The 60,948-nt window shown below is 36.2% G+C and overlaps 1 protein-coding gene across 1 annotated transcript; it reads left to right on the plus strand.

The window, feature by feature from the left end:
- Positions 1–32,929: 32,929 nt before the first annotated feature.
- Positions 32,930–52,836, plus strand: ZSWIM2 (zinc finger SWIM-type containing 2). Its single transcript, XM_004004518.5, has 9 exons — positions 32,930–33,117; positions 34,596–34,672; positions 36,033–36,073; positions 42,296–42,506; positions 44,005–44,256; positions 47,584–47,668; positions 48,326–48,438; positions 50,973–51,126; positions 51,930–52,836. Exons 1-9 carry the CDS (start codon positions 32,953–32,955, stop codon positions 52,737–52,739), a joined length of 1,908 nt encoding a protein of 635 aa, XP_004004567.1. The 5' UTR covers positions 32,930–32,952; the 3' UTR covers positions 52,740–52,836.
- The last annotated feature ends 8,112 nt before the right edge of the window (positions 52,837–60,948 follow it).

The raw sequence follows: 60,948 nt of genomic DNA on the forward strand, positions 1-60,948 counted from the left end.
TTCTTTGGACTTGAAAGATTAACTTTGTCCTAAGGACCAAGTCCTTCTTTATGTATGTAGAAATATCTGCTCCATACTTCAAAAAAAAGTCAGTGGAAAGTATAATTAAGAGTGTCTCAAAATGTGTTTTAAATAAAATATGAGGGTTTTTTTTTAATTACAATAGTCAGTACTACAGTGTAGCATCTGTAAAACTTTAAATTTAAAAATTAATATTGTAGCATTGTAGACTTCTTTAAACTGATAACTAAGTTTGAGATTCTTCTCTGAAATAAAACTCCTGATATATAACATTTGTCACCAGATTTCTAAAAGCAAAGGAAACATTTTGAAACTGTCTAACGACTACAAACCGCATATGTGTACTACCCAGAAGAGGCAAGGAGGAACATGCAGGGTGAACAGATCAGGTTAACCAATTTACCTCGAGGGATTATTTTTGAAGTTTCTCAGGATGAAGGTGGAGTAAGAAATAGTGTACCACTGACTCGGCACCAACAGACCTAAGAGCTCTGAGGATAAGCACTCCACCCACACACAGCTGCATGGCCCAGTTTAAGCATGTGATTTTGAGAGGAAAACGTTGGGAAAAAACAGTCAGAGATTGCACAATTCAGGAGACTTTTGCCAAAGTGCTCCCCAGCTTGCCTGAGACACCCTGGATCTGGCTCTCAGACATGCTGAAAGGGCTTTCCTTGATCTCTACAAAGCCAGAAGCAAGGCTGCTATAGCAGCCAGCTGATTCTCTTGGGTCAGTTAGACCCAAGTTCAACAGCCTTGTAACATCTGGGCTACAGCAGAGAAAGATCCTTCTCTTTGTTCTTGTGTCCAACATCAGCACAGCGCAAAACTAAACTAACTAAATAATATTCTGTCTGCCTTTTTATATATCCATGTGTGATTGTCCTAAATAAAACTAGGGCAGAGTTTGTTTTTTAATCAAGTTGTAGTAGTAGACTTCCCATTATAATGTGTTTTTTAAGAAACATTAAATATACTTACTCAGTGGTAAACTAGTTAAACATTGCTATAAATAAGAAAAATCAAATTCTTCAATGGTAAAACCTGATAAGATCAACAGTAAGTTAGAGGTAGAAATATAATTCTTTTTTTTTTTAGAGGTAGAAATATAATTCTTAAAAGCATTATTATTCCTGTGAAGATAAAAATAACCCTTTATTCTATGTTATATTCTCTATTTCAAAAGATACTTGGGAGACCTGGGTTTGATCCCTGGGTTGGGAAGATCCCCTGGAGAAGGGCATGGCAACCCACTCCAATATTCTTGCCTGGAGAATCCCCATGGACAGAGGAGCCTGGAAGGCTATAGTCCACGGAGTTGCAAAGAGTTGGACACAACTGAGCGACTAAGCACACACACACAAAAGATACTTAATAGCTTCAGTATATTTGATTTTTTAAAATCTGGTTGTCAAGTCCTCTCTTCTAAACAAAGAAAGTAGGTGTGAAGGAGAGAAAAGAAACCAAAAAAAAAAAAAAAAGAGAAAGAAAGAAAATGAAGAAAGAAGGTGTAAAACAATAAAAAGATTTCCCTTCTTTAATATCAGAGGGGTTACAATTCTGCTCAGTGTTATGTGGCTGCCTGGATGGGAGGGGAGTTTGGGGGAGAAATACATGTATTTGTATGTCCCTTTGCTGTTCACCAGAAACTATCACAACATTGTTAATCGGCTATACCCCAATACAAAATACAAAGTTCAGATGAAAAAAATATATCAAAGGGCTTGCAGTAAAGCTCCTGGGGATGATGGCAAGCAGTTTGATAAAGTATGGTGTGCTTTAGGACTTTTGTATTTATTTCTTCATAAGCAATACAAAAGACAATGTATGACTGTCAGAAATGTCCTAGGGTCCTAAGAGAAAAAATTCACAACCAACATAGTTTTTCTAACACAAATAGGTATCTAGATATCACATGTGGGCTTTCCCTAGTGGTCAAGGGGTTAGGCCTCAGCACTTTCCTGCTGAGGGCCCGAGTTCATTTCTTGGTCAGGGAACTAAGATCCCACAAGCCACATCGCATAGCTATCACATAAAAGATGTCCTATATGGCCGTGGTGTGGTTTATAAAACAAAAATGCACTTTAAGACACTGACTTTCCAGTACTGTTTTTACTTATTAACCCTTTTATTATGTTACATGTGAGTTCTCTCTATAACTTTGGCAGGGAACCAGCAAAACCATCTAACTGATGCCGGGATGATAGATATTTTAAGCTTCTTCAGCAGTCTACAACCTCTGTCTACTGGAATTCAAACTGTATAGAACCTCAACACTTCCTATTTAGCACAATTAACTTTTCCCTGGAAACAGTAAACTTACTGTTTTAACATTTAATTACTTTATGCTAAGGACATGTGCATTACAATAGATTCACTAAGTCCCTTAGTTGATCCACATGACATGGGCCTTTCTGATCATGGCTATAAGAAAATACAAGATATAGGGAGACAGTGTCTCTAAGGTAGCAGAAGATTTGAAGGAGTCCAATAAAGAAAGATATTCAGCATTCTGTATAATTGTTCACTAATAAATAAATTGTGACTTGTTCAATCAATGAAACTTTATGCAGCCACTGAAAATGAAGATTATAAAATGTACAAAAACCATGAAAATGCATATTCTATGTATTAATTTTTAAGAAAAAGTTATATTCTATATTATGTGCTTGTGCTTAGTGGCTTCAGTCACATCCAACTCTTTGCGACCCCATGGGCTGCAGCCCACCAGGCTCTTCTGTCCATGGGATTCTCTAGGCAAGAATACTGGAGTGGGATGCCCTCTTCAGAGGATCTTCTCCACCCAGGGACTGAACCCACATCTCCTGCATTACAGGTGAATTCTTTACCACTGAGCCACTGGGGATACATTGTATATGTGCATGTATACACATTTGGCCACAGGCTTGTATATACATTTGACCACAGTCTTGAAAATATATTGAAAAATATACCTGGAGAGAAAATGAATCAAAATGTTCACAATTTCTGTGTCAGAGTTAAAGATTATGTACTATTATTTTTGTTCTCTCTAGAAGAGTTTATAATTCATTTTTTCAAATATTTACTTATTTTTATTTTGGGCTTCTTTGGGTCTTCATAGCTGTGTGCAGGCTATCTCTAGTTGTGGTGAGCAGGGGCTACTCTTTGTTGCAATGTGCTGGCTTCTTATTGAGGTGGCTTCTCTCATTGCAGAGCACAGGCTTGAGAGCACAGGCTCAGTAGCTGCAGTGCATGGACTTAGTTGCTCCATGACACGTGTAATTTTCCTGGACCAAGGATGGAACCCCTGTCCCCTGCACTGGCAGGCAGATTCTTTACCACTGGACCATCAGGGAAGTCTGATCATTCATTTTGTTTTTAACCTTTTTGGTAAAAGAAAAAAGATGTGGAAGTCATTGTGGAAAACTTCTAAGAATTTTTTTTTTGTAAGAAGCGAATCGCTAGTCTGGGTTCGATACAGGATACAGGATGCTTGGGGCTGGTGCACTGGGATGACCCAGAGAGATGATATGGGGAGGGAGGTGGGAGGGGGGTTCAGGGTTGGGAACTCATGTACACCTTTGGTGGATTCATGTCAATGTATGGCAAAACCAATACAGTATTGTAAAGTAAAAAAAAAAAAAAGGAAAGAAATGTAAGTCAATAAAGCAGAAGAATATAATATGATTAAAAAAGAAAAGAAAAGAAAAATTCTTGATGCAAGGGAGAAGAAAAACCAAAGAACTGTCCTTAAGAACAGAAGTGTTTGGGGCTGGTGCACTGGGATAACCCAGATATGGGGAGAGTGGTGGGAGGGGGTTCAGGGTTGGGAACTCACGTACACCCGTGGTGGATTCATGTCAATGTATGGCAAAACCAATACAGTATGGTAAAGTAAAACTTAAAAAGAGAGAGAGAGAGAGAGAGAGAGAGAGAGAAAGGACTTATGAAGTCAAGAAATACAAGAGAAGAAAAAGATCTGCAATATCAAACCCCCACCAAAAAAAAAAAAAAAAAAAAAAACAAATCCAGTGTGGCTTATACAATAGGTTTCACCACATTGGTAGAGATCTCTAGAATATATCCATCATGATTCAAGTAACTTTAAAAACAGATGTATACCCCCAATTAAAATATACAAAATAAAATTCCTGAATGAAATGAGTTCTTTAGTTTCCAAAAGGCACAAATTCTTTATTCATGACAAAAGTTTAGCCACAAAATGGAAATCCCCTTTTCTTCTGAAGTAAGAGCATATAATTGGAATTTTTTAACATACAGTGTAAATGGGAACAATTTTTAAATTATTAAGAAATTCTTAATTGTATGCTTGAGAATTGTGTTATTTCCTGACATAACTCTTCAATTTAACTATTACGTTCCTATTTTTAAAAAGTAGGAGTTATTAGTCCAAAGTGGAGAAAATAAAATGGCTACTTTTTATAGAGTTTTTAATGTTTAAGGGTTTCTAAGCATTTTATGCTGAAGGCTAATCATATATCTCCAGCTCTATCTGTAATGTTATTGGCATAATATTCTCTTACACAGCTTCACCAGCTTTTAACCTCCCTGACACTTTTCCTGTATTTGTGCTCCATTTAACACAAGCAAGCACAACGCTTCCTGTGTGATGGTGATAGCATATGCCTGGCTTTGTTGTTGGCTGCTGAAGTGAAAGGGAAGACAATGCCCTTTAACCTGTGCAAAGTAGAATAAAGCTTATCAGATCCTCCCCAGATATCATTAAAGGAAATGGGCTATGAAGGTTGCCTCTGTTAGGAAACACATATTTTAGAAAGCTGTCGCTGCTAATCTTTTTTGTTTGGGCACTAGAAAATTACTCCTACAAACTTCAGTCCTTCCAGACAATGAAATTATACCAGGATAAACTGGAAAAAGTAACAAGAAAAGCATAACAGGCAATAAATTATTCTCTTGCAATCATTATGGCAAATGCTCTTTACCAAAAGAATTAAGTCACTATGACTATTAGAAATTGAGTCTGAAATCCATTGTGTTTAAAAGTGAAGAACTAAGGCAAATTTTTATAAACTTGTTTACAAAATATAATTATATAATTTTACTTGTATTTAAGTTGCAGTTGTTTTATTCCCAACTATGTTTATTTAGGCTCTTAGGATATTCTGTTAGGCAGAGTATTGATGGTTGAATATTCAAATCTCCTTGCCCTCTCCCCAGTTTCTATCTTCACATACACAAGAAAATTGTTAGTCCTAATAAACAAAGTCAACAAAGTTGTAGGATAGGAAAATCAACACATAAAAATCAGTTGTGTTTCTATATACTAACAGCAAGCAGTCTTAAAGGCAATTAAGAAAACAATCATTTTTCTAATAGCATCAAAAAAGAATAAAATATTTAGGAATAAACTGAACTAAGGAGATTAAAAAAAAAACTTGTATGCTGAAAGCTACAACACACTGCCGAAAGAAATTAGACACAAATAAACAGAAAAAGATTCCATGTTCATGGATCAGATGACATACCTTGCTAAAATTTCCCTACTACCCAAGATTATCTATAGAATCAATCCAATACCTATCAAAATCCAAATGGTATTTTTACAGAAATAGAGAAAACAATCCCTAAATTCATATGGAACCACAAAGGACCCCAAATAACCAGAATAATCTTGAGAAAGAACAAATCTGGATGCTTCCAACTTCAACATTTCAAAACATATTACAAAGCTACAGTAATCAAAATAGCATGGTACTGGTATAAAGACAGACATATAGATCAACAGGAAAGAACAGAGAGCCCAGAAATAAACCCATGCATATACATTCAACTAATCTTCAACAAAAGCGCCAAGAGTACACAACCGTTTTCAACAAATGGTGTGGGAAAATTAGATCTCCACATGTGAAAGAATAAAATTAGACCCTTATCATACATGATATACAAAAACCAACTCAAAGCAAATTAAAGACTTAAACATTATACCTAAAACTGTAAAACTCCTAGAATACATCAGGAAAAGTCTGTGACCTTGGTCTTGGCAATGATTTCTTGAATATGACACCAAAAGCACAGGCAACAAAACACAAAGTACACAAGTGGGACTACATCAGACTAAAAAGCTTCTTCACAACAAAGGAAACAACGAGCAAAATGAAAACACAGCCTATGAAATGGGAGAAAATACTTGCAAACCATCTATCTTATAAAGGGTTGGTTGCTAAGCTATGTGAGGAACTCCTGCAGCTCAATAGCAAAAAATAAAATCAGAAACCTGATTTTAAAAATGGGCAAAAGATTTAAATAGCTTTTTCTCCAAAGCAGACACACAAATGGTCAACAAGTATATGAAACAGTGTTCAATATCACTTGCTGCTGCTGCTGCTGCTGCTGCTAAGTCGCTTCATTCGTGTCCAACTCTGTGTGACCCCATAGATGGCAGCCCACCAGGCTCCCCCATCCCTGGGATTCTCCAGGCAAGAACACTGGAGTGGGTCGCCATTTCCTTCTCCAATTCATGAATGAAAAGTGAAAGAGAAGTTGCTCATCATCAGGGAAATTAAAATCAAAACCACAATGAGATATCGCCTCACATCTGACAGAATGGGTATTATCAAAAAAAAAAGAAAAGTAAAGAAACCCAGAAAATAAAAAATGTTGATGAGAATATGGGGAGATTGAAAGATTTGTGCACAGTTGGTGGAAATGTAAAATGGAAGACAGTTTGAAAGTTCTTCAAAAAATTAAAAGTAGAGTTACCATATGCTCCAGCAATCCTACTTCTGTGTACAGTATTTATCTCCAAGATTTGAAACGTGGATCTCAAAAAGGCATCCGTACCTCTGTGTTCATTATAGCATTGCTCGTAATACCTAATGCAGAAACAACCTGAATGTCCATCAGTAGATTAATAGAGAAAGAAAATGTCATATATACATACAGTAGAAAATTATTCAGCCATAAAGTGTTTCCCTAGTGGTCCAGTGGTTGAGAGTCCACCTGCCAGCACAGGGGACATGGGTTCAGTCCCTGCTCCAGGAAGATCCCACATGCTGTGGGGAGACTAAGTGTGTGCCACAGCTGCTGAGCGTGACATTGGAGCACTGCAACTCCCGAAGCCCCATGCCCTAGAGCCTGTGCTCTGCAACAAGAGAAGCCGCCACAGTGAAAAGAGCACACACCACAACTGGGAAGTACCCCCACTCTCCACAGTAGAGAAGGCCTGCATGCAGCAATGAAGACCCAGCACAGCCGAAAATAAATACACCTTCTTTTAACATGAGAAAAAATTATTCACTCATAAACAAAGAAGGCAATCCTGTCATATGCTACAGCATAGATTAACTTTGAAGACTTGATGCTAAGTGAAACAAGCCAGTCATAGAAGAATAAATAATGTACAGTTCAACTTACATGAGATATCCAAGTAGTCACACTCCTCAAAGTACAAAGTAGAATGGTGATTTCCAGAAGCTGGGGAGAGGCAGAAATGTGGAGCTGCTGTTTGATGGGTATAGTTTCAATTTTAGAAGATCAAATGGTTTTAGAGATTTTCTGTGCAATATTGTGTTTATAGTTGTTAGCATTGTTCTCGTTGTCATTGTTTAGTCAGTTGGTCGTGTCCAACTCTTTGCAACCCATAGGCTGTACCCCACCAGGCTCCTTTGTCCATGGGATTTTCCAGGCAAGAATACTGGAGTGGGTTGCCATTTCCTTCTCCAGGGGAAGAGAAGGGATTCGTGACCCAGGGATAAAACCCACATTGCCGAGTCTCCTGCATTGCCAGCGGATTCGTTACCATTGAGCCACCTGGGAAGTTTGTTTAATACATATAAGCCTTATTTTCCCCATCTAAAAAAAATGGGAACAAAAAAGTACCTCTCTAATAAAAATATGGTGACATCAGAGATGTAAAGTTCTTAGAATAATACGTGTAGTTGTAAATTCCCTTATCATCTCTGCTTCTTTCATTGTCTACACTGAATCACTCAAGTTCAACATAGCTGTTGCCAAATTCTAAAGTCATAACCACCTAGTCCTTCTCCCCAACTGATTCATCATCCTATTTGAGCACTGAACATTACAACACAATAATCTGACTAATATTGGGTCCGCTGTCCTCTATTGCTTGCATAATTTGAGGCATGCAGGGTATCCCTGTCAGGGTATCAGGCACGCAGGGAACCACATGACAGTGGAGCGTGTCCTAGGTACTGTGTCCTGAGTCTGGAAACTGCACACTCTAGCTAACTTACTGGTCACTGTCACAATCATTTTTCTGTTGCTCTTCCCAACAAATTAGTGGCACATATAGGGCCAGAGGGCTTCCCTTATAGCTCAGTCGGTAAAGAATCTGCCTGCAGCGCAGGAGACCTGGGTTCGATCCCTGGGTTGGGAAGATCCCCTGGAGAAGAAAATGGCAACCCATTCCAGTATCCTTGCCTGGAAAATCTCATGGACAGAAGAGCCTGGGGGGCTGCAGTCCATGGGGTCACAAAGAGTCCGGCATGACTGGGCAACTAATACTTGCTTACTTATAGGGCCAGATCCAAAGTGGACTGATTTTTACTTGAGGGTTTTTTTCTTTACTCCATACCTCTAAATAGATATTTTATACTGAGTAAGTAATTTCACCTCTCTGATCACTTAGTTTCTCAACTATATAATGTGATTTTTTTTTTTTTTTCTGCATCACATTGCTTGCAGAATCCTAATTTCCAGACCAGGGACTGAACCTGCACCATGGCAGTAAAAACACCAAGGCTTAACCACTGGATCACAAGGGAATTCCCATATGTAGTAATTTATATAGATCACTGTTTTTCAAATTATCTCCATGCAGCTATGGCACATGGCAGCTCACAGGCACAGCAGTCTTGCAATGAGATGGACAACGGGTCGTTCCTGGCACTTTCTCTGTAACTTTAGCCCTTTTCCTGCAACTCAAAATTGTATGCAAATCAGTTGGTAAATCAAGGCACTTAACCTAACTAGATAATCTCTAAAACGTCTTCCATTCTGAGTTCTAATTCTAAGATAGTTACAGACAAATTCAAAGTTGTTTTAGGTAATCTATGTAGCATAAATTTACTACAATTCTCCAGTCATCTAGCAGCCTTTTTATATTAAATTAACAAAGATTTGGGTAAGCATTCTCAAGAATGAGTGTTTTATATGTACTGGAAAAAAGGAAAGTGGTCATCCCTTAGATTGTTGAATGGCTAATAAATTCAAAGAATTATTCCTGCCTATTAACACTTGCAGAATTTTGTTATGAAATATTGAGAAAGACATATGGAGTTTACTATTCAATCCCAAACACAGCTTACTTTATTATTCTTAGCACTATTTCAAGAAGTAATTCATGGAATGTCTCATATACAAAAGGATAATTCATTTCTAGTATCTTTCAAGTATATTTTTGGTTCATCATTAAATATGTGCAATTCCTTCAGTCAAACACATTAACCCTCTTTGTAAAAGAGTTTGACAGAAAATAGACAAATCTAAAATTATGTTCCTTCTAAATTATTAGGATGTTTTATTAACAAAAAACATTTCTTAGTTTTATATTATCTTAGTCCAATATTTCTATGGTGCTAAGCTCTCTGAAGCTATTCCCAGTGAGTGCACCCTACATTAATGGCAGAGAGAACAATTCTTTAAGCATAAGATTTCCAGTTCAGTGTCTGCAAAACGGCAAGGATCTAGGTTTGGAATAACTCTGAGCCAAATATTTAATAGTAAGTAATAATAGTTTATATGACAGTCCCCATACAAAAATGTGGGTCTACCTACAAAAATACTTTTTATTCATTTTCTATCTTGTCTTAAAGACATTAACTTATATTCCTTCAATTTTCCGAAGCAAATGATATGTTCTATTCTTTATTTGGGGCTTCCCTGGTGACTCAGTGGTAAAGAATACGCTTGCAAAGGCATATCTCTGAGTCAGAAAGACTCCCTGGAGAAGGAAATGGCAATACACTCCAGTATTCTTGCCTGGGAAATCCCATGGACTGGCTACAGGCCATGGGGTCACAAAGAGTCAGACATGACCCAGTGACTGAGCACACGCACATTTTTTAAGATTATATAGGAAACATGTATACTATTATGTAAGAAACGAATCGCCAGTCTATGTCCGATGCAGGATACAGCATGCTTGGGGCTGGTGCACGGGGATGACCCAGAGAGATGTTATGGGGAGGGAGGTGGGAAGGGGGTTCATGTTTGGGAACGCATGTACACCCATGGTGGATTCATGTCAATGTGTGGCAAAACCAATACAGTATTGTAAAGTAAAATAAAGTAAAAATAAAAATTTTTTAAAAAAAAGATTATACATGTCTAATTTAAGATAACAAAATGTACCAGTTAAACAACTTTATATTAACAATTATGAGACTATAATGGTGGAGAGCATGGCCAGGGCATTCCTATCAAGAATCACTATATTTTCTGATTCTCTTCTCTTTCTAGAGAATAATCTGAAAATCATGCTTAAATTTGACTTTAGAAGAGAATTGCAATATTGGAATCAGTGAACAACATAGTTTTCACAATTCTGCAACCATTCCATAAAATATTGGAATGAGCCTAGTAAGATCTCATGACAAATCATAATGGTGTAGAATTGTAATTATTTAAGTGAACTGAGAGATTGGAATTCTCCAGGAAAATCTTTAGGTGCCAGACCATTTTATGTATAGCATGAAGTTACTGTAGAAAACAGTAGTGGGCATTTTCAAACTATAGTAATCAGCATTCTGAAACTGAGCCTCAAATTTACCCTAAGCTGGTTTCTAAACTAGATGATACTATCTCATCAAGGAATGTCATTGACTGCAAATAAAATCAATGTTGTTGTTACTGTTGAGTTGCTAAGTCATATCCGACTCTGCAACCCCAAGGACTGCAGCACACCAGGCTTCTCTGTCCTTCATCATCTCCCAGAGTTTGCTCAAACTCATGGCCATTGAGTCAAGGAGTTTCATCCAACTGTCTCATCCTCTGTTGTCCCCTTCTCCTCCTGTCTTCAGTCTTTCTCAGCATCAGGGTCTTTTCCAATGAGTTGGCTGTTCCCATTAAGTGGCTGAAATATTGGCGCTTCAGCTTCAGCATCAGTCCTTCCAATGAATATTCAGGACTGATTTCCTTTAGGATGGACTGGTTGGATCTCCTTGCAGTCCGAGGGACACTCAAGATTCTTCTCCAATACCACAGTCCTAAAATATCAAGTCTGTGGTTCTCAGCCTTCTTTTGGGTCCAACTCTCACATCCATATGTGACTATTGGAAAAAACATAGCTTTGACTATAAGCACCTTTGTCAGCAAAGCGACGTCTCCGCTTTTTATATGCTGTCAAAGTTTGCCATAGTTTTTCCAAGAAGCAAGTGTCCTTTAATTTCATAGCTTCAATCACTGTCTATAGTGATTTTGGACCCCAAGAAAATAAAATCTACCACTGTTTCCATTTTCTCCCCATCTATTTGCCATGAAGTGATGGGACCAGATGCCATGATCCTAGTTTTTTAAATGTTGAGTTTTAAACCAGCTTTTTCATTGTCCTCTTTTACCTTCAAGAGCTCTTTAGTTTTCTTAACTTTCTGCCATTAGAGTGGTATCATCTGCATATCTGAAGTTGTTGGTATTTTTCCCAGCAGTCTTGATTCCAGCTTGTGATTCATTCATCCAGCCCAGCATTTTGCATGATGTGCTCTGTATGTAAGTTAAATAAGTAGGGTGACAATATACAGCCTTGATGTACTCCTTTCCCAATTTTGAACTAGTTTGTTGTTCCATATCCAGTTATAATTGTTGCTTCTTGACCTACATACAGGTTTCTCAGTAGGCAGGTAAGGTGGTCAGGTATTCTCATTCCTTTAAGAATTTTCCAAAGTTTGTTGTAATCCACATAGGCGAAGGCTTTAGCATAGCCAATGAAGCAGAAGTAGATATTTTTTTCCTGTGATTCTGTTGCTCTTCTATGATCCAACAGATGTTGGTAATTTAATTTCTGGTTCCTCTCTTTTCTAAATCCAGCTTGTACATCTGGAAATTCTTGGTTCACATACTATTGAAGCCTAGTTTGAAGGATTTTGAGCATTACCTTAATAGCATGTGAAATGAGGGCAACTGTATAGTAGTTTGAACATTCTTTGGCATTACCCTTCTTTGAGATTGGAATGCAAACTGACCTTTTCCAGTCCTAATGGCTTAAATAACAAACATATTATTATCTCACATAATAAAAAATTTGAAGGTGGGCAATTTTAAGGTTTGTTGACAAACTAATGATGACAAAGTTTGGAATTTTGTCTCCGCAATTCTTTTGGCCTTTCCTTCGTGCTTGCAAGATAGTTGCCATAGTTTCAGACATCATTTTTCTAAAGCAGGATTCTGGAAGGGAGCAACCAGTGGGACTAAAGTATGATAAATTTGTATTCCTCCCTCCTTTTTAAGAGAGGGAAAAATCTTTCCTAAATGTTCTATAACAGATGTTTCCTTTATTCTCATTTGTCTAAACAATTTCATATGCCCATTCCTGGGTGCAAAGAATTGTGGGAAGGGAACTACTTGGCTAAGGTAAATATGATTGCCATGATTGGCTCAAACCACTTTTGTGTCTGCACAGGCAAATTTGAGATTCCATTAGTATTTAAAGAGGGTGAGTCTCAAGGGGAAAGAAAAGGAATAAACTACTGACCCATGCAATAGCATGGATGAAACTAAAAAGCATTATACTAAGTGAAAAAAGCCAGAATCAAAAGACTACATACTGTGTGATTCAATTTATGACATTCCAAAAAAAGCAAAACTGTTTTTGATAGAAATCAGATAAGTGGCTTCCAGAAGTGAGAAAGGAAATTTACTACCAAGAAGCACAGAGGTTTTTCAGACAATGGAAATCTTTTCTATCTCGATTGTCATGATAAATTACTATTTAAATTTGTCAATTTTCATAAAACTATATGCCTAAACACAGTTACTTTTACTTGTCAATTATACTTGAATAAACAAAAGTTAGAGGTTTCTCCTACAAAGGTAATTAGCAGTGTATATTACAGCTCCTGCTATTGCTATTTCTCCCTGAGACCCTTAGCATATTTTGAAATCTCATGTGGAGATCTAGAATTAAATCAATATTTTAAAAACCCTACCCCAAAACTAGTGTACACCTGAAAAATCATTTCAATAGAGACTACTTAAGGAAAAAAAAAAAAATCAGGTATGTCACAAACCTCCTGCAATAATCCTTAGCAGTGGTTTTGGCCAAAATCTCTTTCCCGAGGTCAGCAACAACATGTGGAGCCAAACTTAGCCAGAATATACTCCTCTGGCTGCTCTTTTTGTACACAGAAAGTTGTGTGCCTTTCGAGGATAGGTAATTAACATAAACATGTAATCAGATATACATAATAGCATAGTTCAGTGTTAAAAAAATTTAGAAAATGATCTTACAGAATTTATTTGCAAAGAAATTTCTGACATAGAAAACTTATTTTCAGCCTCTTTCTTCTTCAATTATACTGTTAATATCAAGGTAAAGGAAGTAAAATATAAAATGGTTAAATATTTTCTTACAATAATTAAGCCTCAGTACTTAATCTTGTTAAAAGAGACAGTTTAGCTTCTCACATTTGGTTCATATGGTGCCTCTAAATTAACAACCAAGTTATATGGGATAAAATTCTAGATTATTTCTACTGAGTATTACCCTTTGGTCTAATGTTTAAATAAAAACAGTATAAGAACAATCATAATTGAGCAAGACAGTCACTAAAACTAGGCAGCAGGCCTAAAAGACTTATGAATGACTTTCTCTGCAGTATGATTCCTCTTGATTTGGTTCATATGGCAGTATTTTTTATGAAGTTACTAACATACTAAATATACACAATAGCAAGTTTGAATAAAATCTGAGAAATTTTTCTATGATTATTTTAATATTTCTATGATTTAAAAAATCCAGCTATTTAAAAATCACATAGGCCAATCAAATATTTGAATATTCTTCACTTTATCAAAATGTTTTGATAATTTAGAGGAAAATTAAGAATGAGAAACTGTGGAAGCAAAATGAACTAAGTAAAATTTTTATTTCGAGTAAATTTTGTGAAACAGTTGATAGGCATTTGAATGAATATTTGTGTCATTTAAAACAATGGATGGCCTCTAATATCTGCTCTAAAATGTGAATGGTGATTTGCTACTATCTTACACCAATTATCTTAATGCGGTTAACTTGAGAGGTCACTTAGGGATCAGAAGTATTCTCTTGCATTAGCTTTAAAATGTGCAGCATCTCCCCCCAAATTTCTCAAGCTTATTAGTTGAAGATTCAAGCATAATACCCTCATAAATGAGTTAGTTCTGCTGAGTAACCAGTTAACCTCTCAAAGCAAAGCATTTCTATTAAAATAACTTGTTTGGCACATCATTAGGTCTGTACTATTATTAGTTCCAGGCAAACAGATGTCTTCCTGGATGAAATCCAAGCTAGGCATCTTACTTTTTCCAGTTCAGTAAGTTTTTAGCATGAGAAAGAGATAAAATCTTGCAATTCCATTTGATTTGAATTGTAATCTACTCCTTTACAGTAAATATTACAACAATCTGGTTCTTTACAGAAGCAAGAGAGTAAAATCCATGCTTTCTAAAAATGTAGATATACCAGCTAATGATATAAAAATTAGTTCAAGAACAAAATATTTATAATCCTTTTGAGATTATCAGTATCCATTTTAATGAAAAATATGTGCAACTATTATGTCTATAATATACATAGTAATATCAGAAATTAAAACACCCCTCAGGAGGACCACTATTTGTGAAGGACTTTAAAATGTACTGAATTCCTACACTGCAACTTTTAATATAGAAGCATAAATCCCCTTTTCTCTTTTCCCATGTAAATAAAGGCACATTTTAGCAATGTTTTCCATAGTAAAAGTAGTTTTTTTTAATTTACTCTATTTAAGTTTGTACATCTAAAACTTAAAAAAAGTGTTACAAAGTCAACTACTTTTCCCATGATACACTCTGACCTTATTTCATTTAGTAGTAGAGTCCCCCTGAACATATCATTACCCAGCTAGATGCCATATTTCCCAGTTTCAGCAAAAAGATTCATCTCCTTCAGAACTTAAAGGCACTGAATAACAAGCAAGCTTGGATTCTTGAGGTTCTCTCACTAAGTGGAGAAAATCTGCCCAGAAATAAATGCAGCAAAAAAGAAAACAAAGAGAAGAAAGAGGGAGGTCTTGATTATATTATTTAAGTTTCTGCCTCCAGCTGTGCTAAAGCTACATGCATCCCGGGCTTATGACTTTTCTGAGCCAATAATTTCCCACTTTTGTTAAAACTGATTAAAGTTGGACTTCTATAATTTGCCATTAAATAACTCTTGACTAAAATAGCTGCTAATTACAGTCATTTAAATTGACAGAAAATTTCAGGACTTTTAATCTAAAAATTGTTCTTAACTTCAAAGTCATCCCCATGTTCCCAAGAATATCATCTGGAGATTCTTATTTTACGTGATCATTCTAGCTCATTAAAAGCTAAATCCATGACATTTTTAACTCTGTGACACCAAATCTGATTAGCAGTTTTAGGCTATTACTTATCTGCCAGAATCTGAACATATAAATACTCCTTAATACATGATTCCATAAACAAATGCTTCAATTATGATATATTAGAATGTAATTTAATGACATTATCATTTGAATTATACTTTTTCCCCGCTATTTGGTGACATCACCATCCTTTATTTCAGGTAATGAAAGAGATATAAGATTTATTTACAAGAGAACTTTCAAAATGGATTATATAAGCATAAGTATATAACTAGAAACTTTTTGTTCCATTCTATATGGATTGAACAAATAGTACATAAATTCAAATAGGCATTATTGCAGATGGGCAATTCAAATTAGTTCCACTAAGACTCAGGAGTCCTGCTTGCATGTGCTTGCGATCTTAGTCGCTTCAGTCGGGTCCAACTCTTTGCAACGCTATGTCTCAGGTACCTTCAGTCACTGCCAACTCACTCAGCAGAAAATACTTCAGCACCCTAGGCCAAGCACGGGTCTAAGTATTGAGAATACTGTATTGAAGAAAATGTTCAAGGTCTTATTCCGTAAGAGGTGACTTTTCTTGGAGCTATTCAATCTCTTCATACCACCGGACGGGAGGGTTCTCTTCAGGATCCATCCAATCACAGTCATTTTTGTCTTGAATATATTTCTAAAGGTCAGGAATCCTGAAGAAAAGCTAAAGTCACAGATAGTTGACCTCACTGGACGCCTGACATCACCTAAAACTTCCATCTACATCTACTTAGAACTTTCAAACCTGGAGGCATTCATCTCATTCTGTGGCTATTAATAAGTGAAGTCGCTCAGTCGTGTCCGACTCTTTGCGACCCCATGGACTGTAGCCTCTCAGGCTCCTCCGTCCATGGGATTTTCCAGGCAAGAGTGCTGGAGTGGATTGCCATTTCCTTCTCCAGGGGATCTTCCAGACCCAGGAATCGAACCCGGGTCTCCCGCATTGCAGGCAGACGCTTTACCGTCTGAGCCACCAGGGAAGCCGGTGGCTATTAATAAGTCCAGTACAAAATTCAAGCCCTTTACTAACTTCTCCTTTCAGATTATCTCACTCCTGCACCACTCAGTGCTTCTTCAACCCTCTTTCCAGTGCTCTTCTCTTTCCCAACATTTTCCTCTGTATGTTCCAGAGTTCTTTTTCATTATTTTGTTGTTTTCTAATTGGGGCTTCCCTGGTGGCTCTGGTGGCTCAGATAGTAAAGAATCTGCCTGCAGTGCAGGAGACCTGGGTTTGATCCCTGGGTCGGGAAGATCCCCTGGAGAAGGAAATGGAAACCCACTCCAGTATTCCTGCCTGGAGAATTCCATGGACAGAGGAGCCTGGCGGGCTACAGTCCACGGGGTCACAAAGTTCTTTTTATAAAGTTCTTTTTCATCATTTTGTTGTTTTTTAATTAGTTTTTATAACAATGAATAAATATCACTCATGTAGAAGGCAGTGTTAAATGTGGACTTAATGCCTATCTTATTGTTTTTATAAAGAGCAAAATTGTTTACATAAGTACATAAGAACATGGAATGAGACAGATGGGAATGAAAATGTTGGTATTAGCAATCTAACTCAACTGTTGAACTGCTTTCAAGTTATTTGCCAAATATCACAGCGGTTTATCATCAAAAAGTATATTTCAGTGATCTATTATTAGCTCCTTCAATTGTTTTGAAAGTGAAAATTAGAAATGCCTTAATGTTCAAAAAGCTTTGTTTCTGAGTCCTTAGTGACATTCATTTTCTTACCATCAGTACAGATTTTCCTTTTATTTGATGTCGCAGTGATTTTCACACCCTGGGGTGATTAACACCAGATTGGATCTAAGATATGATTTTGTTTTCTAAAGTGAGAGAAGTATGGTTGCAAAAGGAGGTGAAAAAAGAACGCAAAGCATGATGTCTTAATTCAAGTTCTCAGGCTTATTAATATTAAGAAAGAGTGGATATGTGAGTTGAGGATAAGGACATTAAATCTCTTAAAATTATTCTAAACCCATGTACTTTGTAAATTCTTTGCGGAGTTCAAGAAGTACACATATCTCAATTGAAAGATTGCTGGTCACTGTCCCATTAAATCCCACTCTTAGGTCAGCTGGCTTTAACAGCATTGAATGCCATGTTCTCTTTCTCCCTTTCTTGGAATATCCATATTACATCAGAATGTAGTCTACAGTACATATTCAGTATCTACACTTTCTCACTTTTCACATATTCCTCAATCATACTATAAACAGTATAATTGCCTCAAAATGGCAAAACTAACTCAAAATCTTTCCTGCCAACGAAAGATTCTCTTTCCGGAGTCTCAAATTTTAATGAATGCCACTGTAAAGACTTCTAAAAGAAAATCCCCGTTGTTCTTTCTCAATTTCTCAATCTTCTGCTTCCATATGTGACCATGCTTTATTGATCAAATTTCTTACACATGTATCATCTCTATTCATGTTTATTAATTTATCCTTTCACAAGTATTTATTACACACCTATTATGTTGCAGGTACTGTTCTAATCATAATTAACAGAAGGAAAAGATAGATATGTTCTTTGTACTTCTAGATGTATATATGTGTGTCTATATATACATATCCATATATATGTGTGTATATATACCCTCCATTTTACAGTTGTATCTCTACAACAAAATAAATTAAATTTTATTCAACTTAAGTTTCTCAAAGTTTGTTTTGCCTTTAGAGGTATCAATTTCTTTATATTCCTTCCCTGCTGTATGGAATAATTTAATATCCTAAAATTTCTATAGTTTATATTGTTTGATATTGCCTTTTATTATGTAATTTGATTAATATTGTAAGTAAATTAACAGTGAAAATAAGCCTTTTACTATGAAAGACTAGCATGAAGAAGTGAAAATTCCTGTGAATTCTAAGGAAATTTTTCAAAGAAAAATGACAAGATTATAATCCAAAATTAATTAATAAGATTTATGATATTTATTAAAATCAATACATTGCCGCAGGAACTTCCTGCCCTCTGTTGCTGAAAACTCATTACAGTATTGACCATATTAAATACAAGTGCCCAAAACAGTGCACTTTAATGCTTTTTTATGTACTGAATTTGAAAAATAATTCAGCATGTCACTTTTCCCCTTAAAAATGTAGCAACAGCTGTATTAAGCAAAATGACAAAGTTATTGCATGCTAAGGAAAACAGAACTCAATATGAAATAATTTTCACAAATATAAAACTCTTTCTGTCCTTTGAAGATATGACCTAAGGCATGTCTTCACTATTTAATGTAAGATGAAGCTAACATTCAGATGAATTCAGGTCAGGTTGACATAAAGCCAAAATCAGAGATGTTATATTGAGTAGTCATGGGGAAAAAAATAAGCTGAAAATATCTAAGTGATGAATTAACCAACTTGTCCTCTTAACAAGGAAGTAAATCAGTCAGCATGACACTAAGTTATTCAATTATTGTCCATATTCTTTAAATCATGAATGCTATACTTTGGATCTTCACTATTGGCCAAATAGTGAAGCTGTTAAAGGAACAAATCACTAACTGAAAACCCAAAATACTGATGCAGGAAATGTACTCATTACTGTCATTCCTATGTGCGATTGCTTTCTTTTTCCATTGCCTTGATGTAGACTACCACACCAACAGCTGACATTAATTCAAGTCGATGAAACAAAAATAGACATTTGGGTAGACAATAATTATTATACATACAAACTGACTACTTTATTAAATATACATTTCATATCATGATTTTTTAAGGATTAAAAGAAATGTGTTTATGAGCAGCAAAGATTTAATATGGTCACCCAGAAACATTCAATTTCACGGTGCTAAAGTGACACCTAGTGGAATAAGAACAGGAATCCAGGGCTGCAAAAAAAAAAAAAAAAAAAAAAACTTTTTAAATTTTTCACACTTTATGGAGAAAATAGCACACACACACAAACAAACATCCAATACACATATAAATATATTCCAAAGACAATATGGCCTTTGGAGCCAATTCAGTAAGAAATTACTTGACAGGAATTAAAAGCAGATGCTATTTGATCTCAGATAATAATACCTCACCAAATCCTTAGAAGAAATGGAGTACCCCTCATAATCAACAAGAGTCTGAAATGCAGTGCTTGGGTGTAATCTCAAAAACAACAGAATGATCTTGGTTCATTTCCAGTGCAAACCATTCAATATGGTAATCCAAGTCTCTGCCCAACCACAAATGCCAAACAGCTGAACGGTTCTATGAAGACCTACAAGACACTCTAGAACTAATACCAAAAAAGACCTCCTTTTTTGGGGAGGAATAAAATCATAGGGGAATAAAATGCACAAATAGAAAGTCAAGAGATATCTGGAGTAACAGGCAAGTTTGTTCTTGGAGTACAAAATGAAGCAGGGCAAAGGCTAACATATTTTTGTCAAGAGAATGCACTGGTCATAGCAAACACCCTCCTCCAACAACACAAGAGAAGACTCTACACATGGACTTCACCAGATGGTCAATACCGAAATCAAATTGATCATATTCTTTGCAGCCAAAAACGAAGAAGCTCTATACAGTCAGCAAAAACAAGACAGGGAGGTGACTGTAGCTCAGATCATGAACTACTTATTGCAAAATTCAGACTTAAATTGAAGAAAGTAGAGAAAACCACTAGGCCATTCAGGTATGACCTAAGTCAAATCCCTTATGATTATACAGTGGAAGTGACAAACAGATTCAAGGGATTAGACCTGGCAGATAGAATCCCTGAAGAACTACGGACAGAGGTTCATAACATTGTACAGGAGGTGGTGATCAAAACCACCCCCAAGAAAAAGAAAGGCAAAAAGATTGTCTGAGGAGGCCTTACAAATAGCTAGAAAAGAAAAGAAGCAAAAAGCAAAGGAGAAGAGGAAAGATAAACCCACCTGAATGCAGAGTTCCAAAGACTAGCAAGGACAGATAAGAAAGCCTTCCCAAGTGATCAATGCAAAGAAATAGAGGAAAACAGTAGAATGGGAAAGACTCTTCAAGAAAATTAGAGATATCAAGGGAACATTTCATACAAATGTAGGCACAAAAAAGGACAGAAACCGTATGGACCTAACAGAAGTAGAAGATATTAAGAAAAGGTGGCAAGAATACAAAGAACTACACAAAAACAATCTTCATGACCCAGATAATCATGATGGTGTGATCCCTCAGACATCCTGGAATGCAAAGTCAAGTGGGCCTTAGGAAGCATCACTTCAAACAGAGCAAATGGAGGTGATGTAGTTCCAGCCAAGATATTTTATATCCTAAAAGATGATGCTATAATCATGCTGCACTCAATATGTCAGCAAATATGGAAAACTCAGCAGTGGCCACAGGACTGGAAAAGGTCAGTTTTCATTCCAATCCCAAAGAATGCCAATGCCAAAGAATGTGCAAACTACCACACAATTGCATTAATTTTACGTGCTAGCAAGGCAATGCTCAAAATCCTTCAAGCTAGGCATCAACAGTATGTGAACTGAGAACTTCCAGTTGTACAAGCGGGATTTAGAGAAGACAGGAACTAGAGATCAAATTGCCAACATCCATCATATTATAGAAAAGGTAAAAGACTTCCAGAAAACATCTTCTTCTGCTTCATTGACTATGCTAAAGCCTTTGACTATGTGGATCAGAACAAACTGTGGGAAATCCTTGGAAAGATAGGAATAACCAACCACCTTACCTGCCTCCTGCAAAACCTGTATGCAGGTCAAGAGGCAACAGTTAGAACCAGACATGGATCCATGGAATGGTTCAAAATTGGGAAAGGAGTACCTCACTCCTTTGTGTATTGTCAACCTGTTTATTTAATTTATATGCAGAGTACATCATGCAAAATGCTGGGCTTGATCAACCACAAGCAGGAATCAAGATTGCAGGAAGAAATATCAACAACTTCAGATATGCAGATGACACCACCCTATGGCAGAAAACAAAGAAGAACTAAAGAGCCCGTTGATGAAGATGAGCAAGGAGAGTGAAAAAGCTGGCTTAAAACTCAACATTCAAAAAATGAAAATCATGGCATCCAGTCCCATCACTTTATGGCAAGTAGATGGGGAAAAAATGGAAACAGTGACAGACTTTATTTTCTTGGGCTCCAAAATCACTGAGGGTGGTGACTGCAGCCATGAAGTTAAATGATTCTTGCTTTTGCAAGTAAAGCTATGAAAAACCTAAATAGCATGTCAAAAAGCAGAGACATCACTTTGTCAAAGCAATGGTTTTTCCAGTAGTTGTGTACAGATGTAAGAGTTGGACTATAAAGAAGGCTGAGTGCCAAAGAATTGATGCTTTCGAACTGTGATGCTGGAGAAGACTCTAGAGAGTCCCTTGGAAGGCAAAGAGATCAAACCAGTCAACCCTAAAGGAAACCAACTCTGAAACCTAGACAGTGTATTAAAAAGCAGAGCCATCACTTTGGACAAAGGTCCATATAGTCAAAGTTATGGCTTTTCCAGTAGTCATGTATGGATATAAGTGTTGGACCATAAAGTAGGCTGAACACTGAAGAATTGATGCTTTTGAACTCTGGTGCTGGAGAAGACTCTTGAAATGCTGAGTATGCAGGTGGAATTTGCTGACTGTAATGAGTACTTCAAGTGATCTGGCCAGGCTATGTCATTGTCAATGGGGAGGCCCTATTGTCTATGTTTAGGTCTGTCATTTGGGGGAAGATTTATAAGACACTTCCTTCCTTCTTCTTGGAATGTAAATATCCAACAACAGTGATTGAATTGTGGTTAGAGTAAGGGGCTGAAATTCAGCCTCTAATACATATATGTTTACTTAATACCTCTGTTTTCAGTACGATACTACCAATTTGATTATTCTCAGGTTCTCCCAATGCACAGCCCTTCTGTTTTTACCTCCTGCGGAAAATAAATCTCTGCTGATTTACCTGAGTGGAGGAAGTAGTCTAATTGTTCAGTATGAGGAAGAGGACCTAGGGATATCACTTCTTCCTAAGCAGCTTTTAATCAGTTTCCTATATTTTAGAACATCATTTCACTGTTCCTTCCAACTGCTAGAGGTACTTGATCTCATTTATCCTTAGGCTCTTTTGGAATTCAAAGTAAACTAGACTGGTTCTCACCTTTTGCAACAGAGGTTCAATATACATCTATCACCAGTTTGTTATGACACCTATCATTTTCCAAAATTATGTTGTTTTTGTGTCCACTGTCATCCTTTTGTACTTGTGGGTTCATTCCTTTTAAAACATTCCTATGCTATAACTTCACTGGAGTTTTGGAAGGTAGCTTAATTACAGTCATATGTTTCCTTTACAAAGCAGCAACCTTACATTCTCTTCAGCTAATCGTTTTTTTAACCACTTGGGGCACTGAGAAGGAAAGCCAAAATATACTCAGATATCAGTTTATAAATATTTCAGTGAACCCAGACTAAAAATGGTATCTATAGAGTCCAGCTGCACATCCACACCTGTTAATAAATCACCTTGGAGACATCATGAGCTCATGACTGGTTCCTCAAGTTTGTGCCTCCAGAAACTTATTTTTTTGATGGCTCAAAATTGCTCAGTCCTTTGGCAACTAGCTAATATTAACCTATAAAATTCACAAAGGACTTCTCTATTTAAAAGGATTATGATTTATTGACTTACAGTAAGAAATACATATTATCAAATGAATAAAATATTCAAGTTTTGTGAATTACAATTCTGTGCTCAAAGTAGAAAGCCAAATAGTATTCAGTTCAGTTCAGTTCAGTTCAGTCGCTCAGTCGCTCTTTGCAACCCCATGAACTGCAGCACGCCAGGCCTCCCTGTCCATCACCAACTCCCAGAGTTTACCCAAACCCATGTCCATTGAGTCGGTGATGGAAGTAGTAGCCATCTCATCCTCTGTCGTCCGCTTCTCCTCCTGCCCTCAATCTTTCACAGCATCAGGGTCTTTTCAAATGAGTCAGCTCTTCGCATTAGGTGGCCAAATATGGAATTTCAGCTTCAGCATCAATCCTTCCAATGAATATTCAAGACTGATTTCCTTTAGGATGGACTGGTTGGATCTCCTTGCAGTCCAGGGGATTCTCAAGAGTCTTCTCCAACACCACATTTCAAAAGCATTAATTCTTTGGTGCTCAGCTTTCTTTATAGTCCAACTCTCACATCCATACATACACTGGAAAAACCATAGTCTTGACTAGATGGACCTTTGTTGACAAAGTAATGTCTCTGCTTTTCAATATGCTATCTAGGTTGGTCATAACTTTCCTTTCAAGGAGTAAGTGTCTTTTACTTTCACGGCTGCAATCACCATCTGCAGTGATTTTGGAGCCCAGAAAAAATAAAGTCAGCCACTGTTTTCACTGTTGCCCTGCCGGGAGCCGCGTTAGGCATTACTGACAAAATGGAGGCATGGTCCCAACCCCCTCTCCTCATCTCACAGGCATGGCCCCAGGATGAAGGAGTTAGGCCTTGTGATTCTGACTTGTTCTTTGCTTTCTTTGGTTGAGTTGGCTGGAAAGAATGTTAAGGTGCTTGAGAGAAGCATGAGAAAGCACAAAGGCTTCTGAAGTTGTGCCCAGAAAATAATCTATAAAGTAACCATTGACATTTGTTCAAGGATCTTTACAAAGAATGTCCCAAGATGAGCATGTAGGCTGCAGCTTGAGGCCATGGGAAGGATTGTTATCTGAGACCTGTTTGTGAGGGAAATATTTATGGTAAAAGAAGTTTGCTGAGCTTAGGGTTTAGGAATAATTATTAATAGCTAGAAGCCTTTTTAGAAGATAGTGATCTTAAGATGCTAGGGGCAAACAGGATTTAGAAAGATAAGAAATAAACTGAGGAATGTAGCATGAGTTACAGTGTAATCACAAGCTAAGTATAGGACACATAAGAGGAAGTAAATAATAATAAACTCGATTCTGAGAGTATCACTGAAGTAGGAACTCTGTTTGAAGGACAACAATGATTTCTGGAGACAATAAATCTAGGTGGGGAAACTAAAAATGTCAAACCTCTGACCTAATGCTTTTGTCAAAGTATAAAAGAAAACCTGAACCTTGAAATAAACATGCAGTTCCGTACTATGAGTCAGAGGCTACATCATTGTCCGCCGACACCGCTCACCCCTTCAGGCTGACTCCCTGGCTGCTGGAGCTGGACTCTGGCATTTCCCTATTTCCCATGAAGTGATGGGACCAGATGCCATGATCTTCGTTTTTTGAATGTTGTGCTTTAAGCCAACTTTTTCCCTCCCCTTTTTACCTTCATTCAGAGGCTCTTTAGTTCTTCTTCACTTTCTGTCATAAGTGCGGTGTCATCTGCATATCTGAGGTTACTGATATTTCTCCCGCAATCTTGATTCCAGCTTGTGCTTCCTCCAGCCCAGCGTTTCTCATGATGTACTCTACATATAAGTTAAATAAGCAGGGTGACAATATACAGCCTCAATGTACTCCTTTTCCTATTTGGAACCAGTCTGTTGTTCCATGTCCAGTTCTAACTATTGCTTCCTGACCTGCATACAGGTTTCTCAAGAGTATTAAAATAATATAATTATTTCAAAACAATGAAAGCTTAAGTTATAATGGCATGTTGCTGTATTAGTTTGATGTACTCTTATTAAGTCAATTTGCCAATTAAATCATTGTCAAAATCCTGTTATAAATAATTCAAAATCAAAAATGTTCATGACAATTAAGTCTTATTTCTGTGGGGTGAGAGAATACTGCATTAAGATGAGTCCAAACTAATGTAACCAACTTTTTAATATGCATATTCATCAAACGTCTCACAAACACTGCACTCTTAACCTGTAATTGACATGTTTAATTTGGGACTCAAGATCTTTCTGCCCAAATCTATTCTTTCTTCTGTGTTACTTGTCACAAGGGTTTGAGACTCATCTTTGACTCTTCCCTCTTCCTAGCATCTGTTTACCTCCGGTATCTAAGGCATTTTGATTCTATGCCCGAGATCCGTTCTTTCTTCTACATCCCCACAAATATGAAGCTATTAAAGAGTCTCATTTTAGCTATTAAAAAAGTTACTTCATTTGTAACAAAAAAGCAGAGACTCACTCAAGCTAATTCAAGCAAGAGAATTTGTTGTCCCAAGTAACTGGTGAATCACACAATAACCTGGGATATAAAAGGACAAGTGTTGATTAACAAAACCATTTAAGCATAAAATTAAGCAAAAATAATAATAATAATAATAATACATAAATACAAATTTAAGCAATCCTGCTTTCTCTGGTATATATCTTCTAATGCCTTATTCATTAATATCTATGTGTCATTACATTACTTTGATAATGTAGCTAGATATAAAATTATTGTGTTGGTGACATTTCCTTCAGAACTTCTGTCTTTTAGCATCACCTGATGTAAATGAAAAATTTGATGCTTATTTAATATTTGCCTCTTTGAACCTATTTTTTCCATTATGTGGACAGATTTTTTCTCATTCTCTCCAATGTTCTGAAATTTATTAACCACATATCTAGGTCATTCACTCATCTGACTCAGCATTTGATAAGCTCTTTCCACTTGAAGGTAAATTATCCCCCTTTGTTTTAGGAAATATCTTTTATTATATTTATTATATCTTTGATAATTTCCTCACTTTCATTCTTCTCTTTGGAAATCTCAGTAGTCTGAATTTATCCATCTTAATCTTCTTTTTTTTTAATATTTATCAGTTGCTTCCTTTTTTCTTTATATCCTGGATCATTGACTTCATCTTTCAAAAATTCTATTGAATTTTTTAATTTGACAGTCATTTTTATTTTTTTTTATTTTTTTAAATTTATTTTATTTAAAGATATTTGATTTATAATGTTAATTTATGCTGTACAGCAGAGTGATTCACTTATACATATGTATAGGTATATTCTTTTTTGTATTTTTTTCCATTTTGGTTATTAAGGACAGATAAGGATTTTTAATGTGTCATTCTGGATGTTTTAAACCAAACCTGATTATCAGTTTTCTTTTTTTTTTTTTTTTTTTTTTTTTTTGTATATGAAACAATGCTAATTTTATTCAATTTTTCAATTTATAGCCATAAGCTGTTACATTTTCTACAAGAAAGTTTTGGTGAAAATAATTACTAGTTAAGTTTGCTACCATAGTCTCCATTACTGCTGTTACTCAGTTCAGTTAAGTCGCTCAGTCGTGTCTGACTCTTTCTGACCCCATGAATTGCAGCATGCCAGGCCTCCCTGTCCATCACCAACTTCTGGAGTTCACTCCGACTCGCGTCCATCGAGTTAAAAGAAAAGCTCTTTCTTATTCTCTGATTGCTCCTTTTGACTGACTAAGCCATTTTAATCTCTTCCCTCTTACCCATTTTGGTAGCTGTCCAGTTTGGTAATATCCTCTTTTTGTATTTCTGAGATTTTTTTTTTTTTCTTTTCATCTCTAACATGACTAGCTTCTGCCAAGACTTGAAAGGCAGATGTGAAGTTTTTGAGACCACACAACCCAACTAGCAATCACAGTTTAAAAGTCCTTTAGTTTTTCTGTAGCAATAATAATGAGGGTACTAATATCTAATCCATAGCTTCTAGAGTGGGAAGGATTTCCACTGGCGAAATCTCATGGAGTAAGAGATCTCAGCTTTCCTGAGTGTCTCACTTTAGTGTGGCCTTGATTCTGTAGCCTTTCTAAATATTCTGTAAGCTAATTTATATGCTATGATAAAAATATTTATGCCTAGAATCAGTGATTCTGTTGTCCAGCCCAATGGTGGCAGATAAGACGGAGTAAACTTAACACCCTTTCCTCAGTCAGCACTTTTCATCCATGAATGTCCTAGTAATTTTTTGAAATTTTCCAATTCATTTTATATTGCTATGTAAAAAAATTACCACAAACTCAGTGGCTTAAACCAACACCCATTTGTTAGTTTACAGGTCTGTAAATCATAAGTCAAGGCAGGGCTGACTTAGGTTCTCTGCTCAGGATATTACAAGGCCAAAATCAAGGTATCAGCTAGGCTGTGGTCTTATCTGGAAACTCTGGGAAAGAATCTGATTTCAGCCTCATTAAGGTTGTTGGCAAAATCCAGTTTCTCTTTGCTATAGATCTGAGGACCCCATTTCTTGTCTGGCTATCAGTCAGAGGTTGCTGTTTTTTTCTAGAGCTGTCTCCACCCCAGCCTTATCACTGGGGTGGGCCCCTTCGTCTCCAAGATCAGCAACAGAATCATCTTTCAATTCTAGCCTCTCCTTCTAACACCAGCCAAAGAAAATTCTGCTTTTAAAGGACTTGTGTGATTAGATTAGAATAACCCAAATTATCTCCTTTTGTTAACTTAATCAACTGGTTAGTAACCTTAATTACATATGCAAAATCTCTTTTGCCATATAATATGACATATTCACGAGAGGGAATTATGCAAGGGCAAAGGTCGTAGGGGCCATTCTTAGAATTCTGCCTATCTCATCCCTCTCTTGTTGTTGAGACGTTAAGTCATGTCTGACTCTGTGACTCCATGGACTGCAGCAACCCAGGCTTCCCTGTCCTTCACCTCCCAGTGTCCATTGAGTTGAACTCATGTCCACTGAGTCAGTGATGCCATCCAACCATCTCATCCCTCATCCTCTATCATCACCTTCTCCTCCTGCCCTCTATCTTTCCCAGCATCAGGGTCTTTTCCAATGAGTCTCTCTTCACATCAGGTGACCAAAGCATTGGAGCTTCAGCTTCAGTATCAGTCCTAACTGTGACTATTCAGAGTTGATTTCCTTTAAGATTGACTGATCTCTTTTCTGTCCAAGGGACTCTCAAGAGTCTTCTCCAGCACCAGAGTTTGAAATCAATTCTTCAGCACCCAGCCTTCTTTATGGTCCAACTCTCACGTCCATACATGACTACTGGAAAAACCATAGCTTTGACTATATGGACCTTTGTCAACAAAGTGATATCTTTGTTTTTTAACATGCTGTCTAGGTTGGTCATAGTTTTTCTTCCAAGGAGCAAGCATCATTTAATTTCATGGCCACAGTCACCATCCACATTGATTCTGGAGCCCAAGAAAATAAAGTTTCTCTGTTTCCATTGTTTCCCCATCTATTTGCCATGAAGTGATGGGACCTATCTTAGATTTTGAATGTTGAGTTTTAAGCCAGCTTTTTCACTCTCCCCTTTCACCTTCATCAAGAGGTTTTTTAGCTACTCTTTGCTTTCTGCCATTAGAGTGGTATCATCTGTATATCTGAGGTTGTTGGTATTTCTTCCAGCAGTCTTGACTCCAGCTTCTGCTTCATCCAGCCCAGCATTTTGCATGATGTACTCTGCATATATGTTAAATAAGTAGGGTGACAATATACATCCTTGATGTACTCCTTTCCCAATTTTGAACCAGCCTGTTATTCCATATCTGGTCATCCCTGTCTGGTTTGTTTTAATATCAGAAAAGGAAACCTTTTAATTTTTTTTATTAATTTTATAATCTTTTCAGACTGAAAAGGATTTGGCATTATCTTAAACTAAAAGTATCAACACCACTCACAGTTGGTTGCAAATTTATTTATATTAGAGTTGGATGTGCAGAATATCAAGGTATGTTTTCTCTATAAATGATCCAATCATCCTTGCTAGCCACTATTCCCCTAGTCACTGGATTGGGGTTGGAGAAGGGAGCAGGACTTAGTAAACTCATTTAGTCTCTTTTAATAAAGGTTTTTAGATAAACGGTATCTATCACCAAAAAATAAAATTGTACTGGCAGAGTAAACAGGCAAATAAGTCTATTCAAAACAGACAAGGGAGAGAATCTGACCACAACTATACTGCAACAAAGGTGAGACTTAAGTGAGACAGAAGGGAAGTACCAGAGGTACTTCAGATGAGATTGGTTAATGTGATTAGGCCATTTATTATCATAGAGAATTAAATGGCAACCCACTCCAGTATTCTTGCCTAAAGAATCCTGTGGACAGAGGAGCCTGGTGGGCTGCTGTCTATGGGGTCCCACAGAGTCCGAAACAACTGAAGCGACTTAGCATGCATGGATGCATTGGAGAAGGAAATGAGAACCCACTCCAGTATTCCTGCCTGGAGAATCCCAGGGACAAAGGAGCCTGGTGGGCTGCTGTCTATGGGGTTGCACAGAGTCAGACACGACTGAAGCAACTTAGCAGCAGCAGCAGCAGCAGCATTTATTATCAAAATTCAGCTCCACATTCCCTCAAAAACTGGGAGATAGGAGCAATATCTTTCTTGATTGTATTTCAAAGGGATGGCTAGCAGGTTCTTGAGAACGATATTACTAGGATGTAAAACTGTGAGAAAATCTGTATCTCAAAAGGCAGTTGAAAAATTTACAACTGAACATTTTCTAAAGTAAATGCGTGAAAGTCTGGAAGAAATCTGACTTATGTTTAGTCAAACTAAGAGGAATGTTAAAGTACCTTCGTCATTATTAAGAGTAAAATGCTTAGCAATTCAGTTTTCTACCCATCTCCTATCTCTCTCCACAAATTATATGAGTGTTGAGGAAAGTGAAGCTTATATGACCTTGTGTCTGATGACAAAAGATAGAAACCTTGAATCCATACAGTGTCTCCTGGACTCTTGCTGGTCATTTCTGCAGTGTGGCCACTGCTGATCACCTGTTGAGAACCACTGAGGTGTGCTGGACCTATTGATTTATTTTAATAGAAGGTATCATGTTGTGCTTCCCACAAGAGTTCTTGGTTCTGTTTCCTTCCATTCTTGAGGTCATTGATTCCTGCATTCATTAATATTATCTTTATTTTGTGCCCATTCTCTAGAGGTAAACACAGATTCCTATGTTCATTGTATACCTTTACCCACTTGAGAATCAGGGCATTAATCCAGTTCATTTACCTGTCTTCCACCGGCACCTCTGCATATTGCTTATCATGTGTTAGGGCCCTAAGCCAGAAGCCTAAGTTTCCTACTAGCCTGTACCTCCCTAACATTATTCCAGAAGCAAGCATACTACACACACACACACACACACACACACACACACATACACACACACACACACACACACACACACACACACACACACACCCAGGTGTTCTTAGTTCATAAACCCAGCTCATTGTTTGAATCCATCCCTCCACCCACTCCACATACTTACCCCAAGGTACACACCCACCCTGTTGAGACTGGTAGCTGACTTTCCACTGACTTCTGTTCTTCTTCTTCCTACCCACTCAGGGCATTCTCTTTCATACAGTCCCCAGGCCTAATATTCTAGGCCCAGTTTTTTATATCTTAATCTGAAGTTATAATAATTTTAAATTCCTATCTTTTATAATCAAATTGTATTGCTAAAGAGCCTAAAACTTAGCTCATGTTATTCAAATGACTTATCAGTGACTTTCTAGCACTAACCACTTCCCTCTTTCCTGGGAAATATGCTTCAAAATGTAATTTGGAGGGGAACAATTCCCTTATTTAGTATTTGCAAAATATTACCACTGTAAAATACTCTTAAGAGATGAAGCAAACATATGGGATAGTAACCTGGCTATAAAAATGTTTTTGACATCTTAACTGACAGATACAAAAACAAATGTCTTACAGCTAGACTAAAGTTCTGTTTAGCAATCTGTGCTTTCCCTTTTTAATTTCAATAAAAGTGTGAATACTGTTACTGTCATCTCCCCCAATAGAATTTATGAACCTATATTCAGTTGACATGACAGTTGTGTCTTAAGGACACGATCTTTTGAGAATGGTGTGTTTCACTTACACATGTAACAAGTATTATTACCTAATTATGATAATAAACAATTTTACTTATTTACAAAATAACTTTAACAATTATTTGCTATTTTTTTAAGTTTCTTCAGAGTAATTCTTAAATAGCTATATACATAATATATATGTAACCTATATGGAGACATCTATGTACATGGAGAGAGGAAAAAAATGGTGATTGAATAAAGTGCCTTCACTCTGAAACCTTACTCATCATAAAGTGCAGATTGTCTTTTGAGTCCTTTTAATTATAAGTATTAATAAATAAATTATGAATTCAATTTATAATTTCTTTTGGTTTGGATATGAGATTTTTTTCTTAATGTATTAATATAATACTTTAACATCTAGCACCATTAAATTGATGGTAAAGTTGGGAGTATGGTAGCACGTATGCTAGTTGTTGTTAGTCAGAATAGGAGAGTAGAGATAAAATTAAGTTAAAATCTTAGACCTAGGATTGGATGCTGTTTATTCAGTTGTCTCACATGTGAAAGCTGCCATTTCTATCATCTTCTTTCATATCAGGGCCTTTGACCATTTTCTCCTCCTGCTCTTCACATACCGAGTTGTGAGTTCCTTCCATGATAAAATAATAAACTTCCCTGGTGGCTCAGACCGAAAGCGTCTGTCTACAATGTGGGAGACCTGGATTCGATCCCTGGGTTGGGAAGTTCCCTGGAGAAGGAAATGGCAACCCACTCCAGTACTCTTGCCTAGAAAATCCCATGGACGGAGGAGCCTGGTGTCCATGGGGTTGCAAAGAGTTGGACACGACTGAGCGACTTCACTCACTTCCATGATAAAATAGGACAAATATCCCTCAACTTTATGTTACTGGGTCAAAACTGGTCATTTCCTGATTTCACTTTTAAAGACAGATTCCAGTAATATGGCTTCTTCACTTGACTCACACTTTATTATTGCTGTCCTCCTGAACGTAGTAACAGAGCTCATAGTCTATTTGAACTATCCGATGAACATTACATACCTTATTCCTTAAACAGGTATTTGTAAATTTAGAGGGCATGGAGGCAATGGATTCTGCACCCACCCCTCCCCCTAACACCCATCCCTACCCAAACATTCAATATAAACATGCTGAGCACACCAACACATACATCGCTATTTAAAGAGTCTAGCTTCCAGGTTAGAATGCTGTGTTCCACATCATTGATCTTCCTCCAGCGATTAATTCTGATTATGCACCTAGTGAGCAATCGGGAAATGTTTGTGGATCGTCTTTCGGATAAAAACAGTGAATCATTACAAGATAATGTTAACATCCAGAAACCTAACTGTAACCGGGTTGTGCGGCTGTCCTAACAGAATTCACGAGCCCCGCCTGTGAGGAACTAGCAGAAGGAACGCGAGAGATTAGACAGTGATGTCTTCGACCGCCAGCGTTGGGGATGAGAAACACTCCGCGGTTAAGATCTTTGCTTCTCGAAGGAGTGGAGGAGGGTGTAATCTTGCAAAGCGACACCTCAGCGCAAGGCACGCCGGGATACCGGGGAGCCTAAATACCGTCACCATGCAACCAACCGGCACGCGGTTGTCATGGAGACCGGCTGGCGACTCCGACAGCCTGGCTGAACTGCTGCTGCCTTAGCCCTAACCCGGGCAAGATGCTTCGCGGGGGCTGTAAAGCCTCTGAGAGGCGAAAACACTTGATCGACCGCCTCAGCTGGCAACAAGACCAAGCGCTGAGCAGCACCATCTACCTTCTGCGAGAGATGGGCCCCACCGCCTTTCTGCTGAGAGAGGAGGAACCGGAAAACAGGGATTTCCGAGTAACTACCGCCCCCAACTCGCCTCGGCTTCTAGCCAGGCGGACCCGCCCATTCCCCCCAGACCCACCTTGTGTTGTAGCTACTCGCTGCCGACCCTCACCCGCGAGTGTTCCAGACTTTAAAGACGTGCGCATTGCCGAACAAAATAGTATTTGTTAGAAAAGTTCCGTTATTGGAGGTTAAGGCTCGAAATCGTATCCAGCTCTTCTAAGATGATGGCCCTTGATCTTCGGGCTTGGAAACACAGCAGGTTTTATTTGAGTATATGGTTTGCTTTTATGTAAATTCTCGGATCCATTAGCAGTCATTAGCCCTGTAACGCAGGTGAAATGAAAATCGACCAATCTGTTTACAAGCCGTATATATTTGCTGGATAAATAAAATTGGATTTTCTTTACTTTTTTTGTCTCTCGAAGGCTATAACGAGACACTTTTAAAGTGTGGCTTAAATGGCGTTTCCTTGGAAAGGTCTTGATGAATAAAAATTCTTTTCAATTTTGCTGAAAACTACAGATATTTAATTTTCACATATCCTGCTCTCATCAGTCAAAAATCAGCCACCGCTCTACCTCCCAGAAGTTGACCTGGAATCTTTTAATTTTATGTTATTAAATTAAATTAATTTAATTTTAAATTAATTTTAATAATAAATTTAATTATTAAGTTGTCATGCATTTTAAGTACTGAGTACAGATTACTAATCTATGCTTATCTCAGACTTCCTTTTCCCACTTACAACACTTAGGGCGTTTAATAGTTTAAGCCAGTATAGACTTAGTAAGTAAAATTAAATACACTCACTAATTGAAATATATGCACAAAACAAAAACCCGGGAAGTACTCAATTACTAACAGTCTTTAGCTACACTGCAAAGTAGAAATTCCTTTCAGTTAAAATTTGATAGATTTTTCTTTCAAGCTTTTAAAATTAGATTTCTTTTCACTTACCTAAGCATAGGACTTTTAAAAAACAATCTTAGCTGACAATACAATTTGTTGAGCAAGGCAAAGAATATTGAAGTGGAAAATTAGACTGGTGTCAAGAATTAAGATGTCGCATGTAGACTGGGAGAAGGCAATGGCACCCCACTCCAGTACTCTTGCCTGGACAATCCCATGGACAAAGGAGCCTGGTGGGCTGCAGTCCATGGGGTCGCTGAGAGTCGGACACGACTGAGCGACTTCACTTTCACTTTTCACTTTCATGCCTTGGAAAAGGAAATGGCAACCCACTCCATTGTTCTTGCCTGGAGAATCCCAGGGACTGGGGAGCCTGGTGGGCTGCCGTCTATGGGGTCGCTCAGAGTCGGACACGACTGAAGCGATTTAGCAGCAGCAAGTAGACTGTATTTAGCCTTTTGGAGTCAACTAAACTATGAGCTGAAATCTCTGTTAATCCAGTTATTAACTTAATTTTACTCTATAATCTAAAAATTGACGAGGGTTTTTTTTTATAAGTATGCGTTTTTCTTTTGAAGGTTTCTCTAGGAAATCCTCATGTTTGTAATTGTTCCACATTTCTGAAAGGAGGGGAACTTTGTAAGCACATATGCTGGTAAGTGATGTAATGATCTTCCACAAAAAAAATCATGGTTTATTACATATTTTGCCTTTTTCATGGTTTGAGTTCCCTAAGATTAAAGAAATTTGGTGTTGAGAAAATATAAAGGTAAAATGATCATAACTTTTCAATATAGTCGATATAGTTTGAGGTATTTTATTTCAACCCAAAAATTAAGTAAGATTTAAATTGAGAAACATACTACCACCTCTACATGTTTGTAATTATATTGTTTTTAATAAGAAAAAATCAATGTTTAGATTTTTATTATGTACAAAGGTGAAATCTAACAACAAAACAATCTCCTGATTCACATCAGTGATGATAATTACATAGTTCATTATGATTTTTAAAAATTTTATTGCATCCTTTTCAGTAAGCATTTGACTATGAATTTTCAAAACTGAAGTAGGACTCTTAGATTACTTATGTCAAATCTAGAATTTTTCCGCTAGAGTCAGAACCTGTTTGTAGGGGATCCCAGAAATGAAAAACAAAAAACATTCCCTTCACCTATGGACCTTTCAAAGCTTGCAATTTGGTTTTATTATTTTACATAAAATAGATTTTTTCTATTTCTATTTTATGCCAGTTTCCTTAGGACAAGGGTGTTCTGTTCTGATTTTTATGTAATGTAACATTTTTTGCAGTATATTAACCATAAATTTAGTGGAAATATAATCCAAGTGTTTAATATACTAATGTATATTTAAGATATTTAAGTAATAATATAAAATATGCTTCCCACTTTTTTAAGAGTCATATTCCATTTTAGTTGATAATATTTGAAAGTATTTTTCTGTCATACATTAAAAGTGATATGTATAGGAAAACAGGAATTATCTAGAAAATTCCTCCATTTCCAGGAGTAGGAAGCTTTTGTGTTAGTTGCTCAGTTGTATCGGATTTGTGACCCCATGTACTGTAGCCCACCAGGCTCCTCTGTCCATGAGATTCTCCAGTCAAGAATGCTGGAGTAGATTGCCATTTCCTACTTGAAGGAAGCTTCCAGGGCAGTTTAAAAGGAGTGCTATGAATACTTAGATTCCCTCACTAACCTTTCTTTGTGAACTACTCTATGTCATAAAGAAATATATGGGTTCTCTCTGACAAATCTCTTTATTGCAAATGCCTTTTGTTTCCATGGATCATATGTTTTTAATATGTTTTTCACTTATTTTAAAACATAAATTTAATGTCTTATAACAGAAAATGATGAGAATTTTAGATTTATACCTAATGTGTTCAGCAATGTAAATTCTGTAATGCCATTCCTGTTCTAAAATTAATAATACCTTTTGAGCTTATGTCAAAAATAAATGTTTCATTTTGGTTTTCTACTTTTGGATATTAGGGTCTTGTTGAAAAAATTCAGGCTCCCAAGGAATCATGAATGTAAGTTGTGTTTGTGTGTGTTTTTACTAATTTAAAGTTAACAAATTTTAGAATTTTTTATTTAGACATATCTAAATTTAGGCAGTTATTTTTCTAGGTGATCTGACAGCTGTCTGTAATGCAGTTTGTTACATTTAAGACAATTGGAACATTTTTCTGTATAACAAAAAAATGTAACTTTATATGACATTTCAAATTTAAAAGCACTTAATAATAAATGAGATGAAATAATTGCCAGATTTCCAGTAGACTTTCCTTATGTATTCTAAGGAAGAATTCACAGTAGTCTCTATATCTAATTTTATTTCAATTGTGAGAAAAATAAAAAATTGTTCAGATCCCAGAAATAGACAGTTGACATGATACATAATTTCTTTTAAAATTATTTACTGACAAGTTTTTATGCAAAAATGTATATTTTTTAGAGTAAAATAACTAATGACAGTAAACTCAGTAAATCGAGTTTAAAATCAGGCATATGAAAATTTTTATAATTTTCAACTTAAAAATAAATTCTAGAATCCTCAAAAATAAAAGAGAAAAATAATTCTATTACAAGTTAATTAGATTTGTACATTTTATAATAAAGATGCTGTCATTATCAAAGTGTTTCCTGCAAAGATTTATTTAACCTATACTAGATTCATCCAAGAACTACAAAAGCATTTTAAAATTTATTAATAAATGTCTATAATATTCATAACAATTAAAGTAATAATTAGTTTTTTTCCAATTCAGGGTATAGATTCTATTTAGGCAAGTTCATTCCCCTCAAAGTATTTTATAAGTACAATAACAGTAGACATTTATAATTTCTAATAGACAATAAATTAATATTAGTGTTTCACAGTCATTTTTCCTTTATATTCTTCTCTCCACATATACATTCCCTGGTGGCTCAGCAGTAAAAGAAACTGCCAGCAGTTTAGGAGACCACCTGCCAAGCAGGAGACATAGATTTGATCCATGGGCCCAGAAATTGCATTTCCTGGAGAAGGAAGTGGCAACCCACTCCAGTATTCTTGCCTGGAAAAATCGCATGGACAGAGGAGCCTGGCGAACTACAGTCCATGGAGCCGCAAAAGAGCTGGACACACTTGGCAACCAAACCACCGCCACCACCTATTTTCTTAGAAACGTCTCACGTTGCCTGTCTCCCCTTGTTAGCCCTGTAACAGTGATTTCTCCATCTCATCAGGAGGCCGGCGCTTCCACCTGCCTTCTGAGCAGCGCAGTTCTGGAGGGCGCACGGGCAATTTGAGTACTCCGTTCCCCCCTATGTGTTCCCCTGTCGCATTCCCCAGCTCACAGGCTGACTTTCCCTTTTCTGTAGTCTCAAAGCTAGACGCTCCGGCATCCTTGGTTTTTCATTTCTCATCCTCTTCTCTGGTATAAATCCTGTCTATGTTACATCGTCCCTACTTCTCAACTGTGCTCTCACCTCTCCTCATTCTCACTGTCGGTCAAACTTCCTCAGCCTTTAGTACTATTCTCAGTAGCCTCCTTGTTCCCAGCACCTGCACTTTGCTGCTGACTCCTTCACATTGTAGACAAAAGGTTCTTTCTGAAATGTCACTTACTTTTCACTTCAGCCTCTCCCAATCCTTCATACACAGGCATATTGTTTTCTTCTCTGTTTCTCTGTTCTATCTACTTACAGTTAAATGTTCACATCCTCTACACTATTTTCCATATCATGTCACAAGCTTCTTCTATACTACACTGCCCATTAGAAATATAATGTGAAGCACATGTATAATTTTCTAGTAACCATATTATAAAAAGTAAAAAGAAATAGGAAAATTAGTCTTAATAATATATTTTATTTTAACCCAATACATAAAAATATGTCAGCATGTAATCAATATAAAAATTATGAGATCGTGTGATGTTTTTCCCTTTGTCTTCAAAATCTAGTATGTCTTTTACACTTACAGTACATCTCAACTCAGACACTGAGTTGAGTGTATTTTCATTAGAAAAGCTTGATCTGCATTTAGATATCATAAAATATTAAGTTGAAAAATAGATTCAGATAACACATAAATTGTTGTAAACATACTTCTAAATTTCCAAAAATTGTAGATTATTAGCCTTCCATTTAAATTTAAATAAAACAACATTTAAAATTCAATTTTTCAGTCACACTATCCACATTTCAAGTGCTCAGTAACCAATGGCTATTGAATTGCACAGTACAACTCCACCCAATTATATTCAGCAAATATTTATTGTACTGCATTTTAGTTGAGAGCTCTGCTAGGTTATTTTTTAAGTAAATTGAATCACATGAATTGCCAATATTTTTTTATCTATGAAAATAGTAATTTCATATGGATAACTTTAATATTTTGTATCATATTATCCTTTGTATTCTTGAAAGCAGAAATCGTGTCTTATTCTTTTTATTATTAAGTATCCCTGTAGTAGGAAAGTTTATAAATGCTTAAATTTGATCCTATATATGAATTTTGAAAAATTATATGTCCTACTAAAAATATTTCATATAATATTTAAAATATGTTTTAGCTACTCAACATTGAGAAAATCCTTTGTGTATAAATATTCAAAGAAAGTATGTCTCAATAATGTTGAAATGTATCATTTAAATGAAAGCTAGAACAAACATGCAGGAAAATTAGAGTAATCCAAAGAAAGCTATAAACAGCTATTCATTATTATGTAAAGTATATAAATGTAGAGAAGAAGGTTACTAATAATGAAGCAGAAACATTTTGAACATTATTCATAGATTCTTTCCTAAAACAAATCTGGAAACAATTATTTGTACCTTAGTGTTGCATTCCAGAAACCTGAGACTTGCTTTTATTTTTGAAGACCTACAAAGATGGTTGAAGAAGGAAATGACAACCCACTCCAGTACCTTTGATTAAAAAATCCCATGGACAAAGGAGCCTGGTTGGTCACAAAGAGTGACCAGTGAACTGAGCACAAAGATGGTCACATAGGAATTTTTCATAAAAATATCAGTTTTTGAACACTGAATATTTTTCCCATCACCCCACAAATATTTCCCAGCGAAACCTAGCTTTATTGCCTAATGAGTTTTTTCTAAATGCAATGTCTAGTAAATCCCATCTATTCCTTTTTTCAGTTAAATATTTATGGATAAAATAAAAACCACACTTAATGAAAAAATTTTTAATTCCAACCACAAAGATATAATAAATATTTATTTCCTGTTTTCTTTTTTGAATTTGTATTTATACAGATAATAAATGTAAATGTGGGAATTCTGTGTTCTGCTTTTATCACACAGTTACTTTATAAACACTTTCAATGCTATATAGTCTCTCTAAGTTGTCAGTGAATGTTAAATGAATTATGATATACTCAGAGTATTATGTGTCATAATCTATTTAACATTCTCCTATTGTTTGGCGTTTATTTCTAAGTACCTGTTATATTCTTTTTTATCATGACTCATTTCTATTGATTTTTTTATTAATTTTTATTGGAGTATAGTTGTTCCTGTTATATTCCTTGTATATGAAACTTCTTCTCTCAGTTATTTCTTTAGCCTAAAGTCTCATTAATTGGATCTTGGAGTAAAAGTACTATTGCTGTTATTTAGATATAATTGACATAAAACATTATATAAATTTCAGGTGTATGACATAATGATTCATTGTATATGTATATTGCAAAATGATCACAAAACCACACAATTATAACTTTTTTCTTGTGATGAATATTTTTAAGTTTTTTCTCTTAGCAACTTTCAACTACGTAACACAGTACTATTAACTGTATTATTAACTGTAGTCACCATGCTGTGCTTGATGCTCCCATGACTAATTTATTTTACACATGGAAGTTTGCACATTGTGACCACCTTCAGCCATTTCTCTTACCTCCTAGCCACCCTCCTACACACCTTCAGGCAACCACCAATCTGTTCTCCATATCCGTGAGTTTGAGGGTTTTTTCCTTTTCTAAGTATTAATATTTTATGTCTGTCACCCATAAGTATAGCTTTATAGCAATACTTTTGCTGATTTATGATTTCAGCAGTATATCAGTTTTCTGCTGGAAACTGATACACTGGATTCATGTTTTAGTCATATTTAATATACTACATATATTTAACAGCATATTTTAAGTCTCCAAAGTAAATAAAGATACATGGAAAATTTTGAAAAACTGAGATATTTCTATAATACTAGAAAAAAAAAAGACTAAGTCACACAAAGTAAGAAAAGATACAAAGTTCATAGTAAATCTATTCATTCCCAGTAAATTAAGAAAATAGTTTTCATTATTTCATACATCTGACATACCTTTAGAATCCAAAATGCCCTGATATAGGGCAAATGAAACATAGCCTTTTATTTATTTATTACCTTTTATTTAGGTTTCATTCTATATCTGCGACTCATTTTGATTTTAACCCACTTTTCTTTGGTATTAATGAAATTGAACATCTTCTATTGACTTATTTGTACTACATGTGTAAATAGTACTTTGGCTATTTATTTATTGGAGTAAAACTATAAGCTCTTCCTAAATATAAGGTTTACCCCTCTTTGCAAATGTTTTCCTAATGACATAATTCTTTTTTATATGGTTTTATTGTTTTGTTATATATATGTGGGCTTTTGTGTGTTACTAATCTTATTTTTATTTTTTGTGTATATTATTTTGATACTTTGAAAGTTGTCCTTCCATAGTATTTTAGAGATTTTTTTCTGCTAACTTTTTCATTTTATTTTTATTTTTCCTTATGGCATCCATGTGTAGTTGTGTTGGTATAAATTGGAGATTGGTATTTTTTTACTTAATTTAATTTTCTCCATATTTTTACAGTTATCTCAGTAACAGCTAATAAATAGTGCTTCTTTTCAGCCTTGTTTCATAATTTTTATTCTTTAATGAGTTTTGTATATACTTTATTGTTTTTATAATAAATTGTGATATCTGATAAGGTTAACTGTCTTTCTCTTCTCTATTAAAGAGGATTATTTCATAGTCTCTTACATTAATTTTTCCAAATTAATTTCAGAAGAGTTTTGTTTCTCCCTTTTATTCTCTGATTCATGTTATACCACAGAGAATATTTTGTAGCCAGCTCATCTTACGAAATTTTATTATTCAATATTTGTGCTACTGGGGAGAAATCTTTTGTTCTTCATTTTCCTCCTCATTTTTTTAGGGAGCAGATGTTGCTCTGTCTCTGTGACAAATAGCCCTCATCCTCCAAAGTAATGGTTAATTAAAGTATAATAACCTCCCACATTCCACCTGCCACCCCACCTTAGACAAGGAACAGAGATCTCTATAGTCAAATGTAACCATGATGTTTTCAGTATTTTTAGTGTGTAAGTGGTAATTTTTTTAGGGGAAAATGAAGTTTTTCATTATCTTGCAAGTTTTTCATTATCTTTCATTATCTTTTTAATCTGTTTGTTTTAAAGAATGTATAAAATGACTAGAACTCAGGGGGGGCCAATAACAGCTGGCATTTTAATTATGGCATGTTAAGGAGAGAGGAAGAGAAAAGAACATGGGAATGGGCCAGAGAAAAAAGGAATCTAGGATGCCTTGATCAAAAACTACACGCCCTGAGAGCGCCAGGTCGGACAGAATTCAGAAATTGCACATCCCAGGGTGTAGATAATATAGTTCCTCATAGGTTGTCCTGAGGAATACTGACCAAAGCTGTGAAGGATGTGGCTACCCAGATGCTCTTGTAGGGGCGTAAAACTGAGAAAGGAAAATAGGCACCGTGGAGTCTTGCTCTCTCATAATCTACTTACTAATTTAGTCATCTAGCAAATATTAATTATACTAACTGCTCAAATATCTCTTCCCCTTTCTGAATTTGCATCCATTCTTTTAATACTCTTGTATGTTGATAAAGTATTTGTTTTGAATAAGAGATAAAAATGTAAGAGTTGATTACAGTACCAGTCCAAGGATGAACACTGTCATATAATTAATCTGAAATGTTTATAAGGTACTGCTTGTACCAACTTTTTACAGTAACAAGAAAATAAGAGATAACTTCCATTCTTTCTATAAATAACCCTCTTCTGACCTTTTGGCTCTGAAAGGAATACAAAAAATAGTAAATGTCAGTGTAATAATTCAACCAAGTCTGTCTTTCTGATATTTGGAATAAAAAATGCTGACTTTCAGCTTAAGCTGTTTCTGTATCTTCAATTTGCCATCAAATTTTAATACTTTGGAATTTATCACTAGCTGCTTTGCAGTTAGGTCTTGTGGAAAGAGAAATCAACGATTTGCTTCAGGGAATACATCGAGTTCAAACTCCCCAACGAGAAATGAACGATGAAAATCCACAGATTGAAGAAGACGGTTACATTAAACAGAAAGAGATCAGTTCAGATGATATCTGCTCTATTTGTCAAGAAGTACTTTTAGAGAAAATGCTTCCTGTCACCTTTTGCAGGTGATGTGAGTTTTCCTTAGATTCTACAAACTTATGAAAAAGTCCTAATTTAATGTGTTATAATATATTGTTATGAAACATGTTGATAGAAAAATAATACATATTTAAGCAATCATATTTAATTGGCCTTTTATTTCCTAACATATATGTTTAAAGATGTCCTGTTCTTATTCTAAATATTTCTGGCTACATTTAAAGGGTGAAAATTAAAAAATAAATTCTACCTTATTTCCCTTTTCACTTTAAATTATTAAAGTAGATAATTTTCATGTTTTTGTACTATACACATGAACAAATGCCATGGCTTATAAGCCGCCTGTTAATGCAGGAGATGTGAGATGCAGGTTTGATCCCTGGGACCCAAAGATCCCCTGGAGGAACACGTGGCAGCCCACTCCATTCTTCTTGCCTGGAGAATCCCATGGACAGAAGAGCCTGGTGGGCTACAAGTCCATGGGGTCGCAAAGATTCGGACATGACTGAAATGGCTTAGCATGAACAAATGCCATTGCTTAGAGTGGTTACAAAGAGTTTACTGAAAGTAATGATTATTTTAGTTTAAAACGATAAAAAATTTTCTTAAGCTTTTCTAAATTTTATCTTTAAACCTAAATAATTCAAAATTCCACTTATACATAAATGTTTATTAAGAGCTTTGTACTCAACTATTCTTAAAGGCACTATAAAGTTGGACTTGGAAAATTTGAGCAGCCACTTGGTATTTAACTTTTTAACTCTTTTTTTTCCTTGGTTATTTACTAAAATTTTCATCCACGTTGTATTTTTTCACATAGCTGCTTCCTTTGCATATTTTGAAATTATTAACTATTTCCCCAAATATTATTTCTCTCAGCAGATATTAACTGGGTACTACCACATTCGTGTTAGTGTAATTTCTAGAAAATAAGGTGACGCCTCTGCTCTCAGTAACAATTTTTATTTAATAATAATAATTATTATTATAATTATCCTCTTTGCTAAGACTGTATTCATTCTCAATTTAAAAATGAAAGCATAATGATGCAAAATCTTTTACTGCCAATTTCATTGAAATGGGGAACATTTTGTCTGGAATTCTGATATACTAAATTAAATATGATGGATTAGATTAGACTAGATAGATAAGATAGTATTTACGTGTGTGTGTGCGCTCAGTTCCTCAGTTGTGTCCAGTTCCTCGTGACTCTGGACTATAGCTCACCAGACTCCTCTGTCCATGGGATTTTTTAGGCAAGAATGATGGAGAGGGTTGCTATTTCCTCCTCCAGGGGATCTTCCTTACCCAGAGATCAAACTTGTGTCTCATGCCTCCTGAATTGCTGGTGAATTCTTTACCACTGAGCCATCAGGGAAGCCCTGTCTATGTCTGTAATCAAGCTATAAATGATCAGTTCCGAATCTATTTTTATGGGAAATAAAAATGGTAGCACAGAAAACTTATTTATGTAAATAAACTTTGCTGCATACAAATGGTAAACATGGATTTTATTTCTAACAGGTTTGGCTGTGGCAATAGTGTTCATATAAAATGTATGAAGATCTTAGCTAATTATCAGGATGTGACATTGAACTCTTCCATGTTGAAATGTCCTCTGTGTAGGAAAGACTTTGGACCATTAAATCTTATTTTAGAGGAATTCAAAAACTCTAACAAACTTGTGACTGCATCTGAGAAAGAACGATTAGACAAGCATCTTGGAATTCCTTGTAATAACTGTCAACAATTTCCACTTGAGGGGAAGTGTTATAAGTAAGTATCAGTTAGTAAAATTATAAGCTTGTGCTCTTTTTTTTTAAATTTAGAAAACTTTGAACATTAGACTATTAGTCATTTAAACTTCTTTTCTTCCTTTATTTTTTGTTTCTGTTTTGTTTGGGGGGTTGGGTTTTGTTTTGTTTTTGTGTTTGCCCTATATAAGATTAGGCTGCTTATTCAGGATTTTCAGACTAGTAATCTATGTCAGCCCTGTACCTCAGGAATTTCAGTTGTTTTATTTCCTTTACTCACACAGAGTATTAACTTTGCATTCTGGTCTAGATTGTGAGTCTGAACTAGCATTCTTTCTTGGAAGCTCTGAACACAGGATTTATGAAAATGAAAATGAAGTCACTCAGTCGTGTCCAACTCTTTGCGACTCCGTGGACTATAGCCCACCAGGCTCCTCTGCCCATGAGATTCTCCAGGCAAGAATACTGGAGTGGGTTGCCATTTCCTTCTCCAAGGGATCTTCCCAACCCAGGGATCGAACCCAGGTCTCCCGCATTGCAGGCAGACACTTTATAATTTGGCTTAAATCAGTTTGCAAACTCAGAGCCCTGCTAGAGAGACCTCTCATCCCCTGTATTTTCTTTGAACCGCCTATGAAGTCATTGCCGAAAACTTCTAGGACTGAGCCAGAGGGATATTGACTAGATCAACTGAAGTTAATTTCCCCCCAACTCCAAACTGCAACGATGCATGTTTTGTTTTCTTTTATATCTTAAACCACCACAACAAGATACTTAGGAGAGAAAGAAATTTTCATTACTTTTTAAGTAATCCTCAAACTTTCCCACAAGTCCCACAATAATTGCTCTGCTTGGAAAATTGTTCTTTAATAATTAAAATCTTAAAAGTTAACTGTATGAAGAAGAAAATATCTTGTTTCAACCTTTGTTAAAAATTTTCTAAAATGCAGTCAGTCTTCCTGGAGTTACATTATGATGAGTCCAATTAATAAATTTTTAAAACCCTCTCATAAAACTATAGACCTGTTTCTATCACCCCAACAGTGAATGATACCTCCCTCTTGGAACTGTTCTAATACTTTGTTTTCTCAATGTGTCACGTAAAAACAAATCAGCCAGAGCACTGTCCGCAAAAGTCTTTATTGGAAAATAGCTAGCCTGGGAAAGCTCCAAAGGAGCCTTTTCACTTGAGGAAGAAGGGCAGAATTTTTATAAGGTTTAGCAGGAAGTGTTCAGACAGTCTCTGGAATATTGGTTAAAGAAATTCTAGAAAAAGGAAAGACTTGATATTTGGCACTAGCACCCATTGTTTTGGCAATCTGAATTTTTTCAGGAGGGGTGAGTAAGAAAAATAAGGGACTAAGATAACGCGTGGAAAAGTAAGTTGGGAGAAATAGCTCGGGTGGGGAATAAGGACAGGTGAACGTCACTGTAAATTTTTCAGTCTTTATAGTGATGTGTTCCTCAAATGGTTAATGAGTGAATGGCTTGTTTTTGTTAATGACTGTTCTCCTCTGTCCCTCTGACTGCACTTTCTGTCCCCATGGGTGATTCTTCCTACTACCCCTCAATTCAGGCATTCTCCACTGTTCTGCTCCCTGCCTGCTGTTCCACACTCTCAGAATAACTTCTATGTGCATTTGATTCACAATTATTCATATCCATATCAATTTTCTTTTACAAATTAAAGAATGCACTATTCCACTCCCTCAAATACTAAGATTTCATCCCTTAGCCTGAAAGAACTATTTCCAATGGTTTAGTAATGGTTTGAATAAGAGGCAAGATAAACTAGAAAGCTTTTAAGTTCTTTCTTCATTAAAGTTCATAATATAGCTATTAATATTTATTATCTTTTAATTTCAAAAATATCACATATATATCAATACAGAGATGCTTAACTTTTTCTAGCCCAGCATAATCTGATGTATTGAATAAATTACACCATTGATGGTAAGTCACTTCAGTTGTGTCCGACTCTGTGCGACCCCATAGATGGCAGACCACCAGGCTCTGCCGTCCAGGGATTCTCCAGGCAAGAACACTGGAGTGGGTTGCCATTTCCTTCTCCAGTGCATGCAAGTGAAAAGTGAAAGTGAAGTCCTCAGCTGTGCCGAGCCTCAGCGACCCCATGGACTGCAGCCTTCCAGGCTCCTCCGTCCATGGGATTTTCCAGGCAAATTGCTCAGATGTTATTAAGAATCTTTCTTGTGTATATAAATAATACTAATGAATAAATTAGTACTTGCTGTTTCTAAGATGTCTGAAGGATATATTTTCCCACATTTCTCTTGGAAATAATCTTCTCATTCTTTGATAACTTGAGTAAGAAAATAACATTATTATATTGCTTGAAATGTTATTTTTGGTGAATATTGCTGCAAGTAAATTAGAATTCTCTGCTTGTGCCAAAGTTTTATGTAAGTAACATATGTTTAGATTGAATTTGACAGAAAATGAAAATTTTTATCATATCAATGGTTTTTATTGCAAATTTTTTTATACATATATAGGTTTTTCCATTTTGTGAGGGAAGAGAGGGAATATAGTACACTTCTATTTTCAAGAAACTTTCTACTAAGTATAACTCTAGCATTCATGAAATCGTAGGAAAACACTGAGTAATCAAATGATAGAATATCTAATAGGCTGTTGGACCTAAGGAACTTAGAGAAAGATTCAGGATAAGATTCCAGGAAGACATGGTGGGTGGGTGTTAGGCAAAATAATACCCTCCCCAATATATCCACATCTTCATGCCCAGAACCTGTATGTTGGGTTACATGTTGTAGTAGAATTAAGGTTTGGTGAAATTCAGACTGCTAATCATCTGATCTTGAAACAAGGAGATGATCCTGCACTGCCTGGGCTCAGTGTATAATCGCAGGGGTTCTTAAAAGTGGAAGAGGGTGGCAAAGAAGACAATCAAAAGGGATATGTGACTATGGAAGGAAAGCACGGAGAGATGCTGCATTGCTTGCTTTGAGGAGGAAAGGGACACACTAAGCTAAGGAAGGAGGGCAGCCTCTAAAAGGACGGACAGAAAAGCAGATCTCCCCTATAGCCTCCAAAAAGGAATGCAATTTTTGTGGACCCCTTAATTTGAAACCCATTGAGACCCATGTCCAACTTCCAACCTACAAAACTGTAAGATAAAGTGTTGTTTAAGCTGCTAAATGTGTAAGTGGTTACAGTAGCAACAGGAAACTAATATAGGTGAGACTTAAGATGGGCCTTGTCATTATCTGCATAGTTCCCAGGAAATGTTGACCAGAGTTTTTCACCAAAAACCATCAAAATAATTAGGTTTTTTTTTTTCCCTGTATGTTTTGGTGTTTTGCGTTTTTAGGTGTACCACATGTATAGAATATCACTTATGCCAGGATTGTTTTGATAGCTGCTGCCATCTTTCTCACTCATTTATGTTTCGTGAGGTACAGTATCCTTCTTGAATTTCATCTAGTGTTTGTATTTGTCCCATTGTAAACCTAAGTAAAATCTAAGAATAGATAACACTCTGGAATAGAGCTGACTATGTCTGAATAAAAACCAAAGACCATGATTTTTGGATAACTTTTTCATAAGGTTTTCTAGGCAATTGGTTCTTACAGCAGCAATTTATAAAATTCAACACAATAACAAATATGTGATGATATCATATATAAATCTTAAGGACAGAAATTAATGGCCATCAAGCTTGAAAATTCATTTTGAAATAAAAGATCTCAACACACCAAATGACTTATTACTAACGATGATTTATGGTTTTAAAATTTCTTACATCACTTGAATTTAACAAGTAAATAAGTGTCTCCTGGTGCTGAACTTACTACACAAGATAAAACATCCACAATTACCATTATTGATTAATAGGTTAAAATTTTACCTTTAAAATAATGTTAGAGTAGCTGTACCACAGTATATAAGAATGACTAATAATTTGCAATTTCTTTAATGTGTTAAAAAGCTATATTTTAAAATGATGAGTCGTTACATTATTATTTTACTGATATGCATCCTACTGATTTTAATGCACAAGGTAAAAAGTTTCCACAAATTACCAAGTAACATTCACTTTTTATGTATTACAGAAGAGAAATCAAAAATGGAGATCGCTGGAGAAAAGGTCAGATAAAACTGTAAAATATGTCGATATTAAAAATGAGATAGAGGAAAAGATGCCACATTTTCAAGAAAAGCAAGAGTAAGATTCTCAGTGAAATTTGTATTTGGGGATATATTTAAATAATTTTTCAGTTTGGATAAGTTTTATTCATTTCTCTATTCAATAAATATGTATTTATGAAATACTATTATGGACTAGATGATATAGTATTCAAGTGAAGAGCAAAGCTCTGGAGTCAGAATGCTTAAATCCAGTCCTAATACAGCTGCAGGTTGGCTATACAACTTTTGGGCTAGTTATTTCACTGCTCCCTGCAACATTTTTCTTTATCTTTAAAATGGGGACAGTTAAAAAACCAGTCTTATAGAAATTTTGTGCATGTGAAATTAATACAGTAAATATTCAAATATTGCTGTCTACTATTATATTATTAATATTAATTCTACCAAAGGTTATATTAAGGGTATAGTAGTTATAGTAGTTTCCTTAGTAATGATCATCAAAATAAATATAAAATTAAAATGGATAGGAGTTAATATAAAGAAAAAATACAGTTAGCTATGAGATTTGCTTTGAAATAATCAGCCACTGGAACTTCCCAGGTGGCTCAGTGGTAAAGCCTTCACCTGTCAATACAGGAGACGTGGGTTCAATCCCTGGGTCGCAAAGATCCCCTGGAGAAGGAAAAGGCAACCCACTCCAGTATTCTTACTGAGAAATCCAATGAACAGAGGAGCCTGGCCGGCTACAGTCCATGGGGTTGCAAAGTCATCCTTAGCAAGTCTTTCTTTTCTCATTGCCCCTCTACTCCACCCCCATGGAAGAGTGTTGAAGGGATTGGTTGTATTTCAAAACCCTGACTCAGCCTCTTTACTAGAGAACAGTTTTTGTCATACTTCTTATCAATGAAAGAAAATTAAGCCTACTGTGTATAATTACTATATTAGGTACACTATAAAACATTAACAAAGTTCATTTTAAAAGAATGGAATAAAATTGAAATATTTTTTTAAAGACAATTTCAATGAATTAACCAAACAAAACTTGTGCTTGTTCATTATAATATATATTTAAAATTTTATCCTATGTATATATATTTCTATCCTGCTGCTACTGCTGCTAAGTTGCTTCAGTCGTGTCTGACTCTGTGCGACCCCATAGACGGCAGCCCACCAGGCTCCCCGTCCTTGGGATTCTCCAGGCAAGAACACTGAAGTGGGTTGCCATTTCCTTCTCCAATGCATGAAAGTGAAAAGTGAAAGTGAAGTCGCTCAGTCGTGTCCAACTCTTCGCGACCCTATGGACTGCAGCCTACCAGGTTCCTTTGTCCATGGGATTTTCCAGGCAAGAGTACTAGAGTGGGGTGCCACCACCTTCTCCAATTTCTATCCTACATATATATATATATAATATATATATATAGATAGATAGACAGATAATTGATAGAATTCTGCCCAACCCAGTAGACAGTAGATACCTAGCCCATGCCCTGTGGGTGCTCCACACACTTCAGAGACCATAGCTCTTGTGGACTATAAAATACTTTGTGGGTGTGAAATGAGCCTATACAAAGGCTCTCCATCTTCATTTTCCTTGGCCCTGGCTGGGTATCACACCTCAACCTATTAGAATGATAAATTGTATAACTAATGGTTTAAGAAATATTGTGGAGGTAGGCAAGAGAACATCAAGGATAGAAGGACGTTCTAGGCAGAGAAAATGGAGTAAATAAAAGAGTTTCAAAATGAAAAAACTGATTAAAAACCTGAAATGATAGAAACACACAATTTTTTTTTAGTTGATAATTAAGTAACCTTGGTAAAGGCAATTTTTGTAGTTTATCTGCAGTGTTAATGAGAAGTGTATCTATAGAGTAATGAAAAGTATAGTTTTCTAAGAATATATTTTAACTTTAAATAACCTTTGAATAACAAGAATGCATCTAACCTTTAAACCAAGCTTTTGTTTTAAATATTTGTCTGTTTTATCAGCTGCTAGTGGCATCAAATTTACATCGCATAATCAAGTCATGTTTGCTGGTACTTTGGCTACAAAAATGGGATTGGTATATTTACAGTACATTTACATAGTCTAACAGTACTGAAGTAGTAAGCATATGCCCCATGTGAAATAAGTTTCTTCATAGTCTATGACCTGCCAATTTATCATAGTAGCCTGAAATATTTAATATGGCCTACCATCCACCTTACTTCCTACCAGATGACAAAGTGAATTGGGTTGTATTTTTCTAAACACCAGCCTTTGTGTTAGCTCAGCTCATATATATGAAAGTATATAGTTTTCATCAAAATTCTGTTCTGGTTTCATTGATGTGAAAAAGCTCAACTCAAAAAATTTCAAGTTAGTATTTTTGTTTGAAATGACTACATTTTGTTCTTTATGAAGTTGATGTTGAAATTGGATCCATCTTGTTCAAGATCAAGACAATAGATTTTTAAGCTTTATAATGCATGAGACTTATTATCTTCAGTTCTAAAAAGTATTGGGTTCAGTTGCATTATTTATATGGAGGTTATTACCTGTACTATTGATTGCTTCCTGATCTATAATCACATATGACCATTCATATCTCTCTGCTTATTCTCACTTAGCCACATTTATACACCAAAACACGTGGTAAAGTCACTGCCTCTCTTTCTGATCACAAAGAAGAGTAAACTGCTTGCTCCGGGATACCAGTGTCGACTTTGTTTGAAGGCATTTCGTCGTGGCCAACATGCGAGACTGCTACCGTGCACTCACAAGGTAGAAGTCACAGCATTTTAGTCTGGCTTTCCCTGTAGGGCCAGTTTTCACAAATGGAATGGCAATTTAAGTCTCTTCTTTTACTTTTTTAGTTGGATATGAGCAGAGATGTTCAGATTGAGCAGTGTGAGTAAAAAGCTAGAGCAGAGACTATTGAGAAGGTGGCTCTGCCTCCCAAGAATGGATTCCTATGAATTAAGATTCATTTCTGTATATATTACTGAGGAAACATAAAATGACACTTCAAGTTAAATACTTTTGTCTCTTTGTTTACTGATAAAAAGAAAAAGCTTATAGACTATACTAACTTATCATTCTTCAGATGAAACAGAAATGCTTCATTTGACATAGTTTACTATTATTTCAAATGGACTCACTGGAATCAAAGTCTTAATGCTGCTGAATCACTATGTGGTGGTAACCAGGTTTTTTCTGAGATAAAGTTGTTTTAATAAATTAACTTTTAGGATTTATGATATTATGTCTTACCATCATCATATAAGTTTTCAACACAAGTTGGCTATGACATTTTTATTATTTAATAATATTCATTAGAAAGTAACAGTGAAATGGTATCCATAGAGGGCTTTTCATTTTAATTTGGAAAATAGCAATCAGTCTATAACCAACTACATTTTTAAGAGAACTTCTTCAAAATATTTCCATAAAACATGATAAATTGTATTACCTTCCAATTTTATGAAAGTTTTAAAAGTAACAGTAATGATATGGGAAAATTCATATGAATACTATATATTATAAATAAGATATTGCATCTCTCATTAGCATAACTTTTTTTCAAGTTTCATAGGAAATGTATTGACAGTTGGTTACTCCACAAGTGCAATTCATGCCCTATTGATGGACAAGTTATATACAACCCTTTAATCTGGAAAGATAGAGCGGTGAATGGACATGTACATCATTCTGTTTCAAACACAGACATCACTCATCTGCCAAAAAGGGAAGAACCAGAACTTTTTATTCCTGGTACTGGATTAGTCTTAAAACAAAACAAACCTGGAATTTTACCTATCTTACCTCAACGTAATTCTGAAAAATTGAATACACCTCAGAGTCCAAATGATGCTTATCAGAATATAACAATAGACAATCTATATTCTATCAAACTAGATGATTCAAATTCAAGAAAATCTATCTATGAATGTAAAATTAACCAACATTTTTCCAGCTATCTCCAAGATTTACCCACTGGATCCTTTGGAAAAACATCATCTCAAACACTTTTTCCTTCTATTGATCACAAGAATATAATACATCCAACTGAAATGAAAAACCCATGTATAAATAAAAAACACCACACTAGTCAAAGCCAGAAGATGAACAAAAGTTGTAAAGGAACTAACCACAATTCAAAGAAGATTCTTGGTAATAAAGTAAGAGAGGACAACACGAGATCAAATACTTTGCTTCCAGATTTAAATCTTATTGTCAATTGGGGTACAACAAAACTTAGTTTGTCTAACAGGTATAATAATTGTATGGGGAAGATTAGACCAAAATGTAGTCATTTATCCAGAAGGCCTATATCTCACCCTTTAAATACAAAAAGTCCTGAGTTATCTTTAATATTGAAAGGTGTTCATTTATAAAAATTAATTTATTAAAATCAGAAAATATTTGAATATCAAATGTAAAATTTTTGTAAAACATAATAAATGCTATATACTCTTGAAAAAATATATAAAATTCTCTGCTATTATTTTGCCTACTTGTCTATGAATAATGACATATATATATATATATATATATATATACACAAAATTCTCTGTTTTTATTTTGCCTATTGTCTATGAATAACAACCTAAGGAAATGACCTCATTTCTTATAAGACTTAAAGTATTGACAAGTATGTTTCAAGGTCTTTTGAATTATAAATAATTTTTAGAAATTTTACCTATGACTTTACATTGATTAAATTAATTATTTTTAATTAAGGAAATAGATTTTCCTTGCATTGAGTTACTGTTTTCAAACATTTCGTTTGATGACATGTAACATACAGGGATTCTTTCTAGTTATTTTTTACGTTTTGCAAACTAATGATCACCACAACCTTTTAGGAAAATCCAGATGGTGGTTTTCTTTTTTTCTTTATTTTTAATTAAAGGATAATTGCTTTACAATATTCTGTTGGTTTCTGCCAGACATCAACATGAATCAGCCATAGGTATATATGAATCAGCCTCCCTCTTGAACCTCCCTCAACTTCCCAATCCATCCCACCCCTCTGTTGTCACAGAGCCCAGGTTGAGGTCCCTGAGTCATGCGGCAAATCCCACTGACTATCTGTTTTACATATGGTAATATAAATGTTTCCATGCTACTCTCTTTGCTCATCCCATCCTCTCCTCCCCACCTTGTGTCCATAAGTCTGTTCTCTACATCTGCCCTAAAAATTGGTTCATCAGTACCATCTTTCTCAGTTCAGTTCAGTTCAATTCAGTCACTCAGTCGTGTCTGACCCTTTGTGACCCCATGGACTGCAGCACGCCTGGCCTCCCTGTTCACCACCAACTCCCAGAGTCTGCTTAAACTCATGTCCATCAGATCAGTGATGGATCCAACCATCTCATTCTCTGTTGTCCCCTTCTCCTCCTGCCTTCAGTCTTTCCCAGCATGAGGGTCTTTTTCAATGAGTCAGTTCTTCACATCAGGTGGCCAAAGTACTGGAGTTTCAGCTTCAGCATCAGTGCAGAGGGTTCCTTTACTCCACATCCTCTCCTGCATCTATTATTTAAAAGGTTTTTGATGATTGCCATTCTAACTGGTATGAGTGAGATCCCACTCTAGTTTTGATTTGCAGTTCTCTAATAATGAACAATTCTGAGCATGTTTTCATGTATTTATTAGCCATCTGTGTGTCTTCTTTGGAGAAATGTTTGTTTAGGTCTTTTGCCCACTTTTTGATTGAGTTGTTTATTTTTCTGGTATTAAGTTGAATGAGCTGCTTGTATCTTTTGGAAATTAATCCTTTGTCAGTTGTTTCATTGCTATTATTTTCCAGATGGTGGTTTTCCTTTCTACTTTATGTCCTTAAAGGAGTTTTCATGTACAGAAAATGAAATAAAATAATTATTATATAATTATATTCTTATAATGCTATAAACTATGCCACATTTACAGTGAGTTTACTGGGGTGTTTTTTTTTTCATCAAGGAATATATAAGTGCTACCAAATTCCATCTTTTATTGTAGAAACAGCTCGATTCAGTAACTCAGTAGTGTCCAACTCTTTGTGATCCCATGGACTCCAGCACACCAGGCTTCTCTGTCCATCACCAACTCCTGAAGCTTGTTCAAACTGATGTCCATTGAGTCTGTGATACCATCCAACCATCTCATCCTCTGTCATCCCCTCCTCCTCCTGCCTTCAATCTGTCTCAGCATCAGGGTCTTTTCCAAAGAGTCAGTTTCTTCACATCAGATGGCCAAAGTATTGGAGTTTTAGCTTCAGTGTCAGTCACTCCAATGATTCAGGACTGATTTCCTTTAGGATGGACTAGGTGGATCTCCTTGCAGTCCAAGGAGCTCTCAAGAGTCTTCTCCAATACCACAGTTCATAAGCATCAATTCTTCGGTGCTCAGCTTTCTTTATAGTCCAACTCTCACATCCATACATGACTACTGGAAAAACCATAGCTTTGACGAGATGGGCCTTTGTTGGCAAAGTAATGTCTCTACTTTTTAATATGCTGTCTAGGTTGGGCATAACTTTCCTTCAAAGGAGCAAGTGCCTTTTAATTTCATGGCTGTAGTCACCATCTGCAGCGATTTGGGAGCCCAAGAAAATGAAGTTTCTCATTGTTTTCATTGTTTCTCCATCTATTTGCCATGAAGTGATGGGACCAGATGCCATTATCTTAGTTTTTTAAATGTTGAGTGTTAAGCCAACTTTTTCACTCTCCTCTTTCACTTTCATCAAGAAGCTCTTTAGTTCTTTTTCCATTTCTGCCATAAGGGTGGTGACATCTGCATATCTGAGGTTATTATATTTCTCCTAGCAATCTTCATTCCAGCTTGGGCTTCATCTATATATATATAGATGAGCTTATATATATACAAGCTTGAGCTTCATATATATAATAGATTATAGTCATATATATATATATATATATATATATATATATATATATATATAGGATTTGAGTTTGTTGAATCATCCCTTGTGATACTGGAATAAATCCAACTTGATCGTGGTGTATGATCCTATTGTTGAATTAGGTTTAATTTTGTTGAAGATTTTTTCATCCATATTCATCTGAGCTATTGGTCTGTAGTTTTCTTTTTTGTAGTGTTTTTGTGTGTTATCAGGGTAATGGTGGCCTCATAGAATGAATCTGGGAGTGTTCTCCCCCTACAGTTTTTTTGAAATAGTTTGAGAAGATAGATAAGAGTTGTTCTTTATATGTTTGGTAATATCCACTGTGAAGCTGTCCAGACCTAGACTTTTGTTTTCTGGGAGTTTTTATTAGAAATTAAATTCCACTTCTAGTGAGTGGTCTGTTCAACTTGTCTGTTTCTTCTAGACTCAGTCTTGGAAGGCTGTCTTTTCCTAGAAATTTGTTCATTTCTTCTCCTTGTTCAGTTGCTAAGTCATGTCCAACTCTTTCCGACCCCATGAACTGCAGCATGTCAGGCTTCTCTCTCCATCACTATCTCCCTGAGTTGGCTCAAACTCATGCCCATTGAATCCATTAATACCCCAAATGAACTTTTTTAGCCAACCCAATAAATAAGCTCTCCTTCCCAATCTTATTTTCTAGTCCCCTTAATTAAGCCCTCTTAGAATTCAGACCCACAGGTTCTCCTCCAGCACCTGTCAATACACAATGGCTAAGTCTCGTTTTCTCTTTAGAATACTAGGCATTATTAACACCAGGGTATCACAGAGATGTCAGAAGAGCCTAGAGGTTCAAAATGTCCAGGGTCATTCACCCAGATATTCTCTTTGCAAATGTCAAGATCCCATTTTATCCCAACTAGGCCCTGATCTTGTCTTAACTAACCCCCTTTGATTGGGCATTTAATCTTATCTGGAGCTCTACACTCCATTAACTACTAGTCATCAGTTTCTTCTGCCTTCCTGTTGCCTGAGACTGTTTTGTAAGCTTTCAGAAGTTCTATAGATTTTCATGCGTGGTGATCAATTGCCCACACCTTTCCATGATCTTTTTCTGGGGCAGTAATGGGCTTAGCAATAGCCATTCATTCCCATTATTTTTAAAGTTTGTTTCCCAGTTCTTCTCAGAGGTCTGATACTTTCCACTAGCTAAAGCATAGCTCCTGCAGTGGTATCCTTCACCATTCACCAGTGGAGTAAGGTTTAATAATTGGACGCCCACTTTATGTCCAGGCACATCTGTGTTCCCCTTACCAGTTGGACTGAAAGTGATCCTAGTCCCAATTAACATCTTATCTCAGTTTTCAGATGCCTCTCACTACCAACTGGCATAAGTTATTTATTCCAAAAACAATGCTTACATAGAATTTGGGGGCTTCCCAGGTGGTGCTAGTGGTAAAGAATCTGTCTGCCAATGCAATAGACGCATGATCCATCCCTGGGTCAGGAAAATCCCCTGAAGTGGGGAATGGCAACCCACTCCAGTATTCTTACATGGAAAATTCCATGGACAGAGGAGCCTGGCATGCTCCATGGGGTTTCAAAGAGTCAGATGCACCTGAGCACACAAGTAGAATTTGATGTATAAACACCTATGGAAAGAAGGTGCCCAATTCTGTTTTCATTTAAAATGCTTATGTTTTGTTCATCATCTTTCCTCACTCTAGTCCCTTTCCTGGAGAAAGAAAACCAAGTTTGTCAGAGAGAAAAATGGGACTATAAAGCCTTGGTCCTCCTCTAGTTACAGTCAATTCGGGGGTGTTGCCATCGCAGGAAGGGCGTGATCTTGGCCTAGGTAGCGATCGCCAGCTAAGGCAGGCTCCGGAGAAGCTGACAGCTGCAGGATGCCTTCTAAGTGCGATCCCAGCAACCCCAGCAACCCCAGCCTTTCTGTAAAGGCCCATTCATAGGTGATGCATCCCTTGTTTGCCATAAGCAAAGTGCTTATTGGTAAGGGGAAGGAGAAAAAGAAGTCTAAAATAGATCTTTTTGTGGTAGATATTGCTCAAGCTAATCAGCATCTGGGAAACTGCATTCCCCAGTGAACCAGTGAAGTTCCTCAGTCATGTCTGACTCTTCGCGATCCCATGGACTGTAGCCCACCAGGCATCCATGGAATTTTCCAAGCAAGAGTACTGGAATGGGTTGCCATTTCCTTCTCCAGGGAATCTTCCCGACCCAGGGATCAAAACCAGGTCTCCTGCATTGCAAGCAGACGCTTTGCCATCTGAGCCACCAGGGAAGCCCCTGCCCCCTTGTAGTAAAGCTCTGTGACTAGCTCAGGATGAACGGAATGTGGGAAAAATTAAATTCTATCACTGCAAGACAGAGACAGTTGAAAGCTCCCTCACCACCGAGCCTGACTTCCCCAGCTACAGTAATTGGGAAGCCACTTACTCCAGGTGGCACAGCGACACCGTGGGTCCTCCAGCAGCCTGTGGCCTTGAGGTAAGCACTTAAAGTGAGGAGTGAGATTTTAAATGTAGGGGTTATAGGCACATAGACGAAAATTGTTTGAGTAAAGAGTGAATACAGAGTAAATAAGAGAGCTTTGGACGGAGCTCTGGAAAGCTCCACCATTTAAATCTCAGAAGACTCTGGCAAAAGAGGTTGAGGACGAGTGAGAAGCACTTTAAGTTGGGTTCTAATATAACTATTCTACTATTTTCATAGCACTTTTGAGAATTATGTGAAATTACTTAATCCCTCCTCCCTTAAAATGTAAAGTACTTAGGAGCAAGGATCTTGTTTTGTTCACTGTTAACATGCTCAACATACAGTCCTTGACATACACGGATATTCTGTAATATTTGTTGAACTATAAAGGGAAATGACCAGATAGGGAGTGGAGGGGAAAGAAAAAAAAATATGTTATTAGGAAACCAAAGAAAGAAAGTGTAGTCAACTAGCAGGGACTGGTCAAGTAAGAACAGGATTGAGGGAGGCAATTTTGCATTAGCCATGAGGAGGGCAATCCTGACGATGGCTAGGAATCATTTAGTGGAGTTATGGGAGCAAAGTCCAGATGGTATTGGGGTGTAGAAAGAATGATGAGTGAAGATATAGAAACAGGCTGTATACATAACTCTCATTATGAGAAGTTTATGAAAAATATTAAAGTAGCTGGAAAAAGGTGTTTGTTTCAGGGAATTTTTTAAAGCTAAGACTCAAACATGTGTAAGTCTCATTGAGATACAGCTGGTGGTAATAGAGTAACAAGGATGGAGAGCACAGACGATGGAACAGCCTATGGCAGGATGCAGGCACATAACCGCTATAACAGAGGGACGAAAAGGGGTGGGGGATATTAGAGACGTAGGCAGATGTGAATACTTGCTGGCAGGAGATAGTGAAATTGTCTATCAACAATTATTGATAGATCAACGGAGAGTGAATAAAGAATCAAAAGGTTTGCAGTCATTGAAGATGAAAGAACCTTTTATTTTTCTGAGAGAGAAAGAAATGGAGCTGACTTCTGACACATGACAGAAATTCAGGCAATTTTAAGGCCCTTTTAAGTTTGTTGGCTATGAATTTATAGACTGTTACCAGTCTGACTTGTCTGGATGATTTTTAGCTGCACAAAGCAGTCTATGGGCACGCTAAAGCTGAAGAGCTGGATTCATTCATGGTTGCAGTTTTGGTAGGCAGTTAGAATTAAAAGAAAATGAACAGGTTTGGGGCCTTATTGAAGAGAGAGACTCAAAATCTAAACTGGATTAGAAGAGAAGAAAGGAGAAGGCTGACCTGTAGGTAAAATAAATGAGTAAATGAATCGGAAGACAAAGAGTGGTCAAAAAAAAAAGTGCTTACGCAGGCAAACTGCAAAAACAGGAAGTTTGAATCCGAGATCATGCCTGAAGAAGAGGTTTCAGAGGTGGGGCAGGTTTGAGTGAGGTCCCAGGTGTGGCCGTGCCCTGGCGGAGATGGTGGAGAGAGGGCTGCAAGGGTGAAAACACAAGGGAACTCAGCAGCAGTGGCAATAACTGGGTCAATCTGTTGGCAGCAAATCTGAGGCCCAGTCATGTTGCCAAGGGTTGTGGCAGAAAAGCCTATAGTGACGCAGAAGGAGCTAAAGTCAACAGGAGGCTGGTGGTCAGCAGGGCTGTTCAAGGGTAACAAGATGAGCCAGGCCTGAGAGGGGATCACAGTGGTGGACTCGGGTGAAAGCAGACTGGAGGCCAGCGGCTGCCTCAAACCCTTTTCTGTGGTCTCCTAATTTCTCTCAGCCTTTCATGCAGAGCTTAGGACCTGAAAGAATTTTTGGGGATCCTACTTTCTTTATGAAGAAAATGATGTTTAATGGACTTTCATGTTTCACCCAAGATAAGGAGTCACAGCTACGTTAAAAAAAAAATCCACATTTTTTTTGCTCTTAGTTTGACTTTCTCTCTTTCTATGTCTCCTTCCTTCTTCCTCTTTCAGTCCCTCTCAGCATTTAATTGAGGGAATGTTGTATTATCCCATTTTAAACTAATCTTTCTTATCATGGGTAGGAAATGTTTTTTGAAGCTTGTAAAGGCAAAATTTTAACAGTGGGATGTAGTTAACTCATATAGAGTCAATATTATACTGAATAAATACCTTCATGAGTATTATCATGATTAATAACTGCATATGTAAACCATGTTGCTTGTACATATGGTAATAAATATTTTATTCAGATTAGCTGTTATAATGAAATATTTAGTGACACATGATTGCAGGAACATTTCCAAAAGCAATTAGAGGATTCAAAACTGATGGAACTGCTTTTTTCAAAGTGATGGCTCCCTATGAAACAAATTCTACTTTTAATGTGCTCTTTGAAGAGAATGACCAGTTTCTTTCAAGCTAAAATGTCATTATTATTGGGTGAGTGACTGATCTCTCTGAAGTAGAGGAAGCATCTTTCAAGCTAGAATAGAAAACATTGATTCATACAAAAAAACAATCTGGCATACCACAGAGGTTTAAATCACTGGAAAGGCTCTAGTGTTTAAAAGTTGGATTTCAGTTTCTAAGTAAATTGTACTGTTTTGCAGCCATCTGTTTCACAATTAAAATACATTTTTGAGAAGTATGTTCAACATTAAAATCCTGAGAATGAGAAATAGAAGACATAATACTAAAGATCAAACTGTGCTTCAAATGCATCTTTAATAAAGTAATATACTAGTATATTATTATTATAGTATAAAGAAGCAAGATAAGAAAGAAAATACAAATATTTGTAAGTAGTTGCTATCATTTGAAAAAATGCCAACCACAAACTAGAGGTATGTTTCAATGATACGTCAATAATATCTGAATAAAACAAGGTATACTAACAAAAATTCCTCTCACCAAAAAAAACCACCAGGTGAGTTATAAATTTAAAAGAAACATGTTCAAGCTATCCTTTTTAAAAAAAAAAAAAAAACCTCTAGAATATAATGTTAATTTTCCAAAAATCCACATGCCTGTCATTGATTAATTAAAATAAAAACAATTGTTTACTAATTTTTCTCATGAAAAATTAATAACTGTTAAGTGCTAAAATTCTAACTATACCTTGCAGAAGAAAAATAGAGTAAGAATCTAATAAGCTTTCAAATGCAAAATTTCATAAAAATCACTTTTGATCAGATGAAAATTATTAAAATGATTTTTCACTGTTCTGTCACTAACTCGTATCTGACTCTGTGACCCCATGAACT

Source organism: Ovis aries, chromosome 2 (genome assembly GCF_016772045.2).
Source record: "Ovis aries strain OAR_USU_Benz2616 breed Rambouillet chromosome 2, ARS-UI_Ramb_v3.0, whole genome shotgun sequence".
Lineage (NCBI taxonomy): Eukaryota > Metazoa > Chordata > Mammalia > Artiodactyla > Bovidae > Ovis > Ovis aries.

Excerpts from the sequence above, each read along its gene's own strand:
- ZSWIM2 (XM_004004518.5), top strand. The coding sequence starts at position 32,953 with ATGCTTCGCGGGGGCTGTAAAGCCTCTGAGAGGCGAAAACACTTGATC. Across the intron at positions 36,074-42,295 it reads GCTCCCAAGGAATCATGAAT|CTGCTTTGCAGTTAGGTCTT; the intron begins GTAAGTTGTGTT and ends ATTTATCACTAG. Across the intron at positions 44,257-47,583 it reads CTTGAGGGGAAGTGTTATAA|GTGTACCACATGTATAGAAT; the intron begins GTAAGTATCAGT and ends TTGCGTTTTTAG.